Source organism: Drosophila mauritiana, chromosome 3L (genome assembly GCF_004382145.1).
Source record: "Drosophila mauritiana strain mau12 chromosome 3L, ASM438214v1, whole genome shotgun sequence".
In the NCBI taxonomy this organism is placed as follows: domain Eukaryota; kingdom Metazoa; phylum Arthropoda; class Insecta; order Diptera; family Drosophilidae; genus Drosophila; species Drosophila mauritiana.
The window spans coordinates 14,922,305-14,994,393 of NC_046669.1; the positions used below are offsets into that span (position 1 = coordinate 14,922,305).

Sequence of the window (72,089 nt, forward strand, 5' to 3'; positions counted from 1 at the left end):
TCATCTCCTGGGAGTCGTCAGTCAGTCAGCTGACTCCTTGGATCTTTCACGATCTCGTTTGATGTGGACCCAACCCTAAATGCAGATTGATAAATAGTTTCTTCGGTTTCTGGCTGTGTTTTTTCTTTGATTTTTTATGGGTTCGGTCTTCGGTGAGGCATCAAATTATGGGGCAAGAACTTGTTAGATCGATACAAGCAAAGTGTTTAGTCATTTCCGATAAACAAGATCAGCTTGACCGGGCTATCTAGTTAAGAGCAATTTTGTAGGAAGATTTTGTTTAGGTTTTGTTGTTTGTAGATATCCAAGATGGGCTACCAGATGGCATGTTATAGGTGTGAATATCATCCTAGGAGAGACCTATATTTCAACGATAGGTATCTTTATGGATTCAGTATAGTTAAATAACCAGTTGTCGGTTATTTTGATGTGACTTTTTTGTGTTTTGGTTTTACTCTATGACTTTTTATTATTTTTTAATGCTGTTTTTATGACTTATACATAAGAAAGGAATTTTTTTAAGTAAGTTTCGATAAACACTTATATACGCCAATCTTTATGGATATCATTACAAACCAGATAAATTAAATTTCGATTTTAACACTTCTAGAAAACCAGATGGCTTTCTTACACTTAACTGCAAAGTCGTGAATATCCGTTCTGACCCGATAAAAATGGAATCGGAAATTGGTCCAATTTCGTTGATACCAGATCGATCATATGGACCGAAATTCTGTCAGTTCTGTCCAGATATTTCTTCTATTCAGACGGCTCGTTGACAGCATCGATTGTTGGCAAACGATCCTAAGCCGATTATGTTGCAGCTTCGGTTCAGCTATCCCTTCAACCTCTTTGAGGGCCGTCACATGTTGCAGAGGATCTAATAGGATTTACGACCTATTCGCAGAAGGGCGGGCACTTGAAGAGCTCCTCTCCGCATTCAGGCCAACTGTTGTTGACACAACACGAAATTCGAGACCCAAAAAAGTTGAATGGAACATCTTTGGGCTTAAGTAGGACAAAAAGTAAAGTAGATCAGTTAGATGGAAAAAAGTGCTATACAAATAAGTAGTTCCTAATAAAATCTATCGATGGGCTTCTGTTTTCCGTTAAACCAAATCGATACGCTATTTAATGTCTCTGATTTCAAAGGACATGTGCATGAAGTTAAATTTGGGATACATTTAAGGTCATTCATAGATGTCTATGTATCACAATAATACAATGCTTTTAAAAATTACTCATAAATACATTATAATTTCTGTTCTCTAGAGTTATATTTCCGCAAGCTTATTTCTGTCCGTCAGTTCTTGAAACCACTTTGACTGATTCAATCACGTCCAACTCATTAGTTAAACATCGGTTTGCACTTGTCAAACAATTTCAAGCTTATCGTTTCGTATTCGTCAATGACAAATTGGCAACTGACGAAATTCTCGATTTGGTTTTGGTTTCATTTCGTTTCATCTGCGTTTTGTGGCCAACAAAATTTGATAATCCGAAAACCAATTCAATTTGGCTATTGTTTCGTCATTGACCATTTTGAGAGAAAACCCACTGCCAAAATATATACAATAACCGAGATGCGAGTGTCAAAATGTTGGGGCACCGACAACTCAGAAATGTGTCAAATCGATAATTGGCAAAATGTCAGTATATCCTTGTTTCGATTTGGGAGGCGAATGGGAGCAGTCCCGAAAATCACAGGACTCTTAAGGATGGAAAATGGAGGCAACAGTTGACAGCACTTAAAAAGCAGCACTGGTCATTTCTGGAGTGACCAGGAAACACTGAGGCTCACGGAAGGTTGAAGGACTACAAATCGAGTTATGTGAGGTGGTACTTAAGTGTCCTTTTCGAGCGATGTCTATGTGTGCGCTCTAAATTTTGTCTCCGCTCTCGAGGATCTACTTAATTTGTCTACTTCTGAAGGTTTTGGAAAGTAGGCGACAGGCACGCACTCCTTGCACAAATGAAAGTAAATCCTTGGCCTAAGCCCGTAGAACTGTCGTGGTGTGTGTGTGCGTGTGGGATAATCTGCATTTGAATAAGAGCATTTTAGTGTTTTTTCAACTATATGTGTCCCCCACTCGGTCTCCGTCCGTGTGAGTGTGTGAGAGAGTGTGTGCTAGTGTGCGTTGGCCCCTGTCTGTGTGACACACCCATGTGTTGGCAGGCCATCAGCCTTTTTGCTGTTTTCCTTTTTTCTGTCTTGTGCGGGATACTCTGAAAAAGGAAAAAGCTCCATCAGTGCACTATACTTTTAAGAAATGATTAAAGGTCTTGGTACATTTTGAGACATCTATGAAATTATATCTATTTAACCATCAACTATATTCTACGGAGAAATACTTTAGGAAACATTAGCTTAAAATATTAAAAATAACATTGTTAAATATACAAACTATATCCGCAGTAACAGCCCTTATATAAGTTAAGGATAATACAAGGATATCCCTTAAAACATTCAAGCTATCTGCATTTTTCAGAGCATTACAATTTCTCTAATCAAATTTGGAAACTTTCTTTTTGTAGTTGTGCCTCCTCTATAATTTGAGTTTGTGCATTTGTCCTCACTCAAGTAATCTTTTTTCCGACCATTTGTTTGGGCAGTTGTCTCTGCCGTTTGCCAAAAGTTCTGCCCAAACATAACCGGAGGACCAGAACCGGGTGTCCTTTGCCCATTTCCCATTTTCTCTGCTTTAAAATAATCGATTTTCTGCGTAATTCTTTGTGTGTGTCTCCCAGTTGGGAACGAACTCAATCGGAGATTTTTTTGTCATGCGAATGGGATTTGACAATGTGGGAAATTAATATAATTTGCCTGATTTGCCACTGTCTGAAGTTTTCACTGTCTGCGGCGAGATTGGAAACGCTCTTCTGCGAAATCAAAATCAATTTTAACGATTCCTGGTGTCAGCTCTCCCCAAAAAAAAAAAAACGATACAGTGAAAGAAAACTTCTGTCAACTGTTTGTTGCTGTGATAAGAGAAGAATGGGGGGACTGACTTTTCTCCCCTCGGAACAGAAGATTAAACTAATTGATAAAAATGTTGCACGTTGCCGGGACGGAACGGAATGGGGATTTTGCGGGTGTGTTGGGAGTTTGTTTTTCAGTGAGTTGTGCTTTTGTAATTTATGCAAAGTAGAATACAACGTGTAGGTCGCAATTTGTTGTGTGCCTGGGTCACACTTCCCACTCCAATACCCCACCTTTCCCTTTCAAGCCCCAATCCCTGGCAACGCCGCATGTCTTGACTTTTAAATCCAAATGTATTAAATTTCGCCCCAACTGAAGAGTAGAGTCATGGCCACGGCTCCTTACATTGTTGGCTTCCGCTGAAAGCGATGATGATGGCAATAGTAATGATGTTGGTGGCACAGGTAAAGTGCCATTGGCATTGCCATAAATGTGCCATACACGGCGGTAGCTCGGTAGCCCGCCCTGCTCCTCTGATGCTTTGGCATCTGGCATGGCAGCAATTATTCAACAAAAGCTACTGACAATTATGGCACACCAGCCATACATACCACCAAAGAATGCCGTATCCTTCCGCTGCCTGCCCCTCCTCATATTACCCATCCGAAACATAGCTCGAATGATGATGCCGGGTGGATTTCAAAAGTTGTAAGTTTATGAAGGTTGCGCACCATTAAGGAATGTGCGACCTTGGCTCTGGATATTCCAAGGTATGTACTATATGGTCTGTGGTTGCCACAGATTTATTCTTAAGGTTACCAGGACAAATATTATGGCGTCAAACTCGCAAGTTCTTATATGATAATCTAAAAAAAGGAGGTGTATTTCAAGATTGATAAAAGAAAAATGTTGAAAAATATATGTTCGAAATTTCCTGGTTAGTTAACAGTTTAAAAAACTTAATAAATGTCTCACAATCATTAAATTTGAATTTTCTTTGATGTACTTTTTCCAGCTGCCTGTTTTGGAGGAATTCTCAGCCTTCATTAGTACTTGATCAGACTACAAAATCATGCCCTCCTCATGCGGGTTCTTCCAAGATATTTCATTCGATAATTAAGTGTAACATATTTTTTGATCCTATCCATGCTGGTAGCCCTGAGAACTGCTCACACGGCCCTCGTAGCGAGAGAGAGAGAGGGCAAATATTGTGCGAAAGAGAGGGCGTCATATTCAAACACACACCTGGCAGTTAGATTTAGATGGTAAGACCAGAGGAACAACCACGTGTCTGGGTGCGGGTAGGTAGGATGTGGAGCCCAGCTGGCACATATACATATCCCCCTAAGCCCCGCCTCTGGTGGAATTCCGCCGCCCCCTTAACCCCTTCTGGCCCTTTCCCCAGATTGTCTGCGTATGCAAAAATATAATTTAACACACATTTGCGCAATTAGATTCATTCGTGCAGGATGAGTGGAAACGGTGGAAAAGGGGCTTGGAATACGAGAAGGACTCCAATGACATACAAATGAATATCTATGAGAGTGTACGGGATGTCTACAGCTAAAGTCAAAGATATAGATACAATTTCAGATTTGTTAGAGAAACGGATTTTTAAGATTACTTGGCTTAGTAACATAATATTACATGTATGTATATTAAATTTACATTAATTTAGTTTTTTCTTTTATAGTACTAAATTTTTTTCCCATTTTATATATTTATTTATTTCAGGAAGCTTCTTTTTATTAATAAACTTAATATTCTGCTAATTTTTCAGCTTGGGGTGTGCGTGAAATATACAGGAGTGCGAGTATGTGCGATTGCATGTGTGTAAATGTCACAATTTGAATACATAAAATGCAAATAACGACACCGACAGGACCCAGGCAAGGACTTCTAGTCCACCATGCCCATTTGCCGCCACTCCTTTTGCAGATTCCTTGGCTAAAAAAGGAATATAAATTGCTTCCAATGCAGAGACATCTATTAAAAGGACATAAAAAAGCATAAAAGCGGAAATGATGTATGGAAAGCAGGCGCCCACCACCCCTTTGCCAATTTAGCGAAAAGGAAAGTAGAAAGTAGAATTCTACCCCAAAGGAGGCGACCTGTTGCCCCACATATTTTTGGCAGTGCTAATTTAAGCAATGCAGGTAAAGTCGGCTACTCCTCCTTTCCGCAAAAATAATAAAATTTACACACTTGCAAATGCTGCTTGCTAGTCCCTGGATTTCCTTCCTTCCCTACTTTTTATATTATTTTTTTTTTGGGTCCTTCTACATGAAATATGCTTGGGCAGAAAATGCTTACAAGTGTAAACCACAGCCTGGGCACATGTAGACCTGTCAAGGTTTTCCTGTGGAAAGCCGGGGGAAAAGTGCAGGGCGGGAGCGGTCTCTGCTCCTCTGTAATTGTTTTTTATAAAATTTAATTTATGGCATTTTTGCACAGCCTGGAAAAAGTGGGCGTGGCTAGTGGGCTAGCGGGATGGCGGGCTGCCGTTGGGGAAAATTGAGGTGTGCGCTTTGCACTGCACTTGAAACTTTTCCAGAACATTTTTTCACGGTGCAAGTGTGCGTGTGTGTGTGTGTGTGTGTGGTATTAAAATTTATTTGTATGACATTTTCTATATGCACAGGGGAAAAGGAAGCAGGATGACCATATTCGCACAGCAAAAGAGCAAGCGAGAGGATTTTGACAAATTTAACGCCCTGCACATCAAAACTAAAAGCTGCCTAACAAAAAATGGACTGTAACAATCGGGGAAAAAGGTGCGACAAGAACACAGAAGTTGAATGAAAAGAGACGGGCTTAACTACGGTCACATCGAAGCTTTACTCTCGTATTACAATTGACATGATTTTAATGGCGTTTCGCTTGAAATTGTTCAAACTCGAGAAGGGGCTTAATGGATTTAAAGCTGTGCACGTATTTATTTGGCGGAAAAAATGCTTTGTCATATGGTAAAAATTGAGTATACATTATAAAAATGGAATTGCATGTGGTTTGGTCATGTTTCGTAGATCCTTAAATGATTAAGCACCATTTAAAGAACGTTTTTTTTAAAATAATTGCACTTATCTTTTTTAATAACCTTAGCCAAAATCCTTTAAGATAAATGATGCACACGTAGAAATCCCTTCGTAATAAGGGATTAATATTATAAGATTGTACGCAATTAGTGGCCAGATAGCTTGAGGATTTTTCATTTCATTTTTTTGTCCTCTTTAATTTCCCCCCACCCACGGAATTTTCCCGTCTTCATTTCACTCTCCTTTCAGAACCCAACTTAACCTAGTCCATGCCATCATTTGTTGTGGTCGGTGGAGCAACAATAAAAAAAAAAAGAGTAGAACGAAATAAATGAAATCTAATTGCCCTGTTCTATGCCCCTCACCACATTTTTTCTGCCTTTCCGGAATATTTTAATTAATTTCCCTTAGAGTCCCCAACCATTTATTCTCGCTCACTCCCTGTGCACAGAAAATTTGATTTCTAATTGCTCTGTCGCCTGTGTTTTCAGATACGGAGAGAATTTTCTGGCGGAAAGGGAAAAAAGTTCTTTCATGTTATTTATTCACTTTGATTATGGCAGAAAAATGTTGACGGCATCCTATCGTTCGGTTGCCATTTCGATTGTTTCCATGGCAGAGCAGGAGATGCAACCCTTTCCACATTTTCCTGGCAACCCTGGCAGATTGAAATCAAGGGCATCAAAAATTTCAATTTCTGCATAAACCATATGATCAAGTTAAAATTGTCTGCTATTATTAAAGATCTTGAATCCATATAAAGACTATATCTATTAAAAAACTTCATTTTAACAAGTAATATTTTTTTATATTTTATATTTAGCCATTACTATTTTTTCAGTGCACTCGACTGACAATTGTCAGGGATAAACGAAAGGGGGAATATTATTGGGACACACGCACCTTGCGGGCAGAAATCAAAGTCAGTTGCTCAGTCCACAAAACAGCCGAGAGGCACTTTAATGCTCAGGTTGAGTCAATCCTACTTTCTCCTCCCACTTTCACCGCTCACCATTTTCCCCTAAATTTTCCACCCACCACCACATCCTTGCTGCATATTTGCGGTTGCAAAACGGCTGCCGTGCTTTCAGCTCGGGTTTGGGTAAACTATTTCAGTTCAACCGAGCATAAAACTGAAACTCGCCTGGAAAGTGTGTCAAAAATTGAAGAAGCAGCAGTAAAAAACTGAACACTTGACGAAAGATACAGATGGAGAACATGAAATCTTAAGATACTCAGTTGGAAATATAAAATGGCAAGTGAAAATAAAACTTTTTGTGATGATCCTGTGGTTTATAACATACTGTAGCCTTCGTTAACTTTTTTAAGACAGCCTTAAGCAGACTTTATGAAAAATGTAATCTTAACTTAAAGTGGGGTATTAAGGTTGGCTGCCTTAACCCTTAGGTTTTAAAAAAGAAGAACGACAATAAAAATGTGTCCAACCTAACCAAAACATTCTGTTACAATATTTACCTACCTCAATATCATCATGTCATGCGTAAACTAACACCCATATCTCTGGTCATCAACACCGAAACTGTGTTACCTATAACACTCAAAGACATATAAAGTGTTTTCTCCAATAAAAAGCCAACCCAAACAAGACTTTAATGACCTGAACGTTGAGATAGCTCCCACATAAAAGAGAACGATATGAAAATAAAAACTTGCAACAGATGAAATTGCCAATAAATATGAAGGAATTTCGAAAGCATGTGTGCAATCTGAAGAAGAGGAAAGCGCCAGTGAAAATAACAACAAAGCCGACATTGACACCGAAAAATTGTTTAGCGAAAAGTAAGTCACTGGGAAAACCAACAGAAAGAAGGAAAATAGGAAAAACGGAAGTGGCAAGGGAATTGCGAAAAAAGTAGGTGGAGCTGCCATAGTCTGCGTTAAAAGTCTGCCGCCATTCTGTTTCATTATTTGCCTAAAAAGCTTCCAAAAATAAAACAAAACAGAGGAGTCTTTAAAAGCCTCTAATGATTAGCCATCAATTAATTAAAATTTATTTTAGTTTAAGCCATCAAAAGCAAAAAACAACAGACACAAATTGGAGTTCGAAAAATGTGTCACCCACGCACAAAGAGAAATGGGAGAGGAAGAAAGTTGGGGAGAGAGCCGGAGAGAATTTCCCCAAATGACCCAGTGAGGAAAATGAGAGTTGTATAGTGAGGGAGAGAGCCAAAAGAGAGAGTGGTGAGTTTTGCAGTCTGCAAAGTGGCTGAGCAAACTCACCACGGGTAACAGCTGTCGTGGTTCTCTCGAAAACAGAAACACACACTCACACAGACACAGCTGCAGGCGGAAAATAAGGAAAAACATTGAAAGGACTGCCACAGTTTTCCTCGCTCTCTTTGCAACATCCCATGCAGTGCATTGTTCGACTGACTTCACTTTTGAGGGCTTGCTTTGCCGTCTAAGAAAACCGTTTTCGAATTTCCAATATATCCAACGGTTTCCTTTTGTCTCAGCTCCGATTTAATGAGTTTTCCTTATTTCGGTGTGAAGTCCTGCGGCGCTCGTCCAGTCAAATTCCTGCTGCGCGTAATGGCATTATGGTAGCTGTCATACTCGCACCTTCCATCTCAAATCTCAGCCAAACCAACTGAATCTCCTCGATTCGAGTCACACTTCACGGCTGCCGGACAGGACATGCACTCAAAGAAATTGTGCATTCCCTTTATAAAAAAAACTTTCAGAAAACCAGAGAATATACAATGCAATATTGTGTAACTTCATGATAATTCCATTTTAAGTTTTCAAAATGTTTAAGCAGTGAATCTTTTTTAAAAATCTTTTAAGAATCTCTTTTAATTGTTACATAAATATAAAATTTAAATATTACATTAACATTAAAAAATTTTAAATATTACGTTTGATATCTCAAAATCAACTCCACAAGAACGCCCAACATTTTTTTTTTGAGTGCACCCAGAAGGACTCAAACAGAGGACGGCAAGGAGTCCAACAATGCCATACTGCCGTCTTGATTGACAGTTAAATGTCAAGCTAAACAGTGTGAAATCTCCAGGATTGAGGACAAAGGCAGCACTGATTGCTAGGCGCATTGCCAAATGCCTTCGTATTGTTTTCCCACCCCCTCCCCCTTCGCTGCCGCAGGAGCCTTTTGTTTCGATCGCAATTTTCGCCAGAGAGCGAAAAAATCAAACCCAAAGGTGCAGGCAACTACATATGTACATCTATAGCCCAGCTATAAAAAACCAACTGTCCAACAAGCAGAGTTAGATTGAATCGTTAGGAAATTGACACTTTTACTCCGCTTCAATCGAGGGGTGCGAGTTCTCGAAATTTATGAAATTCGAGAAGCCTATGCTTATGAGGAAAACGCTACCCGAGAATTGTCCCGACATCTAAAACTGCTGGTTGATTTGTGGAGCAGGATAACGAGGGTTTCACCGGGGAAATGCAAAGCGAGGGGAGGGGAATTGCTTTGACAGCAGGCACAGACCAAAAGTCAGACTTAAAACTCCGGGGAACGCAAAGCGGAAATGAGAAGATTATAGAGTGCTGAATATGAAAGAAGAGTCTTGTTGCTCGCAGAATTTCACTTTCAATTGTGCAACAGCGGTTCAGGGGACTCTTTAAGGATATTAAGAACTTATCGGTGTCGAATTTGCTATTAGATCCAGATTTATACCTTTATAAGAAGGTTTCACACGTCTCAAAGCATTGCCTAAATGAATAAGCCGATTTTAAACTCACTGGAACGGTGAAAATGTGATTTTTATAAGCAGAATAAAACCGTATTATTCATAATCTGTTGATAGTAGAAACAAATTTTAAAAAATCAATGTATAGATCTATTTTTCTAAAATAAGGATATGCCTTAAAGTAGTTTTACTTTTCTTTACCTTATCGTATTATCTTTTTACTTAGGATTTCTTTTTGTACTGGACAGGATCATATCATTTTATCCTACCCAACTTTTTTGTTCTCTAGTGTGCCAACGCGTTTTTCTTTTCATGACAAGTTTTTCCCACCGCTGATCTAAGATATGGGTTAATCCAACTTCCGTTTTAAACTAAAGTAGCAAGTGCTAATCCAAATTCTCGACATCTTGAGAGTTAACCATCTCATCGCCCGTAAAGCTACCATTTCAATGTGTCCCTGCAAATCCGAGCCACTTTGTTGGGTAAACAGAGGCAAATTCTCAACACTTTTATCTGAGATTGAAGGGGACATAAACATCCTTTTGAGGAGCCGGGGCATTCACGTATCCGCATCCGTATCTCTTGGAATCGCACTGCAAACCCCGAGGCTGTCATCTCGATGGAGATATTATCTAATTCCATATTCCCACCCCGCCCACCTAAGGCAGTTCTCAATGCAAAATCCTATAGTCATGCAGACACACATTCGAACAATCCGCAATTGAAGAAGATTGAGCAGATTGAGGAATTGAAAGGAGACTCCAAGGTAAACACTTGCGGATGCTCAAGATTAGTTGTGGTGGTGGTCCAGCTCGCCAGTTCGCCAGTGTCCTTCGATATTTGCTTTAAAAGGACATTTTACAGCCATCGGCAATTCATCTTGTCCTTTCTCCGCACAGCAACGGAAATAAAAAATTTGTTTGTCAGTTTGCTAGCCGATTCCCAAATGTCTTTATGAGCCTTGTGCATTGTCCTTTTCCCTTTTTATTTTCCAATGGAGCGGAAGCAGGAAGCACTAACATGTAGGTAAATGTCAAGTCAGCCCATTTGGCAGCATTTTTTTTACTCTTACAATTTTTTGTCATCTGATTGTTTACATTTTGGCGTATTTTGACAACTAAATTGGTGGTCGAAGGACTTCATCTTATTTCCCACCCAAGGTGAGCCACCCGGCCGGCTCTCTCTGCTTCCTATAAATTAAATGTCAACCGAGCGTCTTCCGATTTCAGTTGGCCACATGTTCGATTTCCGGCTGCCACCTTTTCATAACCCACAAAACTGTGGCCAGGACTACTTTTATGGGAATCGGACCGAGCTGAGCTGCACTGAATTCAACTGAACTGAAGTGAGGCGAGGCGAGGCGAGGAGAACTGGATGTGGACGTCTCGAAGGTCGACCGGGCAATTACTTGGCTAAAATGCTCCGAACCAACTGGTGCAATTGCAGCTACCGCCTTTCCTCCTTGCATCCTTTTCTCGATTCGTCCTTGGCTTGTGCAATTTTCTTTGGGCACAACTGTCATTATGGACTTTGGTCAGGCTGCATTCAAGATTTGTTGCAATTTATATTTGCCGTGGTGGCTGGGGAGGCAAAACCGCAGCCTCCTTCTGCGCGCGGCATGTGGAAAGATATTTCCCAATAAAAATTGGGTTAGTTGCGGAATTTCCGTATATTAAATATTATTTACCTCAGCTTTATCGCTTCAATTGAGTCCTGAGACGTTTTTCGGATTTTATTACATTGAATAGGGGAGTAGATTGCTATGAATTGGTTTTATTTCTTATATAAGATAGCAAGTTTGAAATTTCTTATCGGTTTTTGTCCGATTCTTAAGCATCGTAAGTAATTAGAGAAGTAATGAACTCGGATTAATGTTCCATTATTCACTTAACAAAAAATACGATAGTAATAACCATTTTTTTATTGATTTAGAGATTACTATCAAGCTTTTTTCTACATAAAAGAAAACTTGCCGTCAGTTACACCATGCTTTGTGTCACTCAAATGCCATTGGATCCAATTCCACATTTTTTGTACAAGTGTATTTGGAGATTAGGATACCCCCATTTTGGTCGCCCTCATGACAGACACTTTTTATCCTGTCCGTATCTTTTGGATGCGGATCCCCGACTAGTTGGACAGATAGCCTAGGAAAATTTTTAGCTTTAGTTTGCTGCTAATGAGCAATTCATGTCAATTGCTAATTAGTGCGCTGGAGATTCCTATCCGCCTGTCTGAGCTGCCTGAAATGCCTCACTGACTGACTTATCCTATCTGGCTATCTGGGCACTTTTATGGCCCAAAGAAGCACCGAGCTCCAAGCTCCAAGTCAGCGAGACACAATGGCCGAGAAATTAGCAAACCCATGGCAAGATAAGTCAATTAGGTTTGGCTTTATAGCTGCTGCTAGTGAAAACAAAAGGAGCAGAAAAAGGCAGGCGAAGGCCGGCCAGTCGAAGGAAAACCAAATCAAATAAAATGAGGCCAAAATAAAGGCAACAATTAATAAACGCAAACAGAGTGAAAGAGAAACGACAAACGAGGACGAGCCAAAGCTGCCAAAAAGGATAGCGGAATGGGTGAATCCGATGGGTGTGGGTGGGGATAAGGAACATCGCATTGGGTGGGTACTGCAAGGATGTGGGGCAGTGGGCGGTGGGTGGCGGGTGGTGTTTGCCTGTGACGTGTATGGGCAATTTAAGCTGGCATCAGACAAGCAACTGACAGGAGGGAATCGAGTCCGATGCTCTTGTTAACCAGACCTGCGGTCCCCAGAGACGCAATTGTTACATTTAATTGTGATTTTTGTGCCCCCGCCTCATATATAAGCACACTGAAAAACATAAAAGTAAATACTTAGATATCAAAATGGATTGGAATAATATGTAATCCATTTAATGTTATTAAAAAAAATGGGTATGGCATAGTCTAATCTAAGACTAATTTCGGTTTTTTGATTTGTGCTTCCCATTTATCCATGGCATTTATCCACGACCTAGTGATATTAAGTTGCTTCAACAGATTTAACATTTTTTTCAGTGCACCCGTAAAGCTGCTTGGGCGCCATAAAATATGCAACCTTTCTTTCTAGCTTTCCCCCTTGGCTTTGAGTGAAAGTAATCCGAAATGCTGTCATTAGGCCGAGTCCAGAGCACAGAGCCACAATTAAGATTGACTTGAAAGCCGTCCAGGCGTCAGGCTAATACCACGACAAGGACATCCACTATAGCCGGCAAACCAATCCAATCTGCACACCGAGAGTTATGGCTTTGTCGAAAAGTGGACTCCGATTCAGCTCCGCTTTGCCCAGCCTCTGGCTTTATCTACTGGGTCATTTCTCATAATTTTCCACAGCTCGAGAATTATTGCAAAAGTTAATATTAATGACGTTGATGAAAATCTTGTCATTCGTGTTACCAAAAAGAAAAAAAAAACGAAGCGAAAGAAACCTTCGTTATGGGGCACATAAATAAAGGAGCTGCGACCAGGACCACGGACAAAAGCCAGAAGCGTTCACCAAATTGATAACCACCGAAAAAAGAATACGAGGCCGGGGAAGAAATATTCCTCCTTGGTTGCATGTGCCACCACACAAAGGAAAGCGAGCCACAAAACCTCGTCCTTGCCGCCATTTACATTTGAAAGAGCCTGCGAAGGCCTGAAGGTGAGTAAAATAAGGGGTGCACTGAAGGAAAATCGTGTTAAAAAAAAACCGTAATAAGTCCCTGTACAAGAGTAATTGGTAAAAAAAGGCATCATGTGTATAAATAAATAATATTTTCAACAAATATTTTACTAAGAAAATCTCTAAAATGAATACTGAACTGCAATAGTTTTCTTTACTGTGCAGGAGGCTTATTAGACTTGGCTGCTGTTCGAGGCTCTGCTGCTGCTCCTGCTGGTGATATAATTTTAATAACTTACATAATATATTCTTTTGTGTGGCCAAGCCACATAATTGTTAGAAACATTAGGCAAATCATTAGCCCAGCACGAAAAATGGGTGGGAGGCGTTCTGTTGGCTGACGCAATTTGGCAAATGTTTTTGTGTTTGCTTTTAGTGGCGACAAAAATATCCTTAGCCACAACACCCATGGATATGGGAAAACTTTCAAGCCAGCTAAGAAATATTAGCCCAAGATAAAGTGTCCAGGGCAGCTGTTTTTCTTGGGAATTAGTCATGAAAGACCCAAAGTTTATCAAGGTTACCATGCCGTGGTAATCGCCATTGAATTTGTTGTAGGTGATCCATCAATATTTTTGCTTTCACCCAAATATTGAACAATCAAAATAATACATGCCGGAGGTTAACGAAATAAGGAACAATAGACAGTCTTCTTTGTAAATTAACCCTTGGAAAATTTCCTTGATGGATTGATTTCGAGATTCCACGATTACTTAAGGTAAGCGCAGGTAGGATTCTATTAAATTCATCAAAATAATATGCGCGTGAAGCAAAAATTGTATATCTATTATTAAATAGAAATATTAATTTAAGTCCAGAAGACAAAAAAAACGTATTCATAATTAACTACAAAAAGACATCCGATTTGCACTCATATACGCATATTATAATCGATATCGATATCCTCCTTATCCTTAGATATCCTATAAAAGGAGCTTATTCTAAAAACTCCGCTCACGAATTTTCATATTTGCTATTTCCAGCATCTCCTAATCTAGTCTAACCAAGGCCTTGCATAACTTTTCGGATTTGAGAACGAGGAATCCACAGAAATCCCCACACATCCAAAGCCCAACGAAACCCCATAATGCTGGCCCATAATCATTATCATTAACCTGATGGGGAAGACAGTTTTTTGCTGCTTTGCTGGGCGAAAAAGAAGTCATGAAACCACAGGAATTGCTACATGAGGCGCAAACAAAACAGTTTAATTAAAATTATTATTGTAATTTAATGGAATGTGAGGAATTATTATTTTTATACGGGTCTGGGCCCACGAAACAGGAGCAAAAAGCAGCCGAAGGACCTTCCCGGCTCACCGACACACACATGCACATGGCATAAAAATAAATTACGTTTGTATGAAGATTGGCGCTGGCCCATGCACATCATATATTTTCATTATCAAAACAGAGACAGCAGAGAAGTCGCCGGTAGGCGGCGGGGGGTGCGGAGCTCTATCTCCGATTCGGCGGCAAAAAAATAAAGGATATACGAAATACGACGAAAAAAGACAGAGAAAATCAAAAGGAAAACACGAACGAACGCCAGCTGTTCGATGCGATTAGATGGAGAGAAGGAAAAACATTTTCCAGCATCCGTCGAGGCAGAGCGAATTTCCCTTTAGTCATGCTCTCCGAAAACTCTCAGCATTTCCCGCCCGTGCAGAGCCTGTCGGCTGCTCTTCGTCTGTTTTCCAGCCCCCTTCGGCTCGCGTTCGGCTTTTCGGATTTTCGGGGTTTCGAGTTCGTGGACGACTCTCCATTTAAAAGAGAAGTTGCGCACGTTGCGGCAGTCAGTCGAAAATCAGCCAACGTGCGCATTACATTACGAACCGGAAAGTATCGACGCTGCACCGCTCGAGTCCCAGAAAAAGTGGGTTCAGTTCAGCCAAATGAAAAAGTGATAATAGAAGTCGAGCCCGCAGCTAAATTGAAATTCATCAAAGGTTCCTACAACGCGACGTGTAATAAACAAAAACTTCGAAGCGAGTAATTCAAAGCGCCGAAACGAATAAAAGAAAATATTTAAATATAAAGAGGAAAGAAAAGGCCAAGTGCTAGAAAATGTGCCGGGTGTAAGAGAGAAGAAAACACGGAGAGCATAATTAACTAAAGAATCGGGGGAAAATAAAGAAAATCTGGCTTGGAGTAGAGGGAGCACAGAAGCCGAAAATATGTGCGCAGACTTTTCTTTGGCCAGTCAGTGGAATTGATTTTCTTTTCGTTTCTCCCCAAGACCCCCGGTTGTGCCGTCTTTCCCCCCTCCGCACACCCATTTTCCGGTGCCTCCACGCAACTAAACCGTGAATCGCCAAAATGATCTACTATATGCTACTCATACTGCCCGTGGTCCTGGCCCAGGATCAGCAGCACACCACGGAATCGCTGTCCACCAAGCACCACCAGCAGCAGCAGCTGTCGCACTCGAATGCGATAATGGGTGAGGCTGGGGTCTCCAACACGCAGCTGATGCAGCCCTCGACTCCGGCGCGAACCCTGCGACCTTTGACCGCGGGCGCGGGTGGTGACCCCTCGCTGTACGACGCCCCCGACGATTGCCACTTCATGCCAGCAGCGGGTCTGGATCAGCCGGAAATAGCCTTAACGTGCAACCTGCGCACGGTGAACAGCGAGTTTGACACAACCAATTTCAGTGTTATCCCCGCCGAGCACACGATTGCCCTGCACATACTGTGCAATGACGAAATCATGGCCAAGAGTCGCCTGGAGGCGCAATCTTTCGCCCATCTGGTCAGGCTCCAGCAGCTGTCCATCCAGTACTGCAAGCTGGGGCGACTGGGCCGCCAGGTTCTGGATGGTCTGGAGCAGCTGAGGAACCTAACGCTCCGGACGCACAACATCCTTTGGCCAGCGCTGAATTTCGAGATAGAAGCGGATGCCTTCTCGGTCACCCGGAGGTTGGAGAGACTGGACCTCAGTTCGAACAACATCTGGTCCCTGCCGGATAACATATTCTGCACCCTGTCCGAGTTGTCTGCCCTGAACATGAGCGAGAATCGCCTGCAGGACGTCAACGAGCTGGGCTTCAGGGATCGCAGCAAGGAGCCAGCCAATGGGTCCACCGAATCCACCTCCACCACCGAATCGGCCAAAAAGAGCAGTAGCTCAAGCACCAGTTGTTCGCTGGACCTGGAGTACCTGGATGTGAGCCACAATGATTTCGTCGTGCTGCCAGCGAATGGATTTGGCACTCTGAGGAGGCTGAGAGTCCTTTCGGTCAACAACAATGGCATCTCCATGATTGCGGACAAGGCTCTTAGTGGACTGAAGAACCTGCAAGTCTTGAACCTGAGCTCTAACAAAATCGTGGCCTTGCCCACAGAACTCTTTGCCGAGCAAGCCAAGATTATCCAGGAGGTGTACCTGCAGAATAATTCCATAAGTGTGCTGAATCCCCAGCTCTTCTCGAATCTGGACCAGCTGCAGGCCCTGGACCTGTCCATGAACCAGATAACCTCCACCTGGATTGATAAGAACACCTTTGTGGGTCTGATTCGTCTGGTTCTGCTCAATTTGTCGCACAACAAGCTGACCAAACTGGAGCCAGAGATCTTCAGTGACTTGTACACCCTGCAGATTCTGAATCTGCGCCACAATCAGCTGGAGAACATCGCAGCCGACACTTTTGCCCCGATGAATAATCTGCACACGCTGCTGCTGTCGCACAACAAACTGAAGTATCTGGATGCATATGCTCTGAACGGATTGTATGTGCTGTCGCTGCTCTCGCTGGACAATAATGCGCTGATTGGCGTGCATCCGGATGCCTTCCGGAACTGCAGTGCCCTGCAGGACCTCAACTTGAATGGCAATCAGCTAAAGACCGTTCCGCTGGCCCTGAGGAATATGCGCCATTTGAGAACCGTGGATCTGGGCGAGAACATGATTACCGTGATGGAGGATAGTGCGTTTAAGGGTCTGGGAAATCTCTATGGTCTCCGCTTGATTGGCAACTACCTAGAGAATATTACGATGCACACATTCAGGGATCTGCCCAACTTGCAAATCCTGAATCTCGCCAGGAACCGCATAGCAGTTGTGGAACCAGGGGCCTTTGAGATGACCTCGAGCATTCAAGCTGTGCGTTTGGATGGCAATGAGCTAAATGACATCAATGGCCTCTTCAGCAACATGCCCTCCCTTTTGTGGCTAAATATATCCGATAATCGTCTGGAATCCTTCGATTATGGACATGTGCCATCCACCCTGCAGTGGCTGGACCTCCACAAGAATCGGCTGAGTTCCTTATCCAATCGTTTTGGTTTAGATAGTGAGCTGAAACTACAAACTCTGGATGTGAGCTTTAATCAACTTCAGCGCATTGGACCCAGTTCCATACCAAACTCCATCGAACTGCTCTTCCTGAATGACAACCTGATAACCACCGTTGATCCAGATACCTTTATGCACAAAACCAATCTGACCCGGGTGGATCTCTATGCTAACCAAATCACAACGCTGGACATCAAGTCTTTGAGGATTCTGCCAGTTTGGGAACATCGAGCTCTGCCAGAGTTCTATATTGGTGGAAATCCCTTCACCTGCGATTGCAACATTGATTGGCTGCAGAAGATTAACCATATAACTTCGAGGCAATATCCCAGGATTATGGATCTGGAGACCATATACTGCAAGTTGCTGAACAACAGGGAGAGAGCCTATATTCCCCTGATCGAAGCCGAACCCAAGCACTTTTTGTGCACCTACAAAACCCATTGCTTCGCCGTTTGCCATTGCTGTGAGTTCGATGCCTGCGATTGCGAGATGACCTGCCCCACGAATTGCACGTGCTTCCATGACCAAACCTGGTCCACAAATATTGTGGAGTGCTCGGGCGCAGCTTACTCTGAGATGCCGAGACGTGTGCCCATGGACACCACTGAGTTGTATATCGATGGCAACAACTTTGTGGAATTGGCGGGACATTCCTTCCTTGGTCGCAAGAACTTGGCTGTTCTCTATGCGAACAACTCTAACGTGGCCCACATATACAACACCACTTTCAGTGGCCTTAAACGCCTGTTGATCCTGCACTTGGAGGATAATCATATAATCAGTCTGGAGGGCAACGAGTTCCACAATCTGGAGAACCTGAGGGAGCTGTATCTGCAGTCCAACAAAATAGCCAGCATCGCGAATGGCAGTTTCCAGATGTTGAGGAAGCTGGAGGTCCTGCGACTGGATGGCAATCGATTGATGCACTTCGAGGTGTGGCAACTAAGTGCCAATCCCTACCTGGTGGAGATCAGCTTGGCCGACAACCAGTGGAGCTGTGAGTGTGGTTACCTGGCCAGGTTTAGGAACTACCTGGGTCAGAGCTCGGAGAAGATCATAGATGCCTCCAGGGTGAGCTGCATCTACAACAATGCCACGAGTGTTCTGAGGGAGAAGAACGGCACCAAGTGCACTTTGCGAGATGGCGTAGCCCACTATATGCACACCAACGAGATAGAGGGACTGCTGCCCCTGCTCCTGGTTGCCACCTGTGCCTTTGTGGCCTTCTTTGGTCTTATTTTCGGACTCTTCTGCTATCGCCATGAGCTGAAGATGTGGGCCCACTCCACCAACTGTCTAATGAACTTCTGCTACAAGTCACCCCGTTTCGTTGACCAATTGGACAAGGAGCGTCCCAATGATGCCTACTTCGCCTACAGCCTTCAGGACGAGCACTTCGTCAACCAGATCCTGGCCCAGACGCTGGAAAACGACATCGGGTATCGACTGTGCCTGCACTACCGCGATGTAAACATCAATGCCTACATCACGGATGCCCTCATCGAAGCCGCCGAAAGTGCCAAACAGTTTGTGCTGGTGCTGTCCAAGAACTTCCTGTACAACGAGTGGAGTCGCTTCGAGTACAAGAGTGCTCTCCACGAGCTGGTGAAGCGCAGGAAGCGGGTGGTCTTCATCCTGTATGGAGATCTGCCCCAGCGCGACATTGACATGGACATGCGGCACTATCTGCGTACGAGCACCTGCATCGAGTGGGACGACAAGAAGTTTTGGCAGAAGCTGCGCCTGGCCTTGCCTCTGCCAAATGGTCGGGGCAACAATAACAAGCGAGTGGTATCCGGCTGCCTAACGGCACGCACTCCCTCCGTGAATATGTACGCCACAAGTCATGAGTATCAGGCCGGCAATGGTGGGGTGATACCGCCACCCAGTGCCCGCTACGCGGACTGTGGCAGCAACAATTACGCGACCATCAACGAGTGTGGTGCAGCTGGAGGAGGTCGTGGGTACAAGCCCATACCCACTTCAGCCTCGGCGGCGGCGGCAGCTTGTAAATTTAACACCATGAACCAGCTGTCCAAGAAGCAGCAGCGGGATCTCAGTGTGGCCGGTATGGCCAAGACCCTGGAGCATCAGCACCACCACAACCACCAAGCGAATCGCAGGAGCCAGCACGAGTACGCGGTGCCCAGCTATCTGCCCAGTGCTGCTCCGGCCTACGACAGTGTGGACTACGCCAAGCAGCAGATCAGGAACAATGCCAACTGCGAGTGCGTGAACCTGGGTACGGCCAAGAGGGTTGCCGGAAAAAATCCCGCCTCGGGACTGCCGTCCAGCTTCAGCTCGAACTTTGTGCCACCCGGTGGTGCCTCGTACAACTGCAAGAAATCCTGCAGTTGCATTGGAGACGACGAGCTGCTCTGCAGCTGCGGCGGAGGTGGCGGTATTGGGGTCAATCTCCTCGAGAGTGGTACCCAGAGCAGCGTGACCATGAGCAGCAGCAGCAACAACAGCCGACAGCCGGAACTCACACACTACGAGTCCAACTTGAGCCTGAACGACGACGAGGACGAGGATCAGGATCAGCAGAAGAATCTGTGGGCGTAACGGGGTTAAGTCTAGGGGTTAAGCAGAGAGAGATAGAAAAAAAAAAAACAGCAGGAGACAAACTGCGCAACCAGTGAATTTATAAAGATAAAACGAAAACTCTGAACTAAACAAAAACTATAAAGTTAAAAACAATGTGAAAAGTGGCAGGCAGTTAGCATACTTTTTGGGACGGTTCACACAGACTGATACTTTTAGTTCTTTGAATAAATTAAAATTTATTACCATGTAAATAGAGCCAGAGGAGATAACGAAATACTATACCTTAAAATGGGATTTCAATAATTTAACAACCATTGTAAAAAGGACACAAACGGTTTTTATGTAAGGGCCTGTACATATTTATATATATTATAGAAATCTTTAATTTATTTAATATTACATAGCTATCACAAATATAAGAAAACCCATGTTGAACAAAAATAAATGTATGAGAAACAAACCGATGAAAGAATCCCAATCATTTACCACTTTCCCCAGCCTCTCCACCCGTCACCCCCTTCGACACCATCAGATAGACAGGAAAATTAATTAGCATGTAAGGAAATTGTACGATAAACATCAAACAATGCCATGGTAAACATGCAAAAGGAACAGAAACTGGGCAATTTTTTTTCCACCCACAGAACGCGTGAAAAATGCTGCAAACAATAAAAAGTCATAATAATAACTGCGATGAAAACTCACATACACATCGAAAGTATATACGCGTAATAATAATATTAATAGCTGACACTCAACAATTGAAAATAAAATTATAGTAAATCATATCCCCTCTCTCACGCCCACTCGCGTATATATATATATAAATATATATTTGTATATTTATATATATATGTATCTGAACACTCAGCCCTGGCAATGCGATAATGATGAGCCGACCGACCGATGAAGCTGCCGTTGATAACAATTAAGCTGCATTACGAAATGCCGATCGGGAAATATGAATAAAACGCAATGCAGTTTTGGGCTTAATGGCTTCGTATTTTTTCATTTAAATAACAGCAGTAACGCTCTGCATAAAAAGCTTGTTTGGCTAGGCGATTTATAGGACTGTCTGGAAAGCAATTACATTTTACAACGACTTTTCCATTATTTCCTCTTCAAATTAAACATTTTTTCGCACATTTCCTTTGATTAATAATAGCATTCAGGGTTTTTCCTAAAATAATTAATTTTCGCACATCGAACAGGCGGAAAAACGAAAGAAATTTAACAATTTTATTATATTAAACCGTATACCTACTATCTTTGTTTTTTTCTTGATTATCACTTAATGTTGATTTCCGCTTAATGCATTTTAATTTGATACTTCGGTTATTTTTTGACACATCTTTTTATAAGGAAACAGTCAGAAAACGAAATCGCGAAATAAAACCAAACAAACAATCAATTGAGCATACTTTCAAGCTCTTTTTGCTGAAATGTTGTTCTCTGGTCGCTCTCATACAAAGTATTTAATGAAATTATTTAATGGCATGCCATTAAAATAACAAAAGAGCAAATAAGAACAACAGAAGCGTATTGATTGAAAAGGGTGCAGAATCGGCGGCAGTTTCGGAAAGGGGATAATATTATTATTTTCATATTTTTCCATTGTGCAAACAAAAAAAACATACATGAATAAACAATATTTTCGAAAGTCTGGCTGCGAAGTGTAAATATATAAATACTTATATAAATGTATACAATAAAACAGAAGTTTCACGGACTTAATACAAATAAAAAATTGATCCCAAATGAATTTATTAATAAAAGAATTGAAAACCCGAAAAAACAGCAAAGCAAATGGCCTACAATAATTGAGATACTACTTAAAAATATTCACTAAGCATTATAATTATAAACTACAAACTGATGACGAAGCAAAGAGGATTTTTCAAACTTTCGTTTAGTCTAAGTTGTGTACAGAAACCGTCAAAAATCCCCTGCAAACCAAAATAATAAAAAAGTTACTCGCAAAACTTTTAGCTAAATTTATATAAGAAAGAACATCCAATGGCAATAAATTGCCATTTAAAATAAAATTTCACCTAAAACGAATTAAACCCAATTTTAAATATCCATTTTATAGAATTCACAAGATGGTAAACTAAATATTACATTAAAAGTTTGAACATTTCAAATCACGTTTACTTATTTCTTTACAAAACACATTTCATTCCCGATCACACTGAGAAAAACCAATGCAACGACGTTCGACCAGCAAAAGAAGTGAAAAAAAACCGATAAATATGGATAAAATACTTTATACGATTTTTGTGTTCCTAAATGCCACTTATGCAAATCAATGTCGATTTCTATGTATACATTAATATATACGAAATAATAAGCCGATGCAGGCAGATATGTGAAAATTCTCATTTGACAACTTTTGTTTGAAATGAACATGGCCCATTATTTAGTATGTAAGTGGAAATTTATTTTAAATAATCGCAAAACTAACTGAAGCGAAAGAGGTGAGCGAAAGTCGACTTAATAAAGTCACAAAAGAAACAAAAAACAATATGAAGTCAAGCAACAATAATAAACCAATTTATTTCAAAAATTGAAATCCTCACAGTGGTTTTTTTATGGTAATTTATGAATTTATGTGCTTATTACAATTAGGCTGAAATGTTGGTTAAATTTGACATATATTTAAATTGAAGAACATAAATGAACTCAAAAAAGCCTTAGCTTAGAGAAATTGATAGAGTTTTATGAACTATAGGTTGCAAAATTTTGACCATAACTTTTGTTTGTTTATTTGCCCTCAATTTGTATTCAGACAAATATTTTGTTTGTGCTAGTTCCAATTAATAATCAAAAAACGCGATAGACGGTCATCAGTTGCATAATAATAATAAACCCCCGATAAATGAATCCATACACAAATGAAGTCTGCTCTCTGGCTGCGGGTCGCATTGTGTCTGTGTGCGAGTGTGTTTGAATGCACTTTGAGTGCATTTCGCGAGCCACTTGATGCAACCGCAAGCAATTCATATTCATATGAAAAGTACTCAACAATCACCGCACGGACTGAGAAAAAAGCAATATACAAATTGTATATTATGCTGTGAACCACCAACGATTTAATCAAGACTTAAATACTTCGTAAATACTTACGTAATTTTCACAATACACGTTTAGTATATGTATTCTCGTCGAATTCAAGAGGTTGTAATCTGTTGCAACGACCGTTTTTTCCGGTGCATCCACACGCATTACGCAATGCCATCCTCCTAACCACCCCGCCGCCACTCAACCACTCGGCTCCTGTTCCTGTTTATCCTTCCTGTCCCGCCGAGGTGTTGGCACGCACTTTTCCATGGAGTGGATGGTAAAGGGACACGGATAAGAGGGCTACGGGTGCTGACCACACCCATTTTGGCCTGGTTGGCGCACTCCTCGCAACAGGGTAACATGAACTATGCATGCAGCTCAGTGCGGGATTAAGAGACACACACACAAAATTTAATTTCATATAATTGCTTTTTCCAAAGCCCATTTAAATTATAATGCCTGCCGGTGGGCGGGGCTCAAGGGGGGCGTGGCAGGTCATTGATGCATATTTATGGCATACGCAGAGACAGTCGTGGATGAATTGATATTCCTTTGATTTGTTGCTCCTGCATTCCTCGAATGCAGTCGCTTTTAGCATTGCAGTTGCAATTAGACGGCATTTCCCATCATCGACCATAATTCACAGAAGTGGACATTTTCACAGATTTTTTCCCAGCTGATTTTTACACTGCATATGTGTGTTTGCGTTACTTCAGTTTATTAATGCAATGCAATTAGTAAAAATTTGTCAGTTAATGGCGTCCAACAGCAACCAAATAAATAATCTACCCTCCCGCTGGGTGTCCCAATTTTAATGCATTTTAGCAATAAATAATATCACACACGCGAACATAAACACATACGAATGTATGATAGCGCATAAATTTATGCTATTTCTATGGCAAAAGCTCATTAATAAATTGCCAAAATTAAAAGCTTTTTATATTATCAGCATGGATATAATATATTTAGCAAGATATTTGGGTGACACAAATGAAGTTAAACAAAACTAGGTCCAGTACACAAATAAACAGGCCAATTGCAATTACGGTTGAACAATCTCTTCAGCCAAGTTTCGCCATTACGCAATTAATTGCCGCAATTCTGTGGCTAAACAGCACTTTAGTTGAAGACTTTTGCGGAAAAATGCATTCAATTTTAAAGAGTGCCCCAAAAACTCCAGCCAGTCGGCATCAGGCAAATGAGATGTGTCACTTAATTATTTCGGTCTACTTCAAATACCACTCAAATAACCTTGTCCACTCCTTGTCGCCTCCACTCGAAGGTGCAAAAGTCATTCATTAATTTGATTTGAATCTCTACCGAGCTCGGCAATCTGATGAGGTCACAATGGGCGAATCAAAGGTGGCCGAGTGGCGTCCATGGTTCCCAAGATCCTCACAGTTTTGCCTCAGTTTCGCCGCACTACATATAAATCCGAAAGAGCTGAGCTTAATTATGTCATGTGCTTATGTTTTATGCTTGCGTTTGCTTAATTGTGAATTATAACCTCATAATTTAGGCCGAGACAAAGGTGGGGTGTGGGGTATGGGGTATGATGTGGCACAGTACGGTTGTTTGGGTTAACAGCATTTTAATACTCCCACCCGGGCGTGGCTATATATCAGCTGGCACGCCCCCACTCACACCCCGCCCCCGTTAGCCATTCAGCCCAAGGTCCTTCTGTGTTCCCAATAAAAATCTCATTCGCTGACGCATAACTTTTACTTTTAATTAGTTGTATTATCTCCCTTGTCGGTTGCTAATTGCTTTATTGCTCGACTTGTCTGCTGCTTCCCTCGAAATTCGCTCCTTCCTGTTCGATATCACTTTTGTTTTGCTTTCGTTCGCGTCCTGTCTGTAATTTGAAATCTTTTTGTCGCAGTTTTATCAGCCAGCGAACAAAAACAGCCAAGCAGCCAGCCCACCCACTCTGGCGCCCTTTTCGGTGTCCTTGCGGACAGTTATTGATTTTTAGTCGTCTTGGCTTTGGCTTTTTGGCTGCAAAATGAAAACCAAAATCTGCTGCCATCAAGTCAAGTCAGCTGCTGGCAATTCATAAAAGCCCCGAACACTCACTCGCCTGACCTACATCCTCGATGGCCATGTGTCTGTCTCTATCTGGAATCGCTTGTTCTTGCTGCAGAGCGGGGGGCACTATGGGGTTAAGGGTGGCAGTTGGGGCAGTTGGGAGTTAAGTCTGGCTGTGTCAGTAGGGACAATGCGAATTGAACTCCTGGGGGAGAAACTGCAACCAAACCCTTTGCAGTACTCGTTAAAAATGATGCTGGAACAACAAGAATTCTCGAATCGAACGAAAGGATATCAGAGAATTTAAATATTCGGGGAGGACTACCAACTTAATCCTGGCTTGTGGAAACTTACAATTTGCCATTTCATTCGCTTTTTCGCTTCAAATATATTCTTAAATTCCTAAGTATGGTAATGGATTTAGCATATTTACTGTAGAAGCTGACAGATATGTCAGGATTGAACTTAGATTCAACAAAGTATCTATTCTAAGAGAGTTAGTTTTTGTACCTGTAAGAGAAATTTCATAAAAAGATTTTATTACATTTTAAATTTGTATAAAACACTTAAGATTGTCTTAGTCTTAGTTTCTTGAAATAAATCAAACTGCTTAAATTAATTTACCAATGATTGGCAACACTGAAAATCGTGTATATGAAGAGAAAATAAAATTATATATTTACTACTTTTCTGCAAGATTACATTGCGTAAGGCACCGCATTTCACTAAATTAACCACGACCATGTGCACTAATACCTTTTACTACCCCAGCGAAGACCTTTTTCATATGCCATTTACAAGCGATTAGAACCCTTTTGTGTCTTAGGGTGTATTAACTAAAACAAAAATTTTTGTGGCCAGGGATCGAGGGGCAGTAAGGACTGGCCCGGCTATCTGTATCCGTATCCTTGTCTCGATGCTGTCATCGTCTTGGCCCGCGTCTCGTATTTTATTTTATCACCAATATTGCCCCCATTGCCGGTCGAGAAAAATAAGATTTTCGAGAGCAATTTCTTCCCCTAGTTTTGGATGTCGCTTTTAGTTTTTAGTTTTGTGTCCCGGGCATCCGTTTCTCCGTTTGTTTGTTTGTTTGCCAGTTTGTTGTTTGTCTGTTTGCTTTGCTTTGCGTATGAGTGCGTTGTCGTCTCCGGCCACGCCCACACGCAGGGAGGCGGGCGCCGGGCGGAAGGAGGCAGGAAGAAGCAGAGCGGCCAGCGTACTCTCATTTCATTCACGAGCAATTTATTCGTCCATTAGAGCAAGGACGAGTGGAGCAGGACATGAGAGTCGTCCGCCGCTCGCCCTTCTAGGATTTCACTGTGCGTGTGTGTTGGTGAGCGAGGATGTGTGCACAGCAGCGGGCAGCAATTTAATTTACTTCTGGGTACTTACAAATATAAAGTTCAAAATATATACAAATGGAAGATCCTCGTTGATCAACTTTGAATAAATATTTAAAAATGCAGAAGCTACACTTATATGTATATATACTAGAAGTGATATATAAAAATATTTCTAAATTTTATACGATAATTTTTGTTTAAACCACATTTATTATCAGACTAATTTTAATCAAACCATTAGTATGGCCTAACTTAAGCCCTGGATTCCATCTTAAACAAATCCGACTTCAAATAATTATCTACAACTAAGGTCTTTAATGTGCCGAACCTACTTTTGTGACCCCGCCTGTCTGAGAGTGTGAGCGAGCGAGTTTGTTTTGCTTTTATTTATTCTCTGTTGTTGCTTGTCCGTTGTCTTGTGTCCTCTTTGTTTCGCTTAAGTGTGTGTTAGGATTTCCCAGCTCCACTTACTCGCCCCGACCCCCGCCCGCCCATCGCTCTTTGGGTATTACTTTACATGTGTGAGTGTGTTTCGTGTGCCGTTGTGTAGTGTCTAAATAAGTTGAGAGTCAACTTACAAAGTAAACCAAAGATTCTTAATTGGAATTTTACAAATTCGTTCGTCCTCCCATTTTCGGTTCGTCCTTTTCGCACGAGCCCTGGCAGAACTCAAATAACTTATCTGTCGCAGGCATAGTTGCATAAATGAAAACTGAAGTTGGGCAAATGCGAAAAAATAATAATCATAAAACGACAAACAAAGTAAAAGAAAGTAAAACTTGAATGTGTAACTTAGCTACCAGTCCCCGTCCCCCGCTTTCCATAGACAGCAGCCATCTCAGTCATTTGAAGGACTTGTCCCCCTGGGGGATAAGTGAAAAATTCCTCAAGGATTACAAATTCGCAGCATCTTTTGCAGTTTTTGTCTAATTTCCACACAAAGGGTCCACAGAACGGGGTGGAATTTTAAGTCTTCAAGGGTAGTTTTGTGTGCCATTATATATCCCCCGGATTGACTTGGATTTACACCAGCGAACAAAAAATCCAAGGAACCGAGATGAAGATGGAAATGTGTGACAGCTGAGGAACTCTATACAAGGATTCTGATTGATTGAAGGACTGCCATGGACTAAGCTTCTATCTGTGCGCCTGTGTCGGTTAACAAATAGATTACAGAAGGTTATTTGCATGAAATTTGATTAGGGTAGGTCAAAGAAACTAATCTGATTAGGATTGAACAACGAACGGCGCATTTGAGGCGTTTCAGAAGCTTTCTATTTGGATTGGAAGGACTCGTCGTCAGTCGGTGGGACGTTGAAAAGGGGAATTTGTCACGACGGGTTTATCAGCCTCATCAGAAGGTGAAACTATTATTGGATGCGAAGCGATGGCGAGAATGTAAAACATCTGCAATAATAAAGTCGCACATGCGTAAGCTTCTTACTTTTGAAGGACATATGCAAATGACACTTTATGAATACGAAATAGGGAAAACAATTCCTTAAATTACTTCAATATGCAAATTTGGTCTTAAAATATTAAGAAAAGGGGATTTTTAATTATAGTAAATTATAAAATGAATTTGATATTAAAATGTATATAATCTTATCCAGTTTGGAAGCCCCCATTTTTACGGCTGTCCGCCCATCATAAAGTTTCGATATATCATCCGAAGATCAATCACCGCTGATGTCAACCAATTACTTCCAAATCATTTAAGACAAACTCTTCTCAACCTAAATCTGCCATATTCCCCGCCTCAAACACCCGAATACTTAAGTCATTAGCAATCTGAGCCTTCGCCCTCATAAATGTGGGATAGGAAAAAAAGGGAGAATAATCCAGCCGCTGTCATATATATTTTATGAATCGTTTGGGCCCATCCACAAGCAAAGTAGAAGCCGCCACAGCAATTTGATTTAATTAATTTTTAATTCATTTTTATTTAATTTGTATTTTTTTTTAAATTTCTGTTTGCCCAACTTGTATGCAAAGCAACCGCAGCAAGGGGAAAAAAGCCTAGTCCGGAACCCATCAAAATCAAAGCGTTTTTCAGCCCGGAGATTTTCCGAAATGAAAAACCGAACTCTGGATCATCCATCATCATTGCGAACAGCCGACCCCCGTTACTGTCTGCTGCATATATTGTAAATAAGGCGCGGAAAAAAATTATATATATTTATTGTCAAATGTCACAGCCACGACAAAGAGTTCGAGGGCTGGGCGGCAATTCATTTTTTAAAAATTTATATCAATTTATAAAATTTTCCTCCCCATTGTAGGCTTGATTAGGTAAGGGACTCGCCGTTCTACGCCTGGTTTTGAGTTTCCCCCTTTCTGCAAAAGAGTTGAAATTTGAGTTCTTGATTAATTGTAGTCTTGGGTTTACATCGTTGGGTCTACCATAAATTCGTGTGTGTATGTGTTGTACCCTTAACCCACTGCTGCCAGCGAGAGGCCAAAAGGATAATGATGCTGGGATATTGTGGCGGCAAGTCGAAGGACTCGCGTTAATTGCCGGGCTCTTCTCCTCTTCTCATGGCCCAGTGAGCGCACGAGTTATGAAACTGGCATTAAAACTGAATGAATGTTGCCAGTTAGCTGTTGGCAGGATGCAGGACTCGACGAGACCCTCGGCGAACAACAGTGTCCTTGCCGAAAGAGAGAGCTCACTGCTGGCATCGCTCTGATTACGTACTATGCGATTATGATTTTGTAGAAAGGATTAGGTGCATATTACGGTGGAGTAGTCGGGAGCAAACGAACCGCGAAACCTCGGGACAGAGTTGGGTGGAAAGAAGGTTGTAGGTGGTCGGTGTTGGGAGGACTTAGGGTGTAAGAAGCCAAGGTGGCCGTTCGAGCAAGTTCCACCAGTGGCTCAGGATAAAGGGATTCGGAAAAAGGAGCTTCTTAAATAGACCTTTAAATTGGAGTAATATACGTTCATATTTAATATAAGTGAAAGTAATTCTTCGATTCTATTGTAAGTTACTACCCAATTTGTTTATATATCTTTAAGCCTAAACCCCCTTCGAAAAGGAACACCAACCATGTTCGAAAAACAAAGAACAAGGGACATCTGTTATGTCAGAGATTTTCTGTACAACAATTTTCTAGTAATTATTGCGCGTGTATAATCTTTATTATTGCTGTTTCTTGTTGTGTTCCCCTCCTTAAACTTGAAATCCAGCTCCCCCTGATGACGGAATGCTCCATTAAGCTGTTAACAATAACATTTTTTGCGGGGAGACTATAAAAGATTTTCGTCTAATTTTTGTCAACTTTTGCTCGGTTTCCTGACACTCAACTCAGAACTCAATCTGGCGGAAAAGCTCGAAGAAAATGTCCTTGATAAGCGGACTAAATTCGGGACCAAAGTTATGGATGAAGAAATTTATGATGGCAAGCTCTTTAATTTTAACTAAGCCCATTTAAGCTGGGGTATCTCGGAATATTAGGGGAAAGAAATTTAGGATTCCTATTTAAGTTTTATCAGTTTAAAAATGACTTAGTTATTTTATATTTATATTTATAAGGTTTTTGATTTTTTTTTGTCTTCACACGCACATGCTAGGTATTTTATAAATTTACTTTTCACACCTGCTGATATCTGATCATATAAAGTATAACTTCCTGTCCCTTCCTGCGGTTGTGCAATACCACTTCCTTTCGGTTGTATGACCACCCGGAAGACTGTTTTAGTTACTACAAATTAACGATCATTTTGTGGCATAGAATACAATATATTTCCCATCCTTTACCAGCTGTGCATAGCTAAATACCCGATCATTCCTCTTCAAAATGCCCTGCACGCACATTTTCCCTATTTTTTAATAGTCGCGACCGCCCGCATTGCTCTATAAATTCGGTTAAACAATAGGCCCTGAGAAAGAATTTAAGAAGTAGCTCACGCACAAAGAATTCAATTAAGCGATACTGCAATTTAAGATTTCACACAAGGAATGAATAGTTATAACACCTTTTCGAACAATTCAAGCCGCAACGGGGAAACTGCCCGAATGAAAACAATAAATTATGCACGCAAGGATCTTTCAGCGAGCGGTCCTCAGAGTTGTAAAGCGTAACAAATTAAATAACATCCATAGATAGATATTTCGATATTCCTTAGAGATATCACCGATGTTGCGGTTTTGCTTTCGTTTCCCATTTCGATTTCATTTTGTACCTGCGCGCCGAAGAACCCTCCTCAAATGTCAGGGACGTCGGCGCTCGTCATTGTATGGACATTGATGGTGGTCCGTCCCCGGCTTCCACATGCCGCACACTTGCCGCCGATCCCGGGGCTCCGGGGGCTCCCGGGCATAATTTGTAATGTCCGACACGTCAGGGCCAACTGGCCAGAGGGGTGGGAAGTTGGCCAGTTGGAAGGGGCTGGCCTGCAGGTGCACCCAACTAAGCCAGAACTCTAAAACGGGCTCTAACGCAAACCAAAACCACACTGCACATAAATTGCTCTAATGGAAAGCGTGTCCGTGATTTAGAAAACTTTTTCTGTGAAACGTAAACCAAGTTGTTGTGGTAAAATGTTTAATATTTATATTATTTACCACTAAATATGTATAAAAATGCATGTTTTCAACAGCAAGAACCCAGTAAAATACATCGAATTATTTACATTTGACTAGAGTAATCCCGACTAATTGTTTTAAAATATATTCTAACATCTACGCACTTTTGTGCAGTGCAGAGTTCAGAGTAAACTCACGCACTTTCGAAGCATTCGACACAGGAAGCCGCGCAGCGTTAGCTGAATATCAAATGAGCAGCTTTCCAAGGGGCGGCAAGTGTGGCCAAGTCTTGTTCTCATTATGTAATAAAAAGGCGTAGCATTTTCAGTTTTCCAGCGGACCATGTGTGCGAGCATTTACAAGCTTTTTATTAAATTAAAGTGTGTAATAAGGCGCCTATGAACTTGGAACACGCATATCTGAGCCCCCAACACTCCACCTCAATTGGCCACCCCCCTTTTCTACAACTTGCTGGTCTTATCGGTTTTGTTCCAAGGAAAAAGTCATTATGGAAAAAATGTCATAGTAATTATGACGTTGGGTTTATGGAAATTTCCTTGTTCATTTTGTATTTTCTGTTGAGTTCAAGGAGGGCTTCATCAGATTACGGGGAAAGAAAAAGTGATTTTGTGATAGGAGCATTTTGTGGTTTATGCGGTGGGAAGAGTTGGAAATGATGACGAAATTTAAAATGCTGAAACTGTGTTACTTACAAGAAATATATTTGTATAAAATGAATGATAAATAAAAGAAATAATATTTGTACATACTTATATGAATTCAAGCACAACATAGTAATTCCAAATGCACTAGATTTTCTAATGTCTTTGGTAATTTGTAATTTTTTTTTATTTTCCTAGTCTCAATAATTAAACCTTATTCCACCCCATATACACCACCCCAAAACCTTAAGATTAAACTGGGAATATTTTTTAACGATTGAAAATGATGTGCGATAGTGCGTGCATGTGAGTCTCCTCCTCGTTCCATGTGTATAATCATAAAAGGTAATAAGAGTAACGCGTTCGACGTTATCATTATCTAAGCTAGGAATTACCTACACCTCCGCCCCTTCCAGCACATTATCATTAACCAGACAAGGCGGCATTAGAATAGAGCGAACGTAACCCAAATTATCTGCCACCAATGTCAGTCGCCATATAAATTCTCCACGCCCATTGCATCAATGCCAACTGGCTGACTTGACTGACACATTACTTAACTTCCGCTTCCTGGCATACCCACACATACGTACGCGCTCTGAACAAATACGCATACACCAGTGCGGTCAAAATAATAGCAGTAATGTCACATTGGACGGAATGTAAATACTGCCTACAAAAAATATAGGAATCTTTTTATTAAATTTAAAAAATTTATAACTGTTTAGAAAAACGACTCCCATTTTGATAAGTGATTTGTAATACATGGACATTAAAGCTTTTCTTTGCATGTGACAAAGACGTGCAACTATTATTGTGGCCTCTACTGTTTACACTAATGTAGATAATTTCACAGTTCTTTGGCCAGGGCCTCAGAACACGCACTTCTCGCATCCATTTTGGGCTGGTGAAGCGAGTGCCAAGGCGCCAAATGTCAGAGAAATTAAATTTAAACGCAACGCAACAATCCATCATCTGGTAATTACTGCGTCAACACGCCACGCACACACACACTCATAGAAACCCATACAGTTGCACAGACACAGACAAATGGAAGGGAGTCGGGGAGGTCCTAACCCTAGGACATCCACCCACCCATCTGGAGGACCAGGCGAGATGATAATGACTTGACTTGTCATAGCTTCCGCCAAATTAAAGGGATTTGTGCATTAGGATTTCGGCAAGAGAATTAGTTCATCGGCAAGAGATTGAAAACAAAATTTCAGATTAAACGATAATGGGCAGTACATGTAAGCCACGAAAATTTTCTTCATAAAATAAAAATTAAAAATATTAAGGTAACATCGTAGACCAAAATTAATATGAGTTTACCTGATTTACGACAGTTTTCTCAATGAAACAAAAAATATTACAAAATTTCAGTACCAAAAGAGGTCTTAGTAGTGGATTGCCAGTTCTAAACCGGCAATCGATTAATAATTTATTTTTTTCGTGCAACAGCTTCACGAATCCTGTTTCTTCGAGCGGTGGTATTTGCTCGGCAATTAAGTTCTTAGCCAACTCGAAGGCGGCAACTGTAATTGACAGTCTGCAATTTAGTTTTCAGCAACAAAAGACCGCGAAAGAGAGGGGCGTGGCCGTCCTGCTGAAGCCTCCCTAATGGAACGCCGTCGATGGGGTGGCCTCTTGCCGAAAATCATGTATAAACACTTTTGGTTTTCCACACTCCACCTCCCCTAATTTGGCCCAGGGGTGGTTCCTGCGATAAACATATTGCCGGAGTTCCCTTGCCGCTCAGCGGGCGATCTACTCGCTCTTGGGCGGGCCAAAAATGTTGGTAGGCATTTGTAGTAGGTAAAATCATCACAAGGGTGCCGGCAAACAACAGTTGCGAAATTACTTTCAACTACAAGCGACAGCTTCTAATTATGCTGATGAACGATGGATGTGTGGTGGAAGGGTAGTGCCAACTGCTGGGTGCTCTAAAAAAATGGCAGAGCATAAAAAAGAGCTGATTAACGAGCTGATCCGAAGGGATTATTGACTTAGGTGAGCCTGGGGTAGGGAATTTTTAATGTAACTACAAGTATCAATGGCAAAGGCCAGTAAAATTAAAAAAATATACATTACATTTGAACTGCAGATGTCTCAGATGTACATATATGTACATTCGTGTACCGCAGTTCTTGTATCAATTAACATACTTTGTTTATTATCAGTATTTTAGGAGAAAATATATACAATACCTGAAATGCTTCTGTTTTAATACCATGTAAACTATTTCCGACTTGGTGGCGCATGCTCATCCTGTAATGCCGGCTCATGAATTATTCCTGATCTTTCATATCGTCAAACTTTTCGCAGAAACTCTCGCCAAATCCCACACAAATTTGTAGTGCATAAGCCCGACCAGCGAAGCCAAGGGACCACAACTCACCCACCTTAACCCCACAGTGCCCGCGCCAGTTGAACCCACACGCAGCACAGCAGGACATGTGGCTTCGTAGAAAACTTCTGGTAAATTATGAAATTATAAACATGCCCGGCATATCCAACTATATGCGATGAATGCGAACAACACCCAGGCACCCACAGCGAATGTCTGGCCGAGAAAAGTAATTTAATTGTCGCAAAAATGTCGAAAACAGCTTTAGTGCTTTGCATTAACATCACCCGAAAACAAAAAACAAACCAGTCCGAGAAATCAAGTCGAGTTGGATTGGAGTTTCGTACTTCAGCTTTTGGACTGCAAAATTATTAAAGTTGCCACGCGTGCCCCAAAAAAGGAGCGATGAGAATAATTTCAAGTCGACTTGAATTATTAATATGCGTCCAAGGTTGTTTATGGCCGAGTGTCGGTTATATGATATTTAAATATTGCCATAAAATGTAGATGACTTTGTGAAACAAAGGTGTTCTCGCAAGCACTTTCGCTCAACGATATTTCCAATCACGATTTAAAAAGTTTTATAATATTTTATTTATATATTTTTAAGAAATTGTAGTCCTAATTTAAATCAATAGAATAGCTTAATAACTTATTAAACACTAACTTTTTAAACAGCAACCTTTTCAAAATCATTTATCCAACTTTTTTTTATATATTTCTTTACGCATTTTCTTTGGAAAAAAACACAATTTAATATCATCGTTTTGTAAATTATGAAAACTAATTACATGCACCGGAGAGCTCTTACAAAATTCTATAAAAAATCTCTTCAGCCTCCCTTGCAATTTGAGACGCCGCCAATTCTATGCCACTGGGAAATTCGCGTTTGTTTTGCCTGGCAAATACAAGAACATGCCGCTCTTTGGGTATCTGGTTTGATATGAATTTTAATGGCCTTGTGCATGGTTGAAACGATTTATGATGCGCCACGCACGCGGTTAATTAGACACAGCAACGCAGAAAAAAAAAAAACAAAAACAAAAACAGAATTGAGGCCACAGCTGAGATGGGGTGGAATCTGATGGGGATTGGGATGGGGATGTTATCCTTTTCAATGTCACCCACACAGACTTCCCACACACACACTCGTGTATAACGCATCATGTGTTTTATCTATGGCGCTCAGATTTCACATGGTAGGGGAGTTCTTGGCTTGGTTAAGTTTCCACCCCGTTTTTGGGGCACTTTGCCTGCTCCTCCGCCCCCTCGAGTTGTTTCAACGTCAACTTGCCGCTTATATCATTTAATCTTTATTAATCTTTAATATCCTTTCTTAGCGTCGACTTTGGTCTTTTGGCGTTCGTCGCTGCTTTTGTTGGGTCCTATGTGACGTCTTGTCTTACCCATATGCATAAAGATGGGTCAAAATTTATAGAAATAAAGTAAATACATAATTAATATAGCATATTTAATTTATTTTTTAATAATTATATGTATGGTATCAGTATGTGACATGTATTCAAGCCCAGATATAAACATATACTTATTCGAACTTTTCCTATAATAATTAATTATTGAATTTGTTTACAGCTTTATACAGATATTGCTAAATACAGATATTTTTACGTATAATTATAATTAATAATTAAATGAGGGATTCTAATAACTTCACTGTAACTGTACTTGAGCAAGCCGCTATGTTTTTGGTGGGCATCAAGAAAGTCGTGCCTAGATTTATCACTCGCCAGTGTTATACATGGGTGTGTTGTCTTTTTCTGCCTTACTTCATGGCCACATGGCTTGGTATGCTCTGATTCCCATCTTCATCTCGCATTGTCAAGAATTTGTTTGTGTGTTCTGTGTTTGTGGCATTAACAGGGAGCAGCCAAAATATCTTTATGCCTCATAAGTTTAATTTGGCGAAAATTGTTTTTATTTGCACAGTCGCCAAGAGCCAAATAGCAACAAAAACGGCCACAAAAACATTCGCCCAAAAAAATAAGGATTGGTCTATGCCATGAGTGGGAAAGAGACGTGGGTACAGGGACTAGGGTTGCCACATGCATGTGCGAAGCAACAAAATGGCCGCCATGGTTTTCGTTTTTTCGGCTACATTCTGGCATTGCTACAAATTCTTTTTGAATGTCATTAGTATAATTGAAAAAGCCATTGGCAGAAGGCCAACAAACCTCAAAAAAGGGTAACATCAACAAAGACAACAACCAAACCAAAAACTAACTGCAAACGTGGCCGATGCGACACGCGAAATCCAATAAAAATTTTTGTACAATTTTTTCCGCTTCGTGTTTGTTGCCATTGTCCTGGAAAGTTTAGCGGCTTTAGCCGCCTTGATAAAACGACAGCCGCAACAAAAACAAGCTGGGAAAAGGGATACCCAACGGATACCAAAGAGTCCCATATACATACATGTGCATAAATTTCGAAGTTGACATCGAACAAATGTACATGAGATATTGCTTGGAATAACTATCAGCATGAGTTATAGAGTGTACATCTATGTGGAGTTGTTTATGCCGAGATTGCACCGACACGATATGCAAAATATCGAAAAGTAGAATGTCTAGCCGACAGGAAAGGCTGGAAAATTTTATAAGTTTAAGAAAGATTTACATTTGCCTTTAAGTTTTGTTATATTCTCGTAAATAATTCGTATATTGATTGGAATAATATAGCTATAATATTTTTTAGTTTTAGTTTTAAACCTACTTACCCAAATAAATAAACTTAAAAGGGAAATATATTTTGTTTTACTATGATTAATTTGAGTCTTGTTTAACTATTAGATGGTCGAGTGTGTACATTTTAAAGAGCTCGGTTTCCTTGATAGTAAGTCCTTTAATTATTCGTACTTATGGGCCACTCGATTTCCGAATGTTTCGCTTTCACCTCTCACTTTTAATTACTCTTGAATTGCCAAGGACTATGCAGCAATTGTTCGACATTAAAGACGTACATAAATCCAAATTGATTTGTGGACATAAATTAAATGTCTGCCAGATTTGAGGGGCCATCCTGAAATTACCTCGTTTCGGAGAGCCAGTGTTATGTAAGCACAAAATGTATAGATGCTGTTTAGATCGACATTGTTTCTCCACTTTGAGTGCGCAATAGTCTTCAATATTTTGCAACTTCAAAATGGATGGAAATAAATAGCATTTTCCGATAAGAAAATATGTGATGGACAGTAGGTGGAGAAGGGAGCTGGGGTAAGGCTGGAAAAACTAATACATTTTAACCCAAATATGCGAGACACGAAAAGCAAAGAGCTTCGAGTGCTTCCGCTCTCCTGCATCCTTGATTTTCCTATTCCAAGGCATCCTCTTCAGGTTTTTGCCATAATATTATTAGAGAGAAATTTTATGTAAATAGTTGGATACAAGTTTATTACGCTCTTTATCAATTGATTTGATCTTAAGCACTCTTGTGTATATTTATTACACAGACTAGGCAAGGAAGCTGCACGGAAATCACAGTACACAGTAGCACTTCCGGCGACCCCTTAATTTCCTCCCGCACTTATGGCCCAAAAATGTTATGTAAGTTCAATAAAAAGAGTGCAGACTACCGCTATCTGTCCCTGTCTCCCCTTCTACATGTATGCAATGTATCGTCTTTCGCAAAGCTCTTAACTGATTGTTTGTCTTGCCAAATGCCTCTCTTTCCCGCTTTCTCCACATCTTTCTCTTTGGCTACTTGGCAAAATATTTCCCAACTATTTTCTATATTAGAAAACACAATCCAAACTGGGCATACACAAAGGTGCAACTATGTATGGAGTCTCAGTGTTCCTTGTTGATATTTATTTGAATCTTGACTGTCTCCTACAATCCGGGAACAAAAGCCATACACAAAAATACAGGGGAGAAAATTTAATGGTTATATTGATAGCTATTTCAGTGAAGTGTGTCTCTGTGTCTTAATTATAATTAATTGTAATGTTAATTTTATAGATTAACGTTTTTATATATGAAAACTGTTGGATGTTATTTAATAATTAATATCATGCCATTTTTTTCCTGTGTGCACATGTTTATCTTGTCTACATGTGTGTGAGATTTCCAGACTCCCTTCTACCAAAAAGCGAATTTCATTTGAAATTGAACTTGTTTTTGCGCCAATAAATTGTATAGCCAAAGTATTTTGATTGCGTTCGAGTGAGGTTATCCCCAGCCCCACTTTCCCAACCGAAGGACCTGTGCTCCTGTGTATTTCCGGTTCACAAATGGAACAACAAGAAAAACTAAAAACCTAAATGCCGAGGCAATAGGCTAAAGTAAATCAACAGTAGAAGCAACCAAGCAAGTAAATGGAAGTAAGGGCAGGCTCGTATGAGGTTAGCAAGTTTAACTAAAAGTTGTTCTGTCTTATTTTTTGTTTGGCTCTTTCATTCGTTTTATTAGTGCCAGGGATATGGAGAGTAAAACTCGTTTGAGCAATTCAAATAAATGCCACCATTTATTTGTCGGGGGCGTCAAAGGAAAAGTTAATGTACTAATTTCTCAATTGCGAATAGCAAAAATAGTCGAACTCGAAGGAGAACTAGATGGAAATACCAATAAAAGGAAACATTTTACGAACATTAGTTACACTTCACAGCCTAAATATAAGTTTATCAAGAATTTCTCAACTTACAGACCCAAAAGCGACTTCCGATTGGAACACGAAAACTGCATTGTTATTAAAATTGCGGCGCAATTATAAGTTTATTCAATTAAACTGTGCTGATAAATCAAATTCCGTTTAATAACCATTCAATTAAGCTATCCAGCAAACTTTGCTATCTGCACAAAATAACCAATTGAACTCTTTATATTTCAGCAAATCCTAAATACCCATAAATACCCTTACGCTGCCCCTTTCCCTTTCCCTGCGAAAGTTGTGTGCATCAGAAGAAAGTTTTCTGCTTGTGGCTTTAAAACTAAACAGCGCACTTATCTTATTGAGCAGCAGCATCCTCAAACCCGTAGCCATCATCATCATCATTATAGTCATGCAGAGCCACATCGAAAACTACGCCAAAAACTATAAGGAAAGAGCAACATTGAAGAAAACTCGCCAAAACTTGGCCCCGAAGTAGATCCAAAAGCGACTTTCGATGGTAGAAGGAGTGCAGTCCGGGCCATAATAATACTCATTTACAGCATTACCGCATTTTGAAGGACCAAACTGAAAGCAGGACCTTCGTTTAGGGCTGACTCTTCGATTGGTATGCTTGGCTTTTACGCTTTGTTGGTCTGGTGCAAACAAACAAATCAACTTTGGATAATTATTGCACATCAATCGTTGCCTCAGACCCTCTGCACTGAAAAAAATACAGACTCCAACTCAACTCCCAAATAAAATGCTTGATGATTTTAAAGAGATATACATATGCTATAGAAGCTATCTCTGGCTATCTCTTGTTCGATAAAAATGAAAGATAAGATCTTTTTTCAGTGTAGTCGTCCAAGTTCCTGTTGGAACAAAACAAGCAGGCTGGCAAAGGATGGTAAAGGACGGTAAAGGATGCTGCAGAGAATAGGGTCAGGGGCAGCACTTTCAAGTTTTGCCTTCCGTCGAGTTGAGTTGCACTGCAGCAGAGCAAATGCCCCGAGGTGATTTCCTATTTGCCTCTCTTTCCCCGCCCCTCTATCCATCTCTTTCGCCTTTGGGTTCCATCACTTGTGCATTGGCGAAAAGTTTTCGGTGCGGTTTTTGCGTACATTTGTCTGATTTGGCAGTCATCATCAGAGGCTGGCGAAACACTCGCTCCTCAGTACCCACTGCCCATCAGAGATGTCTGAATGTCAGAGACAAAAGCGGATAGATCGATCAAAACTGTGGCACAAAGAAGCAAGAATCATGGGTGTTGCAACTACTGCACACATGCAAAAATAGAAAAGACTTTGGGGATTTAAAATACAATTTGGCAAACCTAAAATAAAACATTCGAAAAAGTTCCTAATGAATAGTTGCTCATTATTACATGTTTTTTATAGAAGCTACATATATGTACATATGTGGACAATTTTAAATATATAAGTTTAAAAAATCGCTAGAATGGGAGGCAGTCCCACGCACCCTTTTTTGCCATATCCCTTTCCCCAAGGACATCATCGGCACCATCACCATCACAATCGCCATCAGGAGGAGCAATAGCATCGACGATGTCCTAGTTGGTCGACATGTCCATGTCATCTCTCCATTGAAATCGTTACGAGCTGTTTCCGTTTCGTTTACAAATTTTCGTGCGGCAATAACCGCAATAGTGCCGCCTCTTTCGCCCGCTTGCCCCGTCTCTTTCTGGCGCTGATTGCAGCTATATGGACGAACTTTAACTAATGCAATGCCGCAGAAATGGCACATCATGTGAGACTGTTCGCATTTGGCCATAACTCGTACTGTTAACTTTTACAGCAATGGCATGTAATTGGTAAAACGAAGTCATCGAATGTTTGTCAATGGGAGTATTGCTTTTTGAATCGGTAATGAAGTTTTCAAATCGAAATAAAGCGATGTGAATTCTTGATATGAGAAAACATGTAATGTAAAGTTTGAGAAAATATCATCAATGACACTATAATAAAATGTTCTATTAATTAATCAGGATATTGCGTTTTTAAAAGAATTTACTTATATTAAATTGCAAACTTAATTATTTGTTTGAAAGCGGGCCCTCGGAAGATTTAATATTGTTACATCTAAAGTTTTTTTGTAAGGTTCCTTCCGCAGCAACATTTTGGGCAACATTTTTCATTCCCTTTATGTAGAAACATGTTTAAATAAATAACATGCCCGCTGCAAACCAAGTTAAAACTTTCCCCTGTGACCCACAAACCAAATCAAAAATTAAACGAAAATACAAAAGCAGAAACCGAAACAGTAAAAAGCCGAAAACAAAACTTTGATCTAGTTGCTAAACTATTTAAGTAAAGGCAGCTCTCAACCTCTGACCGAGAGCAAAATGAAAACCAGAGCTCAAACGCACGTCTCTAGTTTATTAAATTTGCGGCAACACTTGGCACCAGCAAAAGGGGGGGTCACCGGGGTCGCTGGTTGCGGATCGGGGTTCGGGGGTCAGGGGGAATTCCAGGGACGGGGTGGCTGAGTTGGAAGGAGGAGGACACTTTGGATGCTTAGCGGACTGCCCCTGACATTTCTGCGGCTCGACTCAGAGTCATAAAATGATTGCATGCTCTACATAACAAAGCACACACAGACCCACGCCGGAATAAACGTATATATAATAATATATATACTTGCAAAACACTTAGTGGCAGGTAGAGCTGTAAAAACACTGTTCAAAAACTTACTTACTTACTGTTAATAAATTTCTTTAATTTAAGCTATATGAGGTTTACTGGAGATATTTTAATCTCTTTGAATAACGAGTTTTCATTAATTTTACGAATCACCCAAAAGTATGCTATAATTTTTGAACATCTGTAATTGAGCAAGTCCTTTATTTGTGGTTTATTTACAACAGGATTTTTATATATAAAATATGTATTTTTCATCGTTAAATTTAAGTGAGTTTAAAAAGCGACTTCTGCATTTATATATGTTTTCCTAAAACAGCTGTTTAAAATATCTATCATTTCGTAGTTTCCCAAAGCTCCTTCCCCAAATTCGACCATTTTCATATTAATTTCGTTCAGTGCATGAACTGAGGCTGTTTCAGGCCTTGCCCAAAAACTCCCAGGCGTCACCATAAACATTACCAAAGCCAACGTCATCAGCACCATCATCATGATCATAGTTCTACCGACCATTAATGATAACATGCCGTTCCTCTCCGATTTTCCCACCACCCCCTTCCAGCACTGTGTGTGTGGCAAATATGAAATTTATAGTTTTATGATGACTGCTGAGTGTGCCACTGCCAACGCCTTTTACGGCTTCTGGGTTCAACTAAGCTTTACGAGCCAACACAGCCAGCCAGCCGAGGCAGCGAACTAGGAGAAGAACCTGCCCTCCGATTCCCCATTCTCCACATGACCCCCAAACCATATCGCCCCCGCCCCACTTTCTTGCCACCCTCGCCACCTAGTGGCATAAATAAAATCATACAACTTGGTTCTTTCGCTCGCCTCCACGTTTATTTCCGCCTACTTGGGCGCCATTGCCATTGCCGTTGCCGATTGCTGCTGCAGCCTCCCCCCTGCAGCACGCCCCTGTATCAAAAAATAAACCCCCTTTTAGTCGTTCCACTGCATCAACATTCACTGCCTTCTTTTCTTGCTCAGTGCACTCAAAGAAATCATTCTATTTAAATGCAATTTACCTCCAGCAATACGTAATTTTAATATATTTAGAAATGATTTTTTTAAGAGTCCTCCCAGATCTTATTAGTGTCATTATTTAGAATTATTTATCAGTTGTAAATCAATATTGAATGATTGCAAATTGTTTCAAGTGTGCCAAGCGAAGCCAAAGTTGAAGTTTTATGGCTGAATGGAAGGAGTAGACCATGGTGCTGCATGCCGCAAATATGTTTTTGATTATTATGACTCTTCGAGATTATGCAATTTTATGAATATGAATGGTTTATGTGCAGGTATGGCGCGAAAAATGAATTGCGTTTCCACAGCTCAGCTTAGTAGAGTTCGGTTCAGTTTGGTTTGGTTTGGCTCGGTTTGGCTTCCTCTGGCTGAGTTGAGTTTGGTTCGGTTTGGTTTTTCCACTCTGCTATGTCCTGGCCGATGATGATAACGATGTTTTGATATTCCCATATATTCGAGACAGAGTGAGTGGGATAAAAGGAATTTATAAAGTCGCTAGGACGGCTTTACTTCGTTGGCTGTTTGTGCCTTTAAGCAGATTTCGAATTTAAATCTAATTCTCCACTCTCGACACTGTCATCTGGCATGAGTGACGCATCCTCACTGAGTGACAGCTCCACACCAGGACACTAAAGGATATGGGGGCAGCAATGATGGGGGCGTCCATCCTAGTGGTAAGCAATAAAGTATGGGGTGAGTGGCTCTGATGGAGCTGCTATAATGTCAACGGCATGGCCATCGGGATTGGAATAGAGGCGAATGCGGATAATTGATTCGGTTACGCAGAAGTCCAGATGAGCTACTTGTCCGAAAGAGATTTTTAAATGGGCTGCCATGTCTTTTTTGTTTAAAAAAATAATAATTTTCGATCTAAATCAATTATAGTTTCGATTAAACAATGTAATTTATAGTGTCTAAGGCGTGTCAACTAATTATATAAATATTGTAGATGGTAGAATAGAATTGATCTCTATTGGTACATAACCAGAAATAAACTAAAGAGTAGAATTTGGTGTTGTTACACTTGTCTTTGCTTCTTTAAACACCATGAAGTTTAAAGTAGTAGCATGTGCATTTGCCAAATTCCATGCCCTACCCATAAGCTGATACCCTTCCCCAAACACTTCAATAGCCCCTCTCCATTCAACCCATTTCACGCACACCAAATACAAACAAACCAAACCAGATGATAACAAAAACGAAGGCAAGAAAAAAATGCTAGCAAAATGACTGCAATCTGTCGTCTCAACGTTGATGACATTTTGAGTGAATGAACCAACGAACGAGCCTACTTCTCCCGCTGCCTGTTATCAAAGCTTGTCCCCGCCCCTGAAAAAAACACCCCACCTTCCCCCGGGCTGTCCTGTTTTTTAACAAATTGGTGTGATCCCAGAGTGACGCGTCATATTCGCAGACACTTTAGCAGGACCCCAGGATCAGGAGGAGAAAAGCGGGAGCACACTTGAAAATATTTGAATAAAGTGTAAAATATTTGTCCTTTTATCGTGGCACCTCTATACAACGAAGAAATTAAAATTAAAAAATGCACATATAAGGAACAGAATAGATATAATTTGCATTGAAGTGATATTAGTTTCACGACCGTGATTGCACACCATATAAGGTAGATTCTTCTTATACCCCATTTAAATTATATTCTATTCTATATTCTATATTGTATTTAAATTAAATTATATTATATATATAAAACATATCATAATTTATGTTGCATGCCTAACTTTGTAAAAAGTAAGACTCTAGTTTTTTCCAGTGGCTTTACTAAAGGGACGCCGACTGATAGAGCGACAGCAGAGAAATTGCAAACGAGTTGAGTCGTTGAGCCAAAAAACCAAAACATACGCAGCATTTATAAGGCAGCCAACAATGAATGCCCCTCCGAGCCCCCTCGCCCATCCCCCAAAAGGGGCGTTAGAGGTTTCCGAGGGGGTGTGGCATATTGTTAACGCCCACTCAACTCTATGCCATTTTGTATTGATGGCCTGTCTGCCGCACAGCTTTTATATAAAGCCTGCCAGAGATTCCGCTTTGATATGGGGAGATGGGGGGTCGCAGCCTTTGGCATCGTATTTCGGTTTCAATTTTTTGTTTTTTTTTCTGTTCTGGTTGGGGTGAACAAATCACTAAACAAAAAGCCCACAATGCAGTTAAAGGCAACGCTGGAGATAAAGAAAGTGCGAAAAATCAACAACAAAATGTTGGCACCGAAAATGTTTATACCCAAATACACTTTAATACACTTTCATTGGGCATACAAAAAAATTTAATGTTGCGAATTTATATTTGTAAAAATAATGTTATTAAAATATATTCGTTTCATTTAGTTGCATATAATTGTTCAATCAGTTTTGATAGCTCTTGCTCAATAATATTGTTATATTTTGTGCACAAAATTATTATTTCATAATAAGCTCTTCGTATCATATTGCGAATAAATTTTATTTAAATTAACGGCTCAATGGTAACTTATATAATATTTTCGCCACTCTATAAAATTACCAAAATAAAACAATAATGTGAACGCGAGTGCTGGAAAATAAGGCGTCTATTTCCGTCAACACAACACTGAAGGGAAATTGCTGTAAATTTAATCCGCTTGTGTGTGTGTGTTTTGTTAGCATTTTTGCGGGCCGTTTCGCTTTTGTTGCTCTGACTCTTTCTGCAGCACAGTCTCCGTCTCTTTCGCCGTCAATTTGCACGCGTAAAGTGCGCCATCTAGCGTCGTTTATGCGCACATTTGGCTCACATCAATTTGCGGTGCAGACATTAGCCTTTGCATTTTTTATTAAACGCCACCGCGCGACATACCGGGCGTATGCGTAATGCGGTTGCTCGCTGCGTTGACGCTGCTGATGATTCTGATGATTGTGATGATTTCGATGTCGGGGGCAAAAGGGCACAATATTAATTGTCACACATGCCTCTCCTCCTGCAAAGTTCACTATACTTACAACCGGTATATGTACATATGTGTATTTTGCGTAGGTATATATTGTACTACATATGACAGTGGTTCCAAGCAGTGTTAATTTGTGTGAAACTTAAATTTCAAAAATTAATTTATACATTGTGTGGTTCGAATATATCGAACATTCATTAGATATGCAAAATTTTAAGTTTCAAGCCATAAGTCTTTACTGAAATGTTTTCTTTATTTCAGATGACCAGGCACCTCATTAGTCAATTAATGGTCACCAACTACCTTGAATATTTCGAAATTTCAAATTTAAGCATGTGATTAATTACCATTTGAAATGTGCAGTTTATGGCAGACCACTGTGTCGTCAGTATCCTTTTCGTTCGCATCTGTGATGCGTCTTTTTGTCTTTGATTAGCCGCAGACATCGGTGGACTGAGGCTGAAACTGGTGCCTCGACATGAAGTCAGCTCATTGGAGAAATTACATTTACATATTAAAATATGCCAAATGCAAAAGCCAGACACGGCCAGAGGTCGCCTTTGAGGCGGGGGGCTTAAGGGGCAACGCAGGCCAGGCACTTCGGATGGCCCTTGGTCAATTTTCCAGCCAGCCATGTGTTTCCCTCTGTTGTTGTTGTTGTTATTCATAGGCTATATGCCACTATATGCCTTTCCCATACGAAGCGATCGTCCTTTACGAGGCGCCGGCACAATGTCTAGTCATGCATCTGGCCAAAAGGAAAGGCAAACAGGCAGGGAGTCTATTGAAGTTCCAAGTGGTGGGATAGGAAAGTTAATGGTAGGGCAATAATTAAAAAACTAATTAATATATATATTTTGTAATATATGCATAACATCTGATAAATAGGTAAATGATATCTTAAACATTAAATTAACTGACCTTTTATTAAGATTTTAACTGAAAACAACACTCATTTGTAAGTGAAGGCACTATAAAATGAAAGCGTTTTATAAACCATTTGCACAGATAAACTAATCAATTGTCCCTCGCATACATTACCCTCATGTGCATTTTGCTATTTTGTTCCAGCTCCCGACTATTGCGCATATTATGCAAAATTGTTTATGCAAATATTGCAAAAAAGAATTAATTTATTTGACTTGCATGCTAATTTACGAGCCAATAAATGCATGCAACACCGTGAGGGCGGCGGGGAAACGGTGCTATTGTTAATTTATTGGTATTTCCCCCTGATTGCTGGTCAACTTGCAGCCCCCGTTTTTGGATTACCACCGATATGTGCAGACACATTTTAAATTTAAGCCCGGCCAGCCGTACAGAGGCCCAAACAAAAATATACTGTAGAAAATTATAACGCATTGGCCCCGAAAAATCAACAGCTGCCATCCCACAAAAACCAAACAAACCGCATGTCCATGGCCCCCCGGAAAATTCAACCCCCTCCTGGGAATTCTAACTGAGTTGGCTGACCGAACGTCTAAACGGCATTGACCGCATAAGAGTTGGGCGGAGTACTGGGGGCAGAAGGGGCTACCAATTTAAAAATTTCCGCAGCCGCCAAAAAATCAAAGTTGAGAAGCATCCAAGCGTTTGGCCGGCGTTCCGTAGGCGGTCAACCGATGGGCGGGGATTTTTTGGGGCTATGGCAAAATCAACATTCCTTCCAGGCTGGCCATGAAATGTGGTTTTCGAACTGAACCACCATTTGAAATTAAAACGAGGTTTCCAACCGTAGCTTAACACTACAGCGAGATATTGTTGAAAACTCCACTTAAAGCGGGTTAACAAATCGTTTTTGAAAACTACGGAAATCAGTTCGCTTCAGAGAACTTGAGAGTAAGTAAATTCTAGTTTGAGATTACTCGCAAGCTTTTGTTTCGACTTATAAGCTGGTTCGAATTAAATACAATAATAAATACTAAAATTACTTAAAATCTATGACCCCAGCAAACATTTTTTAAATTCATTCTTAAATCATATCCTAAAATTCCTTATTTGTGAGCCTAAGATTCAATTTACCATGGATTTTAAGCCAATTTCTACAGTTTTCGTTGCACAACACCGTTGTAAAAAAAAACGGAAACTTAATTACGGAAAATTTATATCGGTGTCCTAAACCCCTTTTGCGGTTGATGCTGAACTGCTTCTTTTGCTGGCTGGAAATGTGCATGTGCCACGCCCCCTTGACAAGCGCCCACACTCGCGGTCCTCTATTCAGCAAATTGTTTACAATTGTCAAACAGGCTGGCCACGGTTTTTGCGGTCAGCGCAGCTTTTAATAAGGTGAAAAATGGCGAGCACAAATGTCGTCGGGGTTCAAAGCACCTCTCTTTCACGCCATGCAGCTGCCGTCCCTTTCGCACACCATCTTTCGCGGGGTTTTTGTTTAATGCTGCATAATTTTAGGCGTTAAAAAAACAGCTGCAAAAGCAACAGCAGAAGCGGGAACAACAACAGCAAAATGAAATTGCCGGTGTTTGTGCTTTCGTAACGCCCTCATCAAATATTCAAACGGTGGCCGGTCTGTCCCTTACAAACACGCACACACAACGGACCAGGCACTGAGAGAAAAATCGCACTCTTAGTGTAAGATATTTTGTGACAAAATACTGCTTTTAGTATAGTTTAAAAAAGATTTGTGCTAGAAATATAAAGATAATTTAAGGAGTTCAAAATAATAATAAATGATCGAATGAAATTATGTTATTCATTCAAGCTTACTTTGATAAGTGGTTTTAGTTTAACTGGGATACACAACTTCTTCACAGAAACAATTTTATTTTTTGTATTGTTCTAAGCAATAAAAATTAAAAAATTGTTAGTATTTTGCACCCTTTTCGCTGTGCAATACACACACACACAACGAATGAATAGCCGGGTAAAAAAACGGCGTCAACAAAAGCCATCATAACAATTAATTTTGAAAACACGTGTAGATTGCTTTTTGCGGTTAGCAGCAGGACATTCTCGGCCCAAAGGGGGCGTGGCCGAAAGGGGGAGAACAAGCGGTCTAAAAATGCCAACGCGCGACATCACGACCTCTCGCATGGGTGGGCAATCATAAAACACTTTAAGCATGTTTTCCTGCTAGTTTATTAGTGTAAAACCCCTTTTCTGACCAGCCAGACCGCCTCTCAATCCTCTTAATTCAATGTCAGCGGAAGTGTCCACTTTCTGATGCTCTGCGAGTAGGAAAAGGATACTCGGACGATTGCTGGTTGAACCTGGAATGGAAATGAAATTCATAAAAGTGTTGTCGAACCTGGAAATCCGAAAGAAATCCTTCAGGCTGTCTAATCTTCTTCGTTGAATGGGAGGCTTGGATGTCTTTCCATCGGTTAATTGACAGGCAAATAATCACGTCATATTTAGGACATTAGTTAATATAAATAAAATAATTAAAATTTTTATAATACACATAGCAAGCTTTAAGACATGACAGAATTATACAGACTTTTTATCACTTTGTGGCTAAAATTGAAGTAGAAACAATTGTGGTTGATAATTTGCGAAAAAGTTTAGTTACTTCAAAATAATTATTTTAGTCAATATACAACTCATAAACATAATGAAACAAATGTAATAACTTATCAAAATCTACAATATCCGATAATTATAATTTATATATTCTCTATTTATAATCCTTAAGATAGCACGTTCTTTATTTCCTCATTTACGATTTTAACTATATTTGTTAATATGGTAAATTTATTACTTTTTTTTTCATATATTGTTGTAGAGTGTTTATCTTTTCCCAGTAGAAACTAACTTAATATGCTACTTTTCCAGCTTTCCCTCACTTATATACCCTGCTCAGACCGCCCGTGGCTGGTCGACTATGATTTCTGTCGAGCTGGAAAATGCCTCAATGGGATTTCCTTCTGGCCGTTGACGTCTGGTCATGGCATCGATGACTCCCACTTTCAGATTTATTATAATTTCCTTTTTGCCCCCGCTGCTTTTTCTATGTTTGCTAAATAATTAATTCGTGTTGTTCTTTCTGCACATTCGCTCGAGTTGGGCTAAATAATTTTTCGGCACATATTATGGCCTATTGAAATAATTTGCATAACATGGCCAAAGGCTATGGAATGGACAAACAGCATATGCTGGCAGACGGACGGAATAGGCCAGACGTCCCAGAAGGGGCCACAAATTCCAGACAGACGCTGTGGTCCTCCGGTTCTCCGGTTCTCCAGTTCTACGGGCTTTCAGCCAGCTGCTTGAGGCATTCCGGCGGAGGCCACAAAGTCAACGGCTACGTATAATTTATATGCAAATACACACGGTCCAAGTCCGAGCACATAGGCAAAAACACACATATAAACAAAACAAGGAAGAAGAGTAGCGATATATGTGATTCGAAACTCACATACCCTAGAAGTATTCCCTAGCATTACATTTAGCAACTTATAAAAAATAATTCAAACCACAAGATCAGTTATTAAAATGAATTTATTTACATTTCAAATCGTGATTAATTTAATAGATGGTATTAAAAGGCGTTTCAACGGTATCTTTCTTGACATTCTTCAAGTAAAGGATGAAAAAAGGAGCCTGGTAGGGGTTAAGGTAGTACAAGGAGTCGCCCAACTATGACTCCGAATGTCTATTAAAATTTATTCGAGCGTAAGTACTGGCAAGCGAGAACTGAAAGCTGAAATCATGTTTAGCTCACTCGCACAGAAATGGAAAATATATGCAAAAACAGGTGGAAAAGGGGTGAGAGGGTACTGGGAAATCAACTAAATGCTAAATAATCAAATGTACGCAGGTAAGGTACACGCAGTAAAAGAAGGTCGACAGCAAGCCAAAGGAATATGAATGCCATAAAGCGGAAGGAGGTTGAACACTTATAATTGGAATTTAAAAAGAAATATATTCAATTTTTCTTATGAAGAATTACTCAACAAAATAACATTTATTAATTGGTTATTTAAGTTTAAAGTGTTAGGGAGCACAGACAATCTTTAAACGGAATTACTTTAATCACATCCAATTTAGTGTCATAAAAGCGGTTTTATATTTACGTACATACAACATACTATAATTTATCTTACATTTGGAAAATACGAACCCTTGCCAACTCCTTGATTAACCCCCTAACAGCAAAAGGCAACCACAACAAAGTGTTGTTGCCTTCCTGCCAAGGAGAGTTAGGTGCTAAACAGGGCATGGCGAGGCTCAGTTTGAGAACTGTTCAGCTCAGCTTCTTCGTGGCTTAGGAGCCACTGCCACAGCATGTTAACTAGAGCACTGAGCAAAATTTAATTAATGTTAGCATTTAATAGGATGCACTAAGGTTGCTAGAGCCATAAATGTGTTCATACAAAGGTTTTAAAATCTTTGAAAAGGGTTTCTAAATTTATGAAACTATACAATTATAAATTCCACCTTTGTTAGATTCTACACGCAAAAGTTAAGTTTTAATATATTTAGTATATATTTTTTCTATGCCGATTTAGAATAATAAACTGAAGTATTATTTTGCTGTGCAGGTAAGTGTTCCTTCCACTGCATATATATTTGCATGAACATCTCCACGTTTTTGTTCGCTTGTCAGGGGAGGAACAAAGGCTGGACAGCCGTGGATGGCCGGGGATACAACTTTGTAAGTAGTTTAATTAAATTAATAAAACTTAAAGCTCGGCGAGAGAGGGCATAGCGCTGGGTTGGCAAACCTCTGACAGGCTGAAGTCGGGCGTGGATAAGGCGAGTCCTTCAAAAGTCGCGCAGGACACTCGCATAAAAGTTGACTTTTACTTGTTGGCAGGCTGGCGAGGTGATGGAATCTGAGGCTGAGGACAGCTGAAGACGGTAAACAAATGCAAGCAATGACGGGTAAAGTGCTCGTTGCGTATTTTAATTTGGTTTAAAAACATTGTTTCGCACAAATCCCTCAAGTATACGTCATTCCACCTCTGACGTCACGTCACATCGTCGAGTAACTTTTCATTCTGGTTCCCGTGCACTCACTCAGGCCTTCTGTTTTCATACTCTTGCAAAGGGAATTATGATTCTTACCTAAATTTTGTAATTCATCTTGAAGCTAACATAGCATAACAAAGGCATAGTAATGGGAGGGAAAATTAATACAGAATAACTTACACATAATTCAGTTAGGACTAAACGATTTAATGGAGGTATTTGTTTGAGACCTTGCGGTTTAGATTAAATTTGTAGTTATACAAAATGAAGTGGAATCGGAAAAGTGAAATATAGCTTTACTTGATTTTAACTTACTGGACTTCAAATGCCGATTTAAAGGTATGATAAACTTCGTTATACGAAATTATTTTACGCCTCTTGTTCCTCTCTGTTTGCCATTTTGTGTGTGTATTGTGACAGCAGCGTAAAAACCGCGTTGACAGCCCGGCGAGGGAAATGGGAATTGGGCGTGGTGAAAATCTAAGGGAGGGGGCGGTCGGAAAATTCAGACAGGGGCTGAGTGCGGCACCAACTGCAAATGTAAGAAATGTAAATTGTGCAGCTTTTGGCGTGCACTTTATTCGTTCTTGTTGCATTCACGTGCAAAAATGTTCATGAGCTCGACAAACCCCCAAACAGAAGATGTCAACCGAGGGGTTACGGGAGGGGTTGCAGGATTTTAGCTGCTGCTTCATAATGAACTCAAAAACCAACTCATAATTAAACGGGGAGTTATGCGGCCGGTCGATGCTTGGGGTCATGGGTCATGGCGAGCGAGCATTTTTCTTGCTTTCGCCCAGTTGGATTGCAACCAAAAAACCTCGTAAATAGTAGAGATACGACAAAAACCCGAGAAATGGGAGGAGGATGTGTTTGGTTTATTCAACCACAGAGAAGATTGACTGGAACAGTCCCCAAAGCAATATGTTTCTCTACTCGGGTATCTAAAATGTTGGCCCAGAGAGCTGCAACTAATTGTTGGTCATAAAGTCCCAATTTCACTAGTGGGTCACTGCGATCTCTGGTGCATTTTATTTGAACTGAAGAGATTTCGTATTATTTCTATGTATCAAACAATTTAAGCTTAACTTAATAGAAGTTAGTATATCTAATAAGTTATCTCATTACTGTTGAGACTAAATTTATCTAACATTAAGTTGCTGTCTTCTTCTTACCAAGCTTTATGCCAATTTTTCTAAAAATTCTGTCCAAATAATTAAGCTTGTAAATTCCTTGAATGCAAATTTTCATCATCTTATCTTAGCATTTAGAGAAGATCGGGCACTAGCGGAACTTATGCCAATTTAGTCCATTATATTTGGCCATCTAGAAAATCCCTAACCAAAACAGTGGGTAACTGGCACTTCACCAAAAAAAAATCCAGCAAACCGGCAGGCGCCTAACAAGCGAATCCACTTAAGTTACCAAGGCCAATTCCCCGGAATTCGAATTCGCGATGAGCGCCCTCTTCAAATAAGCATTTTGCACAGCACAACAGTTCGCGCACAAAAAAAAATGTGGCAATGGCAAACTCACAGGGAATACAAAAGCTTCTCTCCCACTTTTTTCCTTATATTTTTTTATTTGTGGGACCTCATTTCACGGCAAAAGGCGCCAAGAAGAACTTTCGCCATGCCACAAAACGCAACTCATTAAAAAGATCACCGCACCGGGCGGGCAACCAACGCAACCGACGGAAACGGCAAAGGACCTGCAGAGAAAGGACGATGACGACGCCTCTGAACAATCGAACAATATCAACGCCCCACTGCAATCCTCAAGCACAGTTGTAGGGAAAATCCAAATACTCTTTGAAAAGAAAAGGTTTTCCAACCAAAATTGGTTCTAAAATAAAGCCATAATCTTTACTACAAAAGGAGTGGAGTTTCTAAAATCATCCAGATCTTGAACCGCTTTACTTACTATTGCATAAGGATAAAACAATTTACTATTTTGATATAAAGTGCTTAATTGCATATAAGGATTTTATAGCTCAACACACAGTCTGTATTAAGAACTTAAACCTTGATTTGCTTGCATTAGGAAGTGATTTATTAAGATATAAAAATCGATCTACTGCATTTAAAAATCATAATTTGGGAAAAGCTCTAAAATTATTATTTGTAAACCAAGAACTTACTATTAAATTTTAAATGTGGGTATTTTAACTTTAAGATAAGTTGAAATAAAATTCCTCTGGAGCACTAACTTTTCCATCCTAATATCTAGGGTATTCAAAACTGGCACAAAGTCGCTGACAAATACCACAAGCCAAGGGGGGTAACTGCAAAACAGGACACTCTGCCACCCACATAAAAAAATTAGGGCACTTACGCGTGTTGGCGTAAAAAAGCAGAAAACTTTCCCAGAATCCCGAACCCACCCACCACTTTCGGCTCTTGAACATGGCAAGTTTTAAGCAAATGTCAGCCAGCCCGATGATGACCCTACTTTTTTGAAAATGTGTCAGAGCTACAAGTGAAGAGCAACTGTTGCAAAAGGCCCCGCTGATGTGGGTGGTGGGCGGTTGTTGGGGGCGGGCCTTGGAGTGGCGGATCGAGTGGGTGGGGCCATTCGTCTGGTTGCTGCTGTTGCATAAATATTCAAAGCTTTTACATGACTGCAGGCTGGCTAAAAATGTGCAACAGCGAAAAACGAGGGGGTGGCTGGGAGGATGGGTGGCTGGGTGGCTGACTAGTGGGTGGCTTGGAGGTCGGCGGTGATGAGTGGGTTTAGTAGCGAGGTTGGATGATGACGATGATGACTGCATAGCCAACTCTGGCTCCGCAAAGGGCTACTTGTTGAGTGGGTTGCCTTGAAAATATAGTATTTAATCCAATTGCAATTAAAGAAAAATACCCTTAAGTAGCAGAAGGCAAAAAACTGGACCAACCAAATTAATTAAACTTTTAAAGAGAGTTTTTAACACTAAATAAATATCTAATTACTTTTAGGGTACTTTATAATAAGAGGAAAATATGTAAACGGGAATTCTAATGCATTTCACAATGAACAAAGGAAACGAACTAATTGATGTAGTGTAATTTAATGCGTCAAAAGGAAACATAAACTGTGTGATATAATTTGAATTATTAAATATATATATTTTTTTATTAAAGTTTTTTATTAAAGTTTTTTGGGTTATAGGATAGACAAGTTATCATTTCTGAAAATCTATATATGTGTTCTTTTGATACCACCCTCGCACAGTCCCTGCGTAAAATTGTGTTCCTGTGTTCGCGTTCTAGCAATATAAAAACGAAGTACAGCTACAGCTACAACTACAGGGGCAACAACGGCGGCCAGCAGAAAGGGAGAGCACTAATAACAGGCTGCGGCGGCAAAGGACAAACGACAGCGGGACAGGACGACAGACAGGACTCGCAGGACTGACAGCCTTTGCCGTCTGTCGGCTCTGTCAGGAGCAACTGTCAACGAGCTGGCAACCACTTAAAGCCTTCAAAATGGCGCAAGTTTAAATTAAAATTTTTGAAGTACACATAGCCGACACCCAGCAGCAACCAAGTGGCAGCAGCAACAGCAATAGCGCAACAGCGACAACGCAGCAGCAACACATCGCAGCAGAAACAACAAGGCTCCGGTAGCGGCTTTTTTGGATACAAGGCGAAACTTTCGTGTAATTTCGCGTTGCAAAATGCACTCAGCGTAAAATCCCTAATACAATAGTAAGCCAATAAAAATATACTTTGATTTGATAACTATTCACAGACAAAAGCCACATGAGACGCATGCAAAACCATCAACAATAACTTAACTAGTTAACAATATTATGGTACCACCTGGTCTGAGTCTAGTATAGATTCCGTTTTTAATTTTGTTCAGTGTGTGACAAAATGCGGTAGATGGGGGATTTGGGCGCAGATCTGCCGCAAGTGCATTTGTGAAAAACTTTAACGATTTAGGCTCAACATGTTGGCAAAGCAGCAGCAGCAAGCAGCGCAATTGTTTCAGCTTGCAACACATTTTATGATGGTTTTTTGTTGCTGTCCTTGGACGGCACTTTTAGTGCCACATTGCTGCGAACCGCATTGACAAAAAGTTTACATCTTTCGCCGGAATCGCGACCCGCACAAGAAGCGAATGTGATCTATGCTTTTCAGCCACGTTCCACCCACTCGGCACCCCCTTTCAACATTTTTACCAAGGACGGGAGCTAAAAACAAACTGGAAAATTTCAAATTCAAGCCGCAGCCGCAGAAAACAGGCTGCACATGCGTTCCCCAAGCTCCGCATCTTGGATGCCAACTTTCCCATTGCAGCACGCAAAAGTTTGTCTTTTGTGCCAGGGAAGATGCAGGCACTGGGGGAAAAGGGTTCAATTTGTTGTAGAATAGTATGGATGATATATTGATTAATCATCTATTGGCATTTAAGTTTATTTTGAATCCTGATATATCAATGTTAATTAAGAATATCGATTTCTTCTCTAGTTTAACGGTAGTTAAAATAGAGGATGTTACAAAAAAAACGGTGCATATTTCAGTGTTTTTATAACCATCAAATTATAATAATATACATATTATATTAAACTTTTTTATATCACTTACTTTCAAAAATTAGCTTGCAATGTAAAAGTGATAACCTACAGAATTTTCTTTAAGTGATTCCTTGAGCCTTAAGGGTATGGGTAGTATGTGCGAGGTGGAGGTCTCAGGTCTTTATGCCACCGCAAGTTTTTACTGCACTTTCTGAACTAACCCGAAAGACCCCAAAATGATGAAGGGAGGGGGAAGTTTGGGGGATGGGTTGGGAAAATTGGTTGCAACAGCGGCTAAGGATAAGTAACAACAACAAGGCGGTCAATTCAAATTTCCCTCGCTCTTTTCCCCATTCAGCCATCTTTCTCCGCCGCAGTTCGACCCCCTGCTCCACTTTCTCCGCCTTTCTCCCGCTCCCAAGCTGACACACTCGGGGGCTTTTGTGGCAAAGATTTTCGTGCCGGCAAACTCGCAACTGTCGGAGGAATCACAGTTTATGAATTTACTGGCCACATGGCTAAGCACAAAGCACACAGAAAGCCAAAATGCAGCTCCTGAGCCTAAATTGCAGAATGAGTTTTAAGGCCCCAAACAAGAATAGCAGATTTGTTTTAGGGGTCACGAATGCGAAAACTGTGTTAACTGCAAAACTCATCATTTGTTGAGTAAAATCTGAAATACAGATTTTAAACTCCTATAAAAATGCTAGAGCTATAAAAAGTAACTTGAAATTCATATTTGATGTTAGGCGAATAATTAAATGATTGATAACAAACTTGAAACATGTTCTTTATCAATAAGCTAACAACAACAATCAAAATCTAACATCTGCCAGTTTGCTGAACATAAGTTTTTTAATCTTTTCGAATTACTATGCTGCATCTAATCCATGCTCGTTGCGCTACTAAACTTTACACTAATCGAAAGCTTATGGAATAACAAAAATGTAAACCAAACAATGGCTACGTGGCATCCAAATTTGCTTTACAAGGTTAAATATTTAATATGCGGACTAGAGCCCGAACAATCGGTTGGCTAGCCGCATATATGGTCAACAACCTCGCTGGACAGCATTGAGATGGGTATGTGTGTGTGTGTGTGGATGGCAAACTTCAATCGTCGAGTTCAAGGCAAACAATCGAAAGACACATATCAAACTAACATAATGCGTGGAGCAGCGAGTCTCTCATTGTTCCACCGCCATCGGGAGGACACTCCTCATCCTCATCACCATCATTATCATCATCATCATAGTCGTAGTCGTCGTCATCCTGATTATTCGCAGAATCTGAGAGTCTCTGGAAATTCCCTGCAGCAGGCGGGTAAACAGAAGCCGAGCTGCTGGCACTGATAGGCACACATGCTGGCATACAAGGTACACAGAAAATTTGTTTTAGAGACACAACTCTCCAGAACAGAAAGCCAAGGCATTAGCGTCCATCTCCGCAGACCGCCACTCACCCCAATTTGAAGTCCTTCATCGCAAACTTTACCAACTTTTCCATTGGACGGGAAGATAGAGAGTCCTAAAAAAGGTAACAAGCACAACAGAAAGCTGAAAACAGACCAGTGCCCCAAGAGATCTCCTCTTTTTCTCCATTTCTCCGGAAGTCGGGACGAAACTCCCGGCCGAAGAGCAGTTGAGAAATTTGCAACACCTGGCAGAAGTTTTTAATTATATTACAGTACAAACTATACATAGGAAGGGACATTTCTGGCGTCACAGCTGTCGGCTTACACAGAGCGAAAAAATTAAGCTACTTTTTAAAAACACGTTTTTAACTTAAAAAAAAAACTTAAATTTCATTATACATATATACAAATTTGTATCAGTGTGGAAAAGGATTTTTTTTAAATCTGTTTCTGTGTTAGCATTTTTCTTCATGTAGGTATGCCGTGCAAAAAAAAAAGGGGGAGAAGAGACTGGGCATGGCCCTAACGTCTCAGGCAAATTAATTGACACGAATTGATGGGTTTCAATGTCAGAAAGTCCAGAACAGCAGGGCGAGCGAGTGGAAGAGCAAACTTTTTTGATAACTTTTACCTACAATTTGACAAGTCGAGCAGACAACGCTGCGTATACGCTACGTACCGGCTAGACCAATTTGAACACGACGCCTTTAATTGGCGTAATTTTGTCATCGATTTAATTAAATGCCCGTACAATGATCCACCGGCCGTCGAAGCACCCAACCACCCACCGAAACCACCCACACCGGAAGCATCAACAAACGGAAGTCGAAAAGAAGAGGAAGCGAAAGGGAAGTGGCTGTGCGACGGCTCGAGGCGAGAAGTTTGTTTGCAAAGAACTCTTGTGGTTTCCATTGCCTGTTGTTAAACAATTGATTTCTCAATAAATCGTGCATTGCACTGCAGTCTCCTGCGAGAAGTAGACCGAAAGGGCTCGATTGATTGAGAGGAAGATTGCTGAGCTGGGTGCTGGTTGGGTGGTTGGGAAGCTCCGTCGAGCAAAAACAATTAATTACAAATAGCATGTTGACTCGCAAACAAAAAAAGGAGTAGATTATGTACTCAGGGACAGTGGGGCAAGGAGAAATCAAGAGAAGAAACATCGAGAGTTTATAATTAAATAATGTACTTACCTTATCTTTTTAAATAAGTATTTCTTAAAGTGCCTATTTTGTACATTTTATTAAATTAAAGCGTAATTTAAATAAATAAAACTTGTAATATATTATATATTAAAAAGTCTTTTATGCTTATAGTCAAATGACATGAAATAAAAGTAACATTATATATTTAAGATTTATAAATAATGTTTGTACCATCCAGGTTTTATGGCCTTGTCCATTTTACCTATTTACATAGAATAGAAATAGAATATTTCTCAAATCTCGTGTAAACACGCACTCACCTTGAAAGTTCATTCATTTCAATTGGGTTCGATGAGCTCCACGTCCCACATCGATCAATTAACCGGACACATTATCTATGACCTCTGGGCCACTGTCCCACTGGAAAGGTAACGAAAGTCTGGTTCTGAAACTGGCGACAAAGTCGGAGGCAGTTGAAACAAAAGTCTAAACAAACTGCACTCGCAGGCACGTAGCCATGACAGTCGGCCTTCGATGGGATGACTGACTAAGTGACTGAAATGACTGGCTGACAGTACAAAGTCAAGCTGGACGTAGGATGGGCGCCGAGGAGCAGGCCTGCCGACTCCTGGCTAGACAATAAACAATTTCGAATCCTTTTAATGCCAATAATGATAAACAAATTCAGCCGAAGCTGAAGTGGAAGCGCTTATTCGTTCCTTCGACGTGAAAGGCAAACAAAAACAGAAGCTGATTCAGACGCAAAATCACACTGGAAGAAACTACTGTGCGTTGATGTACTTTTGCTTATACTACCAATACTGGTACTTAAGATATTCAGTATAAACTGGTAAATTAAATTACTAGATCTTCAATGTTTTCATTTTAACTCAAAATAATTGAGCAATGAAAATACTCCAGTTGTGCTTCATACTTCTATGAACTTCATTTATTATTTTATACTTACGTATGGATAGTTTTCGGCAAGTGCAGGACCAAAAGCAGCCGAAATGCAAACGGACTAAATGAACGAATCGAGTGAAGTAGTCGAGTGTTTGAGTAACTGCTGCGGAGAGAAAGAATGGAACACAATGCATCAATATAGCACAAAAGTCCTTCAAACAGATTGCTTGGCACTGGGTGGAGTTCGTCTCATCAACTTAATTTAATCAGACACTCGGTATACGAAAAATGCAGCAAAGGGGAGCAGCTCCCGCCACACCATCCATGGCCATTTCCATATCCCCCATTTCAGAGCCACCCTTGCAACTATGCTATATGCCTACGCATGGCTCAACAAAGCTCAGCAGACTGAAGCGGACGGGCTCGGAAAAAATGCACACAGAGAAAAATTAAAGCCATAGGAAAAATGAAAATATAGGCTATAATACTTTTAATGTAAGTTTTATTTTTAAAAATGTTTCATTAATAAATAAATATTATGGTAGGACACTTATTTCCTAACCTTAAATTTTTAAATACCATAATACCACTTATTTTTTCTGCGTAAGGCTGCAGAACGGATGATATAGGGGTAAACTGGTAGCTGGACCTTTCTTGTCTCCTCCACTATTTTGTTTTCAATACCCTGTACTAAGAAGTATATTAAGCATCATGAATAACGTGTACCCCTACACTGGTTTATAATATTTAAAACTTAAGTTATATCAATGTCCGTCTATGTATATGATTTTCTCAATAGACGAATGGAATTTCTAATATGGTTGAATATAGCATAAAGAGTATATCTTTTCATTTGCAAAATAATTAAATTTCTAAAGTAATAATGCAGAACTTTTAGAAATTTCTCAATCCTTTGATATCTATACCCATTATCACAGGGCATTCATTAATCGCGACTCCGAAATGATTAATCTGCCTTTCTTGGTACCATCTCGTTCCTCTCGTCAAGTATTCCAGCAATTTTCCAATTGAAATCATTAAACAATTTGCATTCCACTTGAAAATTGCGTTAAAATAACAACAGTTTACAGCAGGACACGCCGGATAGAGGAGTGCCACCAACTCAGTGTCCTGTTTTGCCATCGCCATCACCACGGCATCGCCATCCAAACAGGCAGCCAGACGGGCAGTGAGCCGGCCAGAAAATGGCCAGGACAATACAATGCGTAGCACATTTCAATTGCTGGCAAAAAAATGTTTGGACTGCGCCTTTGTTGGCCGCAAATTGAGCGACCAGTCCAGACTTTGAAGCAACAAAGTTTAATTACGTGGGGCCAGCAGAACGGTTGGAACAATAAGGGAAAAATTTGTTTACTTTCGAATGCAGCAAATGCGAAATATTGTGCAAATAATGTGTAGACTGGTGGCAGGGGGAATTCGCTTATTAAAAATGCAAAAATCTCGCGATTGTTGTTTCAATTACAAAAGATCACAGCTGAGGGATGGAAACTTCAAAAGAGGCAATACAAGGAATTGGTCTTTTGTGACGGAATGGCTGAATATTAATAAGCACTGATGGCATTGAAGGCGAACAAAGGAAAACCATTTATAAGTATCCCAAAAAGCAGTGGTTCTCTTTCTCCAACGAAGGTGCCCCTTTAAATAAAAATAAATCATTTTAAAACTTTTATAATATTTAAGTGAAACAGTTTAGTTTATAAATTAATTATGAATTAATATAAAAGTGCCAAACTTTGAGACATGTCTAAAAAGAGCATAAATATATTAAAAATGGTATTAACTAATAAATAAATAATAAAGCTACTATAAATAATTTCCACAACAGCCATCTAATTGATTGTTCCCTATTCCGTTCTGCACTCAATTATAATACTCTTTATAATGCATAAGCAGGCCAGGATATCGTCCTGTGAAAAAGCTCCGAGCTCAGTCCATCTTCGAAATTAATCAACATCGACGGAGCACCAAATCCTTGTCCCCGAACACAATTGCATTTAGGCAAGACCACTTACTGGATAAGATATTATTAGTGTACCTGAAGCAACAGTGGCATCTGTGGCATCAGCAGCACAAACTCTTTGACTGCCAAACTATGCATAACTAAGCTGGACTTTGGGGTGGTGATGGGCGAATCGGGTTCACCCAATCGGCCACTATGCCGACCCGGCAAACAAATCCATCCACCCACACAATGGGGCCGGCACTTTGGTTCTCTGTGCATTTCCAATCGAACTGCTCTGCAATTCATCAACTGTCAAATACCATTTAATTTCAGATTATACCAAATAATTATAGGGACAATTACACGGCTACATTACTACCGTTGTGTTATATTAATTTATATAAAATTCAAAATTTTAGATAAAAATTTAAGCTCATACAATATTTAATAATGAATAAAATATTTTAAATGCCACTTCTGATTTATTTTGCTTTTAATTTTAGTTAGATTAAAATTAAACAAAAGATTTTTAAAATAACCCAGCTGCTTGAGAAGATAATTTTTAGTATAAATTAAAATGTTAAGTAAATGAACATGTAAAATGCTTGGTTATTTTAGTAAACTAGAATCTTTTAATGCTACAATTCTCCGATCCTCCAATCCAATCCATTTATTTATATGTTTTTAAGATTGATTGGTAGCATTGTATGTAATTTGTATTTATTTTTTCCAGTGCACCCACACACAATCATCGGCAGTGGTCAAAGCCTAGGCCAGGTGAGCCGTGCCCTGTCGGGCACTTATCTCGCATGGCAATAATAACAACAACGGGCGAAACCAGCAGGCAAAGCACTCAAAAGCCACTTGGCTTGACCAATAGAGAAGGAGAGGTAGTAATAGTCCCCCGGTTCACCAGATCCACCCACCCCACCAGCCCCATTCCGCCTATCTGTCATCCATTATCCATCCCCCAAATGGCAGTCAAGGTTGCAATTGTTGTCTCCCCGGACGACTTTCAAAGATGGCCAAGCGACTCAACTGAACAATGGGATGAATCAAATGAATGCATTCGATATAAGGCAGTACATGTTAATAATTCAGGATATATTCGAAAGTGGATGTTAGCGGCTTGGTATATACTTTACTGCTCAAATTAGTAATAGAATAAATAGAATCAACAGCTTAAATGAGAAAATTATAAAATATCATATGATAAATATATGTGCGCTATTTGAAACTATACATTTTAGGCAAACCGAGTTTTTGGTTACCATGAGGTCTATCACAAGCCTTCACGTGGATATTCAAAAAATTAAATAAATTTAAGCGAGCTTTGCACTATCACTTTTATATTAGTAAAAACAAAAAACTAAACTAAATATCATAATACTTATATATCCGTAATAAAAAAACTGTACTCACTGAAATGCGAAGCCCTCGCATTGTCCTATATGAGATGCCTTAAAAGGCCCTTGATTGAACTTATCCTTGTCTGAAGGCTCCACCTGCTGTTCCACTGTTCCAGAGCCTCGGGAGACAACAATGTACCAATTTGTTGGGCGCACTCAGGCTCGAAGGGAGCAGCCGGCATGGGCACACACCTCCAGGATTCGGGACTGCATTGTGCTGAGTGCAGCGAATATGCCAAAAGCAGAAAGCTGCATCATCGGACCGGCTCGACCAACCGAGCAGCAACCAACAACCAGCAAACAAACAAACAAACAAACTTTTGTCCAGGCGATTGAAAATTGCTGTGGCATGCTAACAAAACACTTGGCCAGGCCCGCTTTTGGCCAGCATTTTGGGCCACCTGCTCATCCCGTCATTCTAGGTCCGTCTAGATTTATTTACATTTGAATTTTTGAACAAGTTGATGAAACTCCCTTGCACACAGCCGGAAAAACTATGGGCCGTCTGCATCTGGTATCTGGTTCAGATCCTGGGTGGCCCGAAAAATCAACAACCAAGCATCAATAAAGGTGGCGAATTGCTTTTGTGGCGGCCTTTTGTGTGCATATAATTAAAAATGCTGCAAAAACTACCTCCAAAGGTAAACACAATGAGAGAGAGATGGCAAAAGATAGAGACGGCAACAGTGGAAAGAGTCCGGTAGATATATTCTGCACGAGGAGATGTTGTACAAACAGACAAAGCGAGCAAATGCAGACGGGTTTGCAGTTTTTGCCAAGTGCTTGCTCAAAAAATTTGTTTGGCCATTAGAAATATTCATGGCTAAAATTATTCAATTAAAGTTCTCGTCGACACAGACGGTGCAAGTTAAACACAGACAGTCAAATACATAATGAGCAGTCAGGCGGTTGGCGAACACACACATTAATACACACGGAAATGCCACACACACAAAAGGCACAGAGAGAAAATATAGCCAATAAAGTTCTTGATATTTTAAGAAATTATTTGTATAGATACGCTACTAAATTAGGAGAAAGATATTTAAAAACATCGAATTTAGCAAGAAATGTGAGCTGCAGAAAAGGAACTTGATCACATTCACGCACCGTAGATCGATACCGCTAATGATGTCCATTTCTTTCAGTGCACACATGCGTGGGAAACCGGATATCCGGGCATGTGCGCGTCGAAAGCTTTGCGAACGCAAACGGCCTGGCAAAATTAACAGCAAATGCGCTTTAAATAGCAACAGCCAAACAATGGCAGCTGCCTCCATTGCCCATCGCCCCTTCTCTTTCTCATCCGCCGTCTCGCTCTATTGACCCAGTCAGGCTTTCTGTAGTTAGATAGTGAACGGTTCACAGTGGGTTAGCTACCATAAATTTATTTTTTTCTAAAACAACTACATTATTATCTCAGGATATACAGCAATTAGATTGGTTTAATGGCATCAAATTTAAGCAATTTATAAATGACTAAAAATAATATAAATTACAAAAACATGTTTCTGCATAAGCGATAATTACCATACAATAAATCTGAATAATTTTAATGGTGCTCAAATGAAATATTTATTTGAGGAAAAACCATAAAAAGTGTTGAATAGCATATGCAGTTTCAGGTTCTCTGCCTAAACTCTAGAAAAAGATTGTTTGTAAATCTGTTCCACCACATACATATATGTTCAAGTAAATTCTAATAGGAAATTGTATAATAATAATTATGATTTTCGGCTACTTAAAGTTAAACAATATAGCCTTATGAGGCCTACTGTGCGGCCTGCCGGGCGTCAAACGGAACTTCGGTTAGAGCGGACATGGAAATGCGAGCGAGTGGCTGGGAAGGGGCTTTGTGGGGTTTGGGGCTTCAGGACGAGGCACAAACCAGCAAAAGGAAACTGTAACAGATTAAACTTGGCACTTGGAAAACTGGCATCCACTGATGATGGGTGGCATTTGGTATATAGTGGGATATGGCAGGGGGAGGGAACAATGGAAAAGACGGGCTTTTCATGGGTAGGGGTCAGTGGCAGCATAAGGGATGGCAGATTCCAAATACACGCCATGCAAATGCCTGCCAACAAATTTGTTGCCACTTCAACAGCGCATTCTTAATGTTTCCTCAGCTCGAAAAATCAATTAGATTAAAGTAGCTGCACAAACTTTAAAATACTACATGAATGTTTGATTAATTTTGATTTTATTCCAATTCACATACAGGTTAAATTGGTTTTGTCAAACTTTAGTTTGGCCTTGTTTTTTGTAGATAATAATAATATTTCGACTAAATAATTACCTTTTCAGCTTGTGCAAAAAGCCCCACAGAGATTTCAAACAATATTTTATCACAAATACAGAGGTGTAAAAAAGGAATTTGGTTGTCAAAAAATGTCTATTGACATATTTTGCTGAACTAAGCTGCGAAATTAAATTTAGCTGGCCTTTAATTAAGTGTAAATGGGAAATGCATGTATGCAATGCCTGCAATTAATTAAGTCTAAATTATGTAATGTCAAATATGTTTTTTATATACGGAAGTCCAGTTTGTTTAGTTAAATAACTAATTTAAGGGAGAACTTGTATTAAACAATTCCATTTAGTTGTTTTTCGTTTTGGTACTACCCTTGTATTTAATATTTATAAGGTTTCTCGTTGACTTTAGCATTTTATTAAGTCATCTGGCCTGCGGCAAAGCAGTGACTTTTCTTAAATATTACTTGTAAGCCATATGACAATTGGGGCAAACAAAAAATAGTTAATATAAATGGGAACAAAGAGCGGTTCTGGGCTCTATTCCGTAATCTTCCCGTTGTTCAGCATATCTGTCAGATACCGAGAGATATGAAATAGTTGGCAGCGGCATTGGTAATGATATTTGTGCCGCGCATTGTATACTATACGTCTGTGCCAGCTAGGATATGAGCAGTTTTTAGATTTACACGTATGTATATAAAGGACATATAAAACACATACGAGTATATGTGCGCAAACAATGAGATGTGGAAGTCGGCCATGATTTTCTGCAAGTCTGTTACTGTATATGCATATATTAGTTATTAATGCGTACGTGTAACGCATATTGAAAATGCCGCAAATGCTGGATCGCTCCCTCCTTCATATATTTTTGTGTGCACACATATCCGCAAATTTCTAGGGGTTGTTCGTGGCAGATTTATGTGGTTTTTGCAGCAAAGAATGCATAATGCTTGCCCCTCGCTCAGTTTATATACGAGATTTGTGGCGCGACGACGCTCGGTCTTTGGACCCTATTAAAGATTCATTCATTTTCTGCCAACCCTTTCCAAGTCGGAAATTCCAACTCCTTCGTGGCGTTGCGGTTGCACTTACTTCTCTGGATATCGGGGGAGATCCGATTAGATGCGAAAAGTTCTTTATACAGGATGCGGTTACATAAGTTGGGGATTCGCAGCTCCCAGTTCTTGGCTTGCAGTCAATGGTCGCCTTTGATGGACTCCAGTGGTCTTCGCTTTAGCCGCACTTTGAACTCGCAACTTTTGCTTTAAGAATCGCCTGGTGCTTAAAGGGCGTAACATCGGGAAACTTTGATTGATTATTTCAATTTGAGAGAAACTTTTGTTCACTTTCTTCGAGGACTTCACTATGATAGATGGGTTTCGAATGGGATTACTTTCACTTTTTAATGATTTTCAGATGTAAGCTTTAAAGCAAGAGATATGCTGTAGAAAAGACAGTTGAAACAGTTCTTTTAAACTTTCAACTTAACACAATTTCTTCTTCAGCTTGATTAGTTTTAAAGCCTTTTAACTATCTTTTTCTTGGCGTAACCATTACAGCAGCCTAGCCTTTGGCAATTCGCTCCTCATTTATTGAATTTCCGAACTTTTTCGAATCGAAAACGCCGAAAACGAATCCTCATCACTTATTAGTTTTCATATAATTTACAGAAAGCTAGCCAAGACCGAAAAAAAACTTTTGCCAATTATGAAAACTACAATAAAAATGCAAATTTCGAGCAACTCAAGCAAAATTTCATGACCGCCAGACGAAAAAAGCGAAGCGAAACTTTCAAGAGCAAAGGGAAACTCAAAGTTACTGGTTGTCGGGATGAGTGGATGGAGGGACGAGGGGGTCCAAAACCAGAACCAGATAAGCCTAACAAATTTTTTAAAATAAATTACAGAGTAGAGCAAACAAATTTGCATATACAAGCGAGGGGCAAAAACCGAATGAAAGAAGGCGAAAAAAGGTTTTCACGCCACAAAGCAAATCAAGGCATTTTTGAAAGGCTCCCCCAACTGAGCCGCACAAAAATGAGTTATTGCACATGTTGGAAAGAGTCCAAAGAGAAGATGAAGTTGAAGTACAAGTGCATACTGGAAAAAAAATTGGGCTTATATTTTTAGAAATTTTTTGAACATAAAGGCTTAAGTCCCTCCTACATATTATACTTAAAGATAATGCGCTTGAACACAGAAATAACTCTATAGTTCATTAAAAATTGCCTACACTACTGCAGTCTTGCAAGAAATGTAGTTTTAAATGATTTCTGAAATGGGTGTTTTGAAATTTTGACAAATATTTCTTTCCGTGCCTCCCGAGGCCCCAACACTTTTGATTATATCAGTGGGCAAAAAGGATTTTGCCTATATCTAAAAATGGGAAATCCGACCCCCGAAAAGAGCACAAAAATTTCAAGCTATGCGCTTAATAAAGTGACCAAGTGGGTGTCGGTCAAGGGTCACGGGGAAGTGCTCGGGGTTCGGGATTTTGGATTTCGGGGTCCTGCGACGGGAGCGAATTGGTGAAAAGGAGGGTCAGGGAAATGTGCTCGAGCACAAACTTTATTAAAACTCTTGAATTAAATGAATTAGTCAACCATACAGCTAAGCTGGGAGCCCAAAAGGAAAAGTCGCTTAACCCGCTCCACAGCTTCCTTCATCTTTTGCTACCCAAACCCCCACTTTTTATCTTTCTCTATCTTTTCGTGGTGCGGCTTGGAAAACAATTTTCGTAAGCAAAAGTGTAATGAGCGAAGAAATGAACTTTAGAGTCGGGTCTGTGGCCCCAAAAGTGGGCGGAAGTCTTAGGCAAGTGGGGGCGTGGCTGGTGGGAGCAGCAAATTAAATGAAATCCTTGTGGAAGCAACGTCTTTTGGTGGCCAAAAACAGAAAACGAGCAGCACAAAAAAGGAAACATTAAAAAATATCAGTGCAGAAAGTAGGAAAAGGTCCTAAATGGTTCACACAAAAACAAAAAAAAAAGAAACCAAAATTCCAAGACCGGTTGAAAGTTTCTCGTCTTTTTTCTGTGCAACTGATTTGTACAGTTTTTTTCTTATGATTTCTCTTTTATATTTTTTAATTTTATCCAAAAGACGTTTGCTAAATTGCTGGTAAAAGTGTGGAAAAACTGGGAATGGGTTTTGTTAGAGCAGATAAAATACGGGGAATGCAGGAAAAGGATGAGTTTACTCTTATAAGGATGGCACTAAACTTCAAATATTTTTATGCTTTACAACTGTTAAACATTTATAATCAGATTAAAGAAATAAAAACGCACTTTTTGAAATTCATTCCATTTCAGGTCACAAACTAATCTTGTCAACACATTTTGAAGTTACATATATTTTATTGGTATAAATGAATTTCTCGATTTTATGTTTTTCAAATGTTTTTTTTTTTTTTTGATGTAAAAGTTTTAAATATATTATTTTACACATTTTTATAGCCATGGCATATAGTATATTTTCTGTGCAAAATCATTGCAAATTTTTAGCTGCACTTAAATCAAAGGTTCTCCTTTTGATGATTATGTTGCCTAGTGTTGATGCGGCCTTTTTCTGCAGAAAAGCAAATCCAAGCGGCCGCCACCGTTGACAACTGTTGGTCAGTCAGCCAAAACTCCTCTTTTGGTCTTTTGCATAGTTTCTGTAAAAAAAATTCCCAAGCAACAACTGGAAATTGAAACTTGATTATGTGCAGAAAGGCAGAAAAAAAAGTTCAACGAGGGCGGGAAAATGCCCTTTTCCCTCATTTTCTGTGGGAAGAAAACGTATTTCGGGAGCGATTCATTGCGTGTTGTCCAAGCGTAGAAATTTATGCTCTTTGCTGAAAACTTTGGCCAACGTCTTTTGGCCTCGTCTACTCGGTCTGTCTGGGCTGGCTGGTAAACTATTTACTGGAATTAAGAGCAAGTTCCTTGCATATTTCGGGACTGAGTGTGTGTTGCACGCTCTAAAAGTTGATAGTTTATGCTTTTGGTGAAATAAACTGCACAACACTGCAAAATAATAACTGCGGCAGAATGGAGCACTGTGTGCATATTATTTATTCATGGCCAATGCATGCGCAATTAAAATGTTCTGAATTAGTCACAAAATCGATTGGGCCAAATTGGCAGCAGCAGCAGCCAAGCTAAATTCACAAAACTTCGATGCAGCTAAAAGTTTGCCATATGCGACAATATACTTATATTTATCAGCAGATATATTCATATATTCTTCCAAACGTTTGCATGTTCATGTTTATTTTTCGGTATGGAGCTGCGCCAAATTTAATCCGGAGATAGTTTTTATTGCCATTGTGATTTCATTCGATTGGGAGAAAACACAAAAGATATCCGACAATTGATTTTCGTTAGCTGCATTTGATCAAATGAAGCATATTCTAATGGCAAATGTGTGGATGCGATTAGGAGGATAAAGAATTTGTCTCTGGTTGTTTTTGCATTTCTTAAAAGGACAATGCCAGTCAGGCAGGATTTATTTTAAATCACAGCATTCTAATGTATTCATGTCTGTGACAATAGCTTCAGAAATTAATATACGCACATTTAGACAGCATTTTTAAATTTTTGCAACAAATCTAATAAATTAAATGTGAATAATCAAAATGGGAGAGGAATAACCTAAGGAGAACAAAGTTAATGGCTCTTATATAATTGTTGAAAGTATAAACTATTGTTTCGAACCTAACTTCATATCCGTTAAAATTTTAAATCGTCAGACATGTTTATAATTATGGTTTTTGCGATTTTTAATATTTAAGTATGTCCCGAAAACTTCTTTATGAATTTTATTCAATTGCTTGGATACTAAAAACCCTTTATTGGACCAAGATACTCCTTTTCACCTTCAGTTTTATTGTTATAGAGGCAAGTGAAACTTCCCAGAACACCCGTAACCAAAGTTTTGCCTTTCTGAATGCCCAGGCACATAGCACAGAAATATAATTAAAATTGATCCAGTGCAACCATTAAAAAGCTCTCACGCACTTTTGCCCGAAACTTTGGCTTCCCTTTATGGGCAGCTAACCCATCATCGTGCCCGTTCCCAACATCTCGCCCCGACTTTCTCATTCCAGTCGATTTATTGCTCTGACAGCTTCAAAAAAAAAAAAAAAAACAAAAAGTAAAAACCGTGAACCAAAAGGAGAAAATTATAAAGGGAACTTTTGTTGGGCGAAACTTTTGCATAATAGACACGCTCGCACTCTCGCCAGCTTACAGATGTGGATACCCAGGAATGGGGAGTTTAAAGTTCAAAGCTTTTGTAGGTTATGCAAATTAGAAATTAATAATACGCCTGACACTCGCACCGACACACACACACCCGCACCCAACTAATGCCAATATACACATAAATTAGGCCCGGTTCAACGTTTTTATCAACGATTTAGATGCCCGATACCAAAGATGAGGCGGGAAGAGGAAAAAGGGGTCCCGGGGCTTCGGGCCACACTCTATGCCACAAAATTATGATAAATGATTTGGAAATGCGCACAAGCAGGCAGCAGAGCAGACCACCAGCAACATGGCCACAACGCAGAACCGAACACATCCTCTTCCTGTTTTGTCCTTGTTGGCGGCTGCTGCCGCCACTCTCAAGCCGAAAAACTTTTCGAGTTGAAGGAAATGTAATTTTTTGCAGCTCCCCTTCCTCGCGCGGAAAAGGATCGAAAGGGGACTAAGGAAGTCGCCGCCTAAAATCACTGAACTAAAACCTCAAGAGGTCGGGGGCAAACACCGAGCCCAGCCAAAGGATGTATGTAAGTATATGTGCCCGGCGAAACTATTGCTACAAGTGCACGCTGTGCAGAATAAAAAGGATACGGAGTTCTGGAATAAGCAATTTGATATCGTGTACAATTGGTGGCAATGGGTTCACCTATTTTAAGTAGAACTGATCTAGCCAAGAATACATAATAATAATTTACTTGTTTCCAATTTTCCCCCAGCAATGAGCACTACATTACAAACATCTTATATCACCTAAAGGAGTTCTGACATGCTGTAGAAAAATGTACGAACAAAAGACTTATCTGTTCGAATCCCATCATACCCCTGATCTTTATACTCTGCAGGGTAACTGGGAGCACCGCATGACTGGGAAATCCTTGTCGTCTAGCAACAGGAAGCGTAGATCATAAAATATTGATATTTTGCTGCTTTGATTTTTCAGCGCACTGTTTAAGTAATGGCAGCACTGCGACAGAGAAAGAGACGGCGACAGCGGCAGACAGACTGACAGAAAGAGACCGCTGCTTTGGCAGAGAAAGGGACAGAGATGTCGGGAGACTGGGACGACAATTCTCATTCATGCCATCCGCTTTACGGTTTTTATGCTACTACATAAGCGGAGACTCCCCTTGGAAAAAAACCTCTGAAACCGAGGATGTCAGTAGAAGGCTAACCCCGAACAAAACGCCAAAGAGCGCAACAATCCTCGAATTTAGTTTCCTTTTGGGGCCCACACAAAAACTAGACATGGCATGATGCGATGTTGCAGCCACAAGCTGTGTTCTCCCCGCACAGTGGGCGAATTTCACGGTTTTGCCAGCATTATCCGCCGGTCTGTAGATCAGCAAATTATATTTATGAGTGCGCTGTTAAATGAATACAAATTGGAATGTCAAAATACAAATATAAGGATTTCATGAATTTTCATAGCTAGGATATACTTTAAACTCAGAACTCACTTAATGTGTGTTTTGATAGAGGAAATTCCACTGTGCAATGCCAGTCTTTTGGCTGGGCTTAAGAAGGGGGTAAAACCACAACGGCAGAGCATTCAAGTTGTATTGGTTTCAGTTGCTCGCTGGGGATCGAATATTCAATGAAGAATTTCTGAATTTATCTGTTCTGAGTAATGAAAGAAGTGCACAGATCTTGAATCGAATCTATTTAAAGCATAAGCCATTTCTATATAATTTTAGTTATAATAATGATTTACATGCATACATTTGGTACGTTCATTTGCTAGATGAAACTTTATGTTAAGTAGTAAATATAGCAATATATCCTTGTGGTAAATGGAGTATCAAAACTGTAAGATAAGGAATGGCACGAAAATCGTCTTATTTCAAATTTATATTGAACATTACCAGCAGTGCACATGGGTTACACACTGATATATCCTATGCAGATTGCCTTTACCAAACGAAGTCCCACAGCAGGTGAATCGTAATCTCATTATAGTATTGCAGTCAACCTATTTGAACAATTAAAT

General features: G+C 40.1%; 1 protein-coding gene across 1 annotated transcript; it reads left to right on the top strand.

Moving 5' to 3' along the window:
• The first annotated feature begins 15,131 nt into the window (after positions 1-15,131).
• LOC117140919 (toll-like receptor 6) lies at positions 15,132-22,697 on the top strand. The gene has a single exon (XM_033304110.1). The coding sequence runs from the start codon at positions 15,636-15,638 to the stop codon at positions 20,178-20,180; it is 4,545 nt and encodes a 1,514-aa protein (XP_033160001.1). The 5' UTR covers positions 15,132-15,635; the 3' UTR covers positions 20,181-22,697.
• The last annotated feature ends 49,392 nt before the right edge of the window (positions 22,698-72,089 follow it).

Bases quoted from the DNA above. Each gene is read 5' to 3' on its own strand.
- LOC117140919 (XM_033304110.1), top strand. From the start codon at position 15,636: ATGATCTACTATATGCTACTCATACTGCCCGTGGTCCTGGCCCAGGAT.